The sequence below is a fragment of the Dama dama genome, chromosome 19 (genome assembly GCF_033118175.1).
Source record: "Dama dama isolate Ldn47 chromosome 19, ASM3311817v1, whole genome shotgun sequence".
NCBI classification, from domain to species: Eukaryota; Metazoa; Chordata; class Mammalia; order Artiodactyla; family Cervidae; genus Dama; species Dama dama.
The window spans coordinates 73,249,779-73,321,014 of record NC_083699.1 but is presented as its reverse complement, the minus strand read 5'-3'; the positions used below and the strand labels follow the sequence as shown (position 1 = coordinate 73,321,014).

Sequence of the window (71,236 nt, the reverse complement as noted above, 5' to 3'; positions counted from 1 at the left end):
ACCCCCAGGGTCCTGCAGAGTCCGAGCTCTCGGTCACATCTCTGCCCCTCGTCCCGGGCTCCTCCCTGAATCTGTCTTCTCTTGACTCCATTCAAAGGTGCCCACTGTTGGGTAGGGCTCTCCTGCTCCAGCCAGGAAGGTGGGCCAGCCGGTGCTGCCGTCCTGGCCCGGGGGCCCCCTGCCTTCCGTGGGAACAGCCACCCCTCTGACCCAGCAAGTTCCGTCAGGGACACTTCACAAACTTGCTCCCCATCAGCACAAGGAAAGGGAACAAGGCTCTTGGCAGCGCCCGGTGCAGGGGGGAGGCGTCCTGACCATCAGTCGGAGGGGAGACTTGAGTGGGGTGGGCAGGAGCCTGGGAGGGGCTCATGGCGGGAGGAGCAAGGAGGACACATCGTCATGTCTCCCCCAGCTGCCTGCTACCCAGGAGCCAGGACATATCGAGGATGGCGAGTGCCAGGCCACCCCCGGGTGACCACATACCGCGCTGGCATCTGCACGCCAGGCAAGCGATCTCACCACCACCCGGGCCACAGAACCGCCTCTGGCCTCTGCCTCTTGTCCCTCCACAGGTCCCAGCCTGTGACCCCGGAGGCCCGGCCAGTCTCCCTTCCCCCTGGCCCCTGAGAAGGACCTTCCTGTACCCAAGCTGTCCCCTCTCAAGAGCCCAGCCCAACCCCTCCATGGCGTGGGCCCCGGGGCCAGTGGATGGCTGTCTGTGGGGCGAAGGTGAGGAGGCAGCCAAGATCCCCAAATCAGTGCAGGTGGCCCTGGGGTGCAGGCCTGGAGGTTCGGGGGTTAGACCCAGTCTCTCCCTCTCTCTCCCTACCCCCGTTCCCTCTCAGAGCCCAGCTGCCAGGTAAAATAATCCAGGCCACCCCGTTGAAGAGGCCATGTGGCAGCGCACTCAGGCACCCAGCTGATGACCCGCAGGATGAGGCCAGCCCTTGTGGACGTGGACCCCCCAGTGGTGGGACCCGGTGGACACCTTGACACCAGCCCCGTGGGGGGCCCGAGCTGGGACCACCCAGCCGAGCGGCTGCAGGATCCTGACCCTCAGAGACAGACAGGTCTTAGAGCCTCTAAGTTTGGGTGACGCGTCACAGAGCAGGCCCTCGCCAGTCCTCTGCTGCTCGGACACAGCCTCCCCTGCCATCATCTGCCGCCACCTCACATATCCATCCAGCCCCACCGAGTACTGATCTGATTCCGACCAAACTGACAGCAATGAAGTGTCAACTCCAATTCTCATGAGACACTACCTGGGCTTCTGAGCGGCCTGAGGCAATGTCATCAATTCAGTGTTAATGCCCATCAAGCCTTGTTTGATCCTGCCGCTGTGGTTAGTCGCTCAGTCATGTCCAGCTCTTTGCGACCCTGTGGACTGTAGCCTGCCAGGCTCCTCTGTCCATGGGGACTCTCCAGGCAAGAATACTGGAGTGGGTTGCCATGCCCTCCTCCAGGGGATTGTCCCAACCCAGGAATCGAACCGGGGTCTCCTGCATTGCAGGCGGATTCTTTACCAACTACCTGAGCTACCAGGGAAGCAATAAGTGAAGCACAGAAAAACACACACACCCATCTGAGCAAGAGAGGCATTTTCAAAAAAAAAGAAAAAATGCCTACTGTGGTTTTACATATTTTTCAAAAATATAATTATAATATGTGCAGTTTTGTGTATTTTGTACTAAGATTAACCTAAGGCAAAATCCAGAAAAATCTAAAAGAAACTATTGAACACTGAGGGCCTGATGTTCACAGAACTCCATAGATGTTAGTTTCAATTGGCATTTGTTGCAGAGAAGTGTGATAGGATGGCCCACAGGAGCCTTTCCCAATAAAACTATGGGACCTCGGTTCATCATAAGCATGGGCAGCGGAGCCTCCCTTCGAGAAACTGGGTCCCCGCCCCATGCTGTCCTCTGGGTGTCAGGCAGACAAGCCTGCTCTCGGCCGTGCCTTACGCAGGCCCCACTCTGCCAGGGCCTGGCCAGACCTGAGTTAGAGGCGGGCGGCACCTGCAGGTGAGGCTCCCGGTGCCCAGGGCAGGAGAGCAGCCCCAGGGGCATCACCTGGGTACTCGCTACAAAGGCAAGTTCTCGGGCCTCACCCAGGCTCCAGGGCCCAGTCCTGATTCAACAAGCCCTCTGGGTGGTGCTGAAGCTGGGAACAGCTGTGGGGAGGAGGAAGGAGGGGCCTGAGGCTGGAGGAGGAAGGCTGGGCCCTGAGCACCTGCAACAGGAAGGCCGAGGACCCTCAGACCCTCAGTGCGGGAGGCGTGGACCCGGGGGGCTGCGTGGCAGTAGGGGTCAGGGTGCCAAAATGTCGGTGGGGAGGACAGAAACGAGGCAGAGCCCCGGGTTCCCTGACAGCCCCGCCCAGAGGCCCTGCTGGGCACTGACCTCCCTCCCGGCAGCGGCATTGTGGCCGGACCTCAAAGCCCCACGCTCCGCAGAGGCAGCCAGACCCCAGAAGGGCGGCAAAGAGCAGATCCCTGGGTGCTAGCAGAGGGAGGGAAGGCGATGACAGCTGGGGGGTGCGGGGTCATCTGTGGGGTCATGGGCGTGTTCTGGAACTGGGCAGAAGGGGTGGCAGCATAATGATGTGAACATGCTACATGCCACTGGGCGGTCACTTTAAAACCAGTGATTTTATGTCATGTGATGCTGCTGCTGCTAAGTCGCTTTAGTCGTGTCCAACTCTGTGAGACCCCATAGACGGCAGCCCACCAGGCTCCACTGTCCCTGGGATTCTCCAGGCAAGAACACTGGAGTGGATTGCCATTTCCTTCTCCAATGTGTGAAAGTGAAAAGTGAAAGTGAAGTTGCTCAGTCGTGTCCAACTCTTTGCGACCCCATGGACTGCAGCCTACCAGGCTCCCCCGTCCATGGGATTCTCCAGGCAAGAGTACTGGAGTGGGGTGCCATTGACTTCTCCGTCATGTGAGTTTTACCTAAAAAAAAGAAAAAACCCACTCGGGACCACAGCCTGATTCTATCTGTCTGCCCCTCGCCCACCCTTTCCTATCACTTAGGTCATGAGCTGTTCGAGATCCTTCTCAGCCAGCATAGCTGTCCCATGCGAGTGACCAAAGAACTCGCTGGTCAGCGTGCCGAGCGCCTGGGTCAACCTCAGAGCCGAGTGCCGACACAGCACTGCGCTGCTGCTGGGCTGTGCCTGGCCCTGTGGCCCCCGGAGTGTCCTGGACACAGACCCTCTTAAGGCTTTGTGTGGGGTGGGGGGCTGCCTGCTCCTGGGACAGGACACGCGTGCAGCATCCCCACCAGGCTGCCCTGAGGCCAGGGGCACTTGGTGTACGCTTAGCTTGGAAGCCTGGGCATCAGGCACCCTCACCCACTGAACGCTGTCACCCATGTCTCGTCCCAGTCACCGCCTGCCGCCCTCAATGGGGAGCAGGAAAGGCAAGCGCCAGCGCTCAGCTGTTGGCCAGGTTTGGGGGATCAGGGGTCCCCTGGGGTCCCCTTCAGGTTGGGCGAACCTGGCCAGGGGTCTCCAGACACAGGACACTCACCGCTGACCCAGCTGACCCCTGACTCCTCCCCGACGGGTCCCAGGAGCCCCTACGAGAAGCATGGCCGCCCACCCAGTCTCCACGTGATGGCCCCACCGGCTCCATCCTGCAGGGTCCATGCTTACCTGGCTCTTCCACCAATCAGAGCCCACGTGACCCACGGGTGAAACGGTCCTGATGTGTGGGGTCTGGGCCTTCGGAGCCTGTGTCCAGGGATAACACAGGCCGTCCAGCCCCTGCCCATGGTGTGAGACACTTGGCCACATCGTTCCAAGATGTGTGCAGTGACCTTACAGTTAGTTATTCCCAGCACCACCAGCCTGAGCAGCACACCAGTTCGTACCAAGTAAATGAATAAATGAACCAAGTCCCTGCCCTGCTGATGGCTCACTCAGGACCTGGCAGATGCCTGGGGTGGGCGGCCTACCTGCTGTGGGTGTAGGCCTCCCCTAAGCCCCACAAGACCTGGTTGCAGCCTGCCGCACCCCTGTACCATCCCCCATCCAGGACTCAGACCCCAGAGCGGGGCACTAGCCAGCTCTCACCACCTCTGAGCAGCAGAGGGGCCCCATCAGAGCTCTGACATTTCCAGCTGTGGACACAGATGCTGAGCTGTGTTCTCTCCACGCTCTGCACCCTGTCATTTAGGTGGTGAGCATCTGCTCTTGCTCACAAACCAACACAAGCGGTTGGTTTCCTGCCGCGAAGGAGTGGTTCTTGGCGGGGTTGACCCCTCGCTCCTCGTGGCTGGTGTCCAAGTGCAACAGGCAGAATTAAACACCAGGCATGTGTGTGCCAGACTGTCGAGCTGTGCCCCCCAAGCAGGAGGGGTAAGGGCATGGGTGAGGGGGTACGGTGCCCCACAGAATTCAGCAGAACACACAGACCAATCACGGGTAAGCAGCACAGACAGGAATGTCCCCTTGGAAGCCTGGCCCTTTTGGACCTCAGTCATTTCATTCCTGAGGTTTGTGCCTCCAACCTGCTGTCGACCCCAGAGCTCGGGATAGGACGTGTGTGTCTCAGGGTGAACGTTTCAGAGGCCCTGGTGGTGGGCTCCTTGGGGACGGGAAGTGGGTGGGGGCTCCGGAGTCACAAGACCCAGGATGTCCATCCAGAGGGGGCCTGTTTGCTCAGGATGTGTCTGTCCCAGGACTCTTGGCTCAGGCTCCCACTCCCGAGGCACAGTCCCAGTGGCTGAAGAGTGGGTCACGGGCTCCCCGTCCCACCCATTGCACCCTGTGGAGGGAAGCAAATTCCAAAGGTAACTGGGGCGTGTGTGTGCTCAGTTAAGTTGTGTCTGACTCTGTGACCCCATGGACTGTAGCCCACCAGGCTCCTCTGTCCACGGGATTCTCCAGGCAAGAACACTGAACTGGGTTGCCTTGCCCTCTTCTAGGAAAGAGACCCAGAGATGGAACCTGGGTCTCCTATGTCTCCTGCATCACAGTCTAATTCCTTTCTGCTGAGCCACTGGGAACTGGGGTTGAGGTATTGCCAAACTAGGGTAGAAGGGCCCAGGCCCCAAACAAATATCTCTCAGGTCACACTGCCCCAGCACCTTCATCTCTTGGCCACCCGACTTCAGCCAGCAGCCCTAGTCCCTTGCCTCTGCTCCTCCTCAGACCCACCGCAAATCCCGTTGGCTCTTCTCTGAAATCAGCCTCAAGTGCATCCAGTTACCATCTTCAGGGCTGCCCCTAGCACGGCTTCTAGCTGACCGGCCTCCATATCTGCCCCCCACCCACTCCCCACCAGCAGGAGAGGCCTGTGAAGATGCCATTCCACATGGGTGGCTCCTGGAACCTCGATGGCCCACTGCCTGCAGAGGGACAGTCACGCTGGACACACCACCCACAGGGCCACATCTGGGCTGCTTCATCCAGCCTCATGAGGAAGTCTGTTCCCAGCTATCTCTGTGCATGTCTGCATGTGTGCACGTATGTCTGCAATTGCCTGTGTGTGCATGCACACGTGTGTGTGGCCGTCTAACCAGCAGGGACAACGGCCCCACGACATTCCGAGGTTTGTGCGTCACCTTCCGCTGCAGGTGATGCATGCCGGGGGCAGGCCTGCGGCTTCAATAGGATCTGGGCCGACCAGGTGAGTGACTGTATCTCCAGGTGGCTGAAGGGAGGAGACTGGACAGGTTCCGAGTGGGACTGTCGCCCACTGCCATCGCTAATGAGGGGCTGGCAACTCGTCTGGACACGTGGTGCACATGCAGACAAGGAGGGTGAGCTTCCTGTGCGGATGATGCTCTGTCTGCAGCGGGGGGCAGCGGGGGGGCAGCGGGGGACGCTGGAAGGCAAGCTAGTAGAAGGTGCCTGTTACTCCAGGCTCGGCCCTGGAGGACCCCGGGAGGTCAGTGGGCGGCGATGGTGATAAGTGACACAACAGTCACTGGTCCTGTTGACCACGAGCCGCTGAGAACCAGGCTGTAGCTCCAGGAGTAGGATCCAGGCCCATACTCAGGTCTGGCTGCTCCCTCAAGTAATCAGTCGGCCCTTGGACAAGGACACGGGGCCTGACCTCTGGACGAGTCCTCCTGGGCCAGTGAACCTCGGCTTCCAGCCTGGCTGAGCTCTCACATTGGACGGTGGTGCCCGGGCTCCTGAAATGAGGTGGGAGCACCCCCAGGGGCTACACTCTCTGCGAGACCTGAATCCTAACTGCAGGAGTTCAGGAAGGTGGGTCTCGACAGAGCTGGGCCGGGGAACCCCATCCTGGAGGGGCAGACACAGCAGGTATGCAGCCTCATCTCAACCGCTGCTGGGCGATCAGAACCCAAACCCACGTGGTGCAGGCAGTTAGAGGAGAGAGGCAGACCCTCCCGGGGCAAGCGCTGGGCTGCAGCACTGGGAGCACTGGGAGCTAGGGCCAGGCCGGCAGAGCAGAGATGGGGGGCCGCAGACCCTAGAAGTGAACAGCCACGGGCTGTGTTAGAACTGTGCTGGCAGGTGGGAGGCCACTGTCCCCTCCTGACGCCACCAGACACAGAGGGCTGGCAGGTCCCAGCCGAGGGCTCCTGGCTCCTCCACCCCAGACCTGGACACCCTTCCAGGGAGAGTCCGCCTGGCATACACTCCAGCTTCCTGGACAGATGTAAAGGTGGCTGGAGTGGTCACACTCACTCGTGTGCATTTACAAAACTTAAAAGGTACAAAGTTTTGCTGTTTTGTTTTTAAACATACAGCTGAGGGAAATCTTGGCAGGTGGGCTCCTCCCCAGGAGACATCACAGGCCGCAGGTGAGTCCTTGGGGGCAGGGAGTGGCGCCAGGTGAGGGAGGTGAGAGGAGAGACCTGACCTGAGACCTGTGTTGGGAAGCAGTGTGGACACGGCCACCCCCCAGTATGTCCAGTCCTGGGAGGCCCTGACCTTGTCTTGAGCCCTGTGTGTGATTGCTTCTGGCCAGCAGGTGGTGAGCAAGGTGACCACATCTCAGAAGGGTGGGCGGCAGGGGCAGCTCTGCAGGTGGTGAGCAAGGTGACCGCATCCCAGAAGGGTGGGTGGTGGGAGTGGCCCCGGGCAGCCGAGGCCCACACGTCAGGGGCTTGCAGGTCACACACAGAACAACACACTCGCTGAAGACTGAAGATGGGGAGGTGACACCCACAAGGAAACCCACCCAGGCCCCAGGCTCAGGACCACTACCCGGGAAGAGCTGAACTTGCAGCTAGTGTGGCTGCAGAGCTGGGCCTGGGCCCCTGTTGGACAGGAGGAAGAGGAGACCAGGTGGGCTAACCTGTTCAGTCCTGGCTGCAGGGCAGAGCAGGCCAGCTCCCTTCTGATGGATGGGTGGTCTCAGAGTCCTTGGGGTGTGCAGGTCTGCAGCCCTTGTGGCTAGAATCCAGCAATGCAGGTCCAGCAGGACCCCTGGCGCCCCCTTCTACTTAGCACTCTGACGGCAAGGCACTCCTTCAAAGCACCGTCAGGAAGATCTAACTGCATTTTCTGAAGAATTAGGGTTTCAAAAGCTTAATTTTAATAATTTTTATTTCCATGTTATACTCATTGTATTTTGGTTTTTTGTAAGTTATCAGTCATAATTTGCAATTTTACTTGTAATATGTACCTTTGAGTATCTTAGAGCAACACTTCTTGAAAACACAGAAAAGTATTTTGTTTGTTTCTTACACTTTAAAAAATATTTATTTATTTCTTTGGCTACATCGGGTCTTCATGCAGCAGGTAGGATCTTCCGTTGTGGTGCACGGACTCTCGCTGTGGTTCAGGTTCAGTCAGTTCAGTCACTCAGTCACGTCCCACTCTTTGAGATCCCCCCTGGACTGCAGCACGCCAGGCTTCCCTGTCCTTCACCAACTCCTGGAGCTGCATGAGGGCTTAGTTACTCCAAGGCATGTGGGGTCTTAATTCCCTGACCAGGGATTGGACTCGTGTCTCCGGTATTACAAGGCGGGGATTCTTAATCACTGGACCACTGGGGAAGTCCCTTGTTTTTTATTTAACTTTATTTTTTTGATGGAAATATATTCAAGTTTTGTAAACTTTGAATACAATTATAGCTTTTAAAGATACTGTAGAGCAACACTGTTAACAGACACCAATTTAATGCAAATTGAATATAATGTAATTAGTGATTGCTTCAAATGAGGGTAAGGAATATAAATTTTACGAGATAAATGTACAACAATGAGTGAATAACACATCTGTCCTTGTTACACGTCTGATGCCACCGGGTCATGAACAGAGGCCCAGACCTGAGTGGCCACAACTGGGTTTTCATACTTTGCTATTGGCTGTGGACCCGCCAGAGATATCTTCGCCGAGACGGGGACAGACCTGTCATTTCAGTTTGTTGTTGTGTCTTGGTTCTTTCCATGTACAGACCCCCCCTCCACAACACTCTGGCTCTGAGCCCCCTCCCTTCCTGGAGGGGCCCATGCGGGTGAGGAGCCGATGGACGGGGGCAGGGACAGGGCTCGAGGAGCGGGCACACCCCTCCTGGCCGTCCCGGAGCCCCATGGCCATCTGAGCGCAGCATGAGCGGCCGCCAAGGCCAGATCTGCCGACCCCACTGGGTCCCCACCAGAGGACGACCCTGGCTGGAGCGCTGCACACAGGGGCCAGCCAGTGCCCATGGGCTGCGGGCACGAGCTGGTCTCGATCACTGCGGCCGCCTGGGGCATGACGACAGCGGCGCTCAGGGGCCTCCTTTGCCACCTCTGGTGGTCAGGTGGCAGCAGACGGGCAGTGGGGTCGGAAGGGGGGGTCCAAGTCCTCCGACGAGGCTGGGGCCCCTCCCCCACAGCGGGCAGCTGTCTGCCCCGCGGTGACGATCACCTGGAGCCAGGCGTGTGCAGGCTGGCAAATCACAGGTGATTCATGTGGCTAATTTATTTATGACAATCAGGCTAAATTTAGGTTAATTACTTTTTAATCATTCTCTCGAGGGTACATGAAAATACTTGAAGCCAGCCCACAAGCGCAGAGCGCTGCTGGGTACGGGCGCTATCTGATGGAGAGGATGCCAGCCGGTGGGGACTCGGAGCGGGGCGGGCCTCTGCCCTGCCGTGAGGGGACTGGGGGCCCCTCACAGAGCATCCAGGCACTTAGACATGAATGTGTGCTCCAGCACTGTCTGCCTGCCCAGCTGTGCAGCCCCTCCCATGAGAAGCCTGGACCCCGTCCCCATAGTGGGGCTCCCACCCCTGCCCCTCTGTCCTGGCCCCTCACCCCACCACCCTTTTCCACTCAGCCCCACAACTGAACTTTCCAGAAGGTCAACCTAAAAAACCCTGGGGTGCAGAGCCCCGCAGTCTCCCAGCATCCCCCACAGTGGGACTCAGAGCCCTGATTTAGAACATGCTGACGCTCCCCTCACCCCATCCAGCCCCTTCTCCTGGCTCCCTCCCTTGAGACTTCAGCCTCCCCTGACCCCCCACCCCTAGCCAGAGCCCTCCTCTGGGCCACCTGCTGGCTCAGCCATCACTCTGGGATTTCTGGCCCCTCCAGCTGACCAGAAGTGGGCAGCAGGGAGGGGAGTCTGCCTCCCCCTGCAGAGGAGCTGGCGGAACACAGTCAGACAGACAGCACCAGCCTCAGCTGGCTCTTTCCACCATCAACTCAAACCTTCCAGCAGCTGAGGTGCCCCCGCTGCCCCATAGCCACCCACCCTGCTCTCCACGCCCTCCTCCTTGAGGCAGGAAACCCTGTCCTGCTCCCATGGCCACAACTCCTGGGGGGGCTGCCCACAGACAGCGGACACCCAGAGTCTGTTGCCCACTACGCCGACAGCCCACAGGCCTGCACACAGCACGGCGGCCTTGCCAGGTCTGGGGTTCTCGTTCTTGCTGCTCTGCGTCTTCAGATGGACCTGACACCAAGGTCCACGTGAGGCCCCGACACAGAGTGTGGGCTACACAGAGGATGCTAAAGCCACAAATAATGTGAAATATTTAAATATTATAATAACCTCCTGGTGTCCAGGGGAGAGAGAACTTAGCACAGAAAAGTGAAGGGAGCAAGGATGGCGGACAACCGCCCCGCTTAGGAAAACGCTCTAAAACTGTGACGCCCAACAGGACAAACTTAATGGGGGCCCAGGCCAGACACACCCTGGTGTGAGAACCAGAGATGGAGGTCGGAGCCTGGGAGCCATCATGAGGCGAGAATTCGGGGGACAGCAATTCCAGCCTCGAGGATTCCTCACTGGACAAAGAGGCCAACAGGTAGTGGGACAGTGCATCTAGTGTGTATCCCACATGGAGTGCAATGTCTCCAGGAACACAGGCAAAAACAACAGGTTCGGATGAAAGAAAAGAGGATGTAGCGACCACAGGAAGTTATCAAGGCAACTGTCAACAGGGGGACGAGGCCCCACAAGCAGGGGAAAAAACAGTGAGCAACTCAACAAGTGTAGTATGCTGCTGGCCTCCATCAAAAGTCGGCTTAAAACTCAACATTCAGAAAACCAAGATCATGGCAGCCGGTCCCATCACCTCATGGCAAACAGATGGAGAAACAATGGAAACAGTGACAGACTTTATTTTTGGGGGCTCCAAAATCATGCAGATGGTGACTGCAGCCATGAAATTAAAACATGCTTTTTTATCATTTTAATTTTTTTCAAACCTATTATATTTTTCCTACATTTATTCCTTTGTTTGCCTTTCCTACTGTTCTTTTCCCATTGCAGTTAATCTTTAATGTATATAAATCTTCTTCATCTACCTCTATGCAACTTTCCACATCTATTCTTTCTTTCTTTTTTCTTCCCTCCGAACATACTTGTTAGTTTTGTTTCCACTGCTTTATTCCCCAATTGGCATCTTGCTTTAGTTTTGCTTTCCAGTTTGTGCTTTAGTTAGTTTTGTTCTTAATTGGTAAATATAATTTTTGATTTCTTTTGTTTTCCAGGTCAATCTACTGTACTTAATTTCTTGAACTGTTTTGACTTTGCTCATGGGTGTATATGTATATGTATATATTCCTTTAATTATTATTTGCCTGATTTTGTAACTGTCATTTGTCTGGGGTTCATCTTTGGTTTCTCATTTGGGGATATTTGTTTTCATCTCACTTAATGCCATAACAAACCACTTGTGGAATCTTTGTTCCTAACCAGAGATCAAGCCCTGAGCCTTTGGAGTGGGAGCACTGACTCCAAGACCCTCGACTACCAGAGAACTAACCCTAGGGAGTATCAAATAGTGAGAACTCACACAAAGGAAACCACTTGAATACAAGACCCAGCATCACCCAACCACCAGTAGCACCCTGTGCAGGATGCCTCATCTAAACAACAAACAAAAAAAAATACAAACCCAATCATCAGCAGACAGGACTACCACCTCACTCAGCCTTGCCCATCAGAGGAAAAACAAACAAGCTAATGAACAAACAAAAACTCAGCACAAATCCCACCCTATGCGAAGCTTACACAAACCACTGGACCAACCTTAGAGGGCAGAAACCAAAAGGAAGAAAGAATTCAACCTTGAAGACTAGGAAAAGGAGCCCTTGAAAACATTAAGTTTAAAAACCAATAATGAAAAGGCAGAGAAATACTACAGAAATGAAGGAACAAACTAGAAACACAGAAGTTCAAATAAATGAAGAGGAAATAGGCAAACTACCTGAAAAAGAACTCAGCATAATGACAATAAGGATGATCAAAATCCTTGAAAACAAAACAGGGAAAATGCAAGAATCAATTAACAAAGACCTAGAAGAATTAAAGAATAAACATACAGAGACAAACAACACAATTACTGAAATTAAAAATACTCTAGAAGGAATCAATAGCAGAATATCTGAAGCAGAAGAACGAATCAGTGAGCTGGAAGATGAAATGGTGGAAGTAACTTCTGAAGAGCAGAATAAAGTAAAAAGAATGAAAAGAACTGAGGATAGTACCAGAAGAAACATACTAGACACACACTAATCAAACTAACAAAGACTAATCACAAAGAAAGAATATTAAAAGCAGCAAGGGAGAAGCAACAGGTAAGATACTAGGGAAATCCCATACCCTTAACAGTTGATCTTTCAGCAGAAACTCTACAGGCCAGAAGGGAATGGCAGGATATATTTAAAGTACTGAAAAGGAAAAATCTACCACCAAGATTACTATACTTGGCAAGGATCTCATTCAAAATTGATGGAGAAAGAAAAAGCTTTTCAGACAAGCGAAAGTTAAGAGAATTCAGTACCACCAAACCAGCTTTACAACAAACGTCAAAGGGACTTACATAGTCAAGAAATACAAGAGATGAAGAAAGGTCTACAAAATCAACCCCAAACAATTAAGAAAATGGCAACAGGAACATACATATCAATAATTACTTTAAATGTAAATGGATAAAATGCTCCAACCAAAAGACACAGACTGGCTGAATGGATACAAAAACAAGAGCCATATATATGCTGTCTACACTTCAGACCTAAAGACACATATAGACTGAAAGTAAGAGGATGGAAAAATATACTCCATGCAAATGGGAAGCAAAAGAAAGCTGGAATAGCAATCCTCATATCAGACAAAGTAAACCTTAAAATAAAGATTACAAGAGATAAGGAAGGACACTACAGAATGATCAAGGGATCAAGCCAAGAGGAAGACATAACGATTGCAAATATCTATGCACCCAACATAGAAGCACCTCAATACATAAGACAAACACTAACAGACATAAAAGGAGAAATGGACAGTAACACAGTAATAGTAGGAGACTTTAACACCCAACTCACACAAATGGACAGATCATCAAAACAGAAAATTAATAAGGAAACACAAGTCTTAAATGATACATTAGATGAGATGGATCTCATTGATATCTTCAGGACATTCCATCCAAATGCAGAAGAATACACCTTCTTCTCCAGTGCACATGGGACATTCTCCAGGATAGACCACATCTTGGGTCACAAATCAAACCTCAGTAAATTTAAGAAAACTGAAATCATATCAAGCATCTTCTCCAACCACAACACTATGAGACTAGATATCAATTACAAGAAAAAAACTGTAAGAAACACAAACACATGGAGATTAAACAACATGTTTCTAAATAACCAACAAGTCACTGAAGAAATCGAAAGGGAAATCAAAAAATTTCTAGAAACAAATAATGAAAACACAACAACTCAAAACCTATGGGATGCAGCAAAAGCAGTTCTAAGAGGAAAGTTTACAGCAACAAAATCCTACCTCAAGAAACAAGAAAAATATCGAATAGACAACCTAACTTTACACCTAAAACAACTGGAAAAAGGAGAACAAAAAACCCCCAAAATTAGAAGGAACAAAATCATAAAGATCCGAGCAGAAATAAATGAAAAAGAAACAAAAGAAACAGTAAAGATTAATAAAACTAAAAGCTAGTTCTTTCAGAAGATAAGCAAAATTGACAAACCTTTAGCCAGACTCATCAAGAAAAAAAGAAAGAAGAGTCAAATCAACAAAATGAGAAATGAAAAAGAGGTTACAACAGACAATGCAGAAATACAAAGGATTATAAGAGACTATTATGAGCAACTATATGGCAATAAAATGGACAACCTAGAAGAAATGGACATATTCTTAGAAAGGTTCAATCTTCCAAGACTGAACCAGGAAGAAACAGAAATTATGAGCAACCCAATTTCAAGCACTGAAATTGAAGCTGTGATCAAACATCTCCCAAAAAACAAAAGCCCAGGACCAGATGGCTTCACAAAAGAATTCTATCTAACATTTAGAGAAGAGCTAATGCCTATCCTTCTAAAACTCTTTCAAAAAAAATTGCAGAGGAAGGAACACTTCCAAACTCATTCTACGAGGTCACCATCACCCTGATACCAAAACCAGACAAAGACAACACACAAAAAAAGAAAACTACAGGCCAGTATCACTGATGAACATAGATGCAAAATTCCTCAACAAAATTTTAGCAAACAGAATTCAGCAACACTTCAAAAAGCTCATACACCATACACCAAGTTGGGTTTATTCCAGGAATGCAAGGATTCTTCAATATGTGCAAATCAATCAATGTGATACATCATATTAACAAATTGAAAGATAAAAACCATATGATAATCTTAACAGATGCAGAAAGAGCCTTTGACAAAATTCAGCACCCATTTATGATTAAAACTCTTCAAAAAATGGGCATAGAAGGAAGCTACCTCAACACAGTAAAGGTCATATATGATAAGCCTACAGCAAACATTATTCTCAATGGTGAAAAACTGAAAGCATTCCCCCTAAAATCAGGAAAAAGACAAGGGTGTCCACTTTCACCACTATTATTCAACATAGTTTTGGAAGTCCTAGCTATAGCAATCAGAAAAGAAAAAGAAATAAAAGGAATCCAAATCAGAAAAGAAGAAGTAAAGCTCACACTGTTTGCAGATGATGTAATACTGTACATAAAAAACCCTAAAGATAGTATCAGAAAATTACTAGAGCTAATCAATGAATTTAGCAAAGTTGCAGGATACAAAATTAATACACAGAAATCACTTCTATTTCTATATATTAACAATGAAAAATCAGAAAGAGAAATTAAGGAATCAATCCCATTCACCACTGCAACAAAAATAATTAAATATATAGGAATAAACTTATCGAAGGAGACAAAAGAACTGTATACAGAAAATTATAAGACACTAATGAAAGAAATCAAAGATGACATAAACATGGAGAGATATTCCATGTTCCTGGGTAGGAAGAATCAATATTGTGAAAATGACTATACTACCAAATGCAATCTGTAGATTCTAGGTGATCCCTATCAAATTACCAATGGCATTGTTCACAGATCTAGAACAAAAAATTTCACATTTCATATGGAAACACAAAAGACCCCAAATAGCCAAAGCAGTCTTGAGAAAGAAGAATGGAGCTGGAGGAATCAACCTTCCTGACTTCAGATTATACTACAAAGCTACAGTCATCAAGACAGTATGGTACTGGCACAAAAACAGACCAATGGAAAAAGAGAGAAAGCCAGAAATAAACCCATGCACCTATGGGTACCTTATATTTTTACAGGAGGCAAGAATATACAATGGGGCAAAGGCAGCCTCTTCAATAAATGGTGTTGGGAAAACTGGACAGCTACACGTAAAAGAATGAAATTAGAACACTTTGTAATACCATATACAAAGATAAACTCAAAATGGATTAAAGACCTAAATGTAAGACCAGAAACTATAAAACTCTTAGGGAAAAACATGGGCAGAACACTCGATGATATAAATCAAAGCAAAATCCTCTATGACCCACCTCCTAGAGTAACAGAAATAAAAACACAAGTAAACAAGTGGGACTGGACTAAACTTAAAAGCTTTTGCACAGCAAATGAAACTATAAGCAAGGTGAAAAGACACTCCTCAGAATGGGAGAAAATAATAGTAAATGAAACAACTGACAAAGGATTAATTTTCAAAATATACAAGCAGCTCATACAACTCAATGCCAGAAAAACAAACAAACCAATCAAAAAGTGGGGAAAAGACCTAAACAGACATTTCTCCAAAGAAGACACACAGATGGCTAACAAACTCATGAAAAGATGCTCAACATCACTCATTATTAGAGAAGTGCAAATCAAAACTATAATGAGATATCACCTCACACTGGTCAGAATGGCCATCATCAAAAAGTCGACAAACAACAAATGCTGGAGAGGATGTGGAGAAAAGGGAGCAATCTTGCACTGTTGGTGGGAATGTAAATTGATACAGCCACTATGGAAGATGGTATGGGGATTCCTTAAAAAACTAGGAACAAAACCACCATATGACCCAGCAATCCCACTCCTAGGCATATATCCTGAGGAAACCAAAATTCAAAAAGACACATGTATCCCATTGTTCATTGCAGCACTGTTTACAATAGCTAGAACATGATGATCCATCAACAGATGAATGGATTAAGAAATTGTGATACATATACAAAATGGAAGATTACTCAGCCATAAAAAGGAATGTATTTGAGTCAGTTCTGAGGTGGATGAACCTAGAACCTATTACACAGAGTAAAGAGAGTCAGAAAGAGAAAGATAAATATTGTATTCTAACACACATATACAGAATCTAGAAGAATAGTACTGAAGAACTTATTTACAGGGCAGCAATGGAGAAACAAGACAGAGAACAGATTTATGGACATGGGGAGAGGGGAGGAGAGGGTGAGATGTATGGAAAGAGTAACATGGAAACTTACATTACCCTATGTAAAATAGATAACCAACGGGAATTTGCTGTATGGCTCAGGAAACTCAAACGGCAGCTCTGTATCAACCTAGAGGGGTGGGATGGAGCAGGAGATGGGAGGGAGGTTCAAAAGGGAAGGGATATATGTATACCTATGGCTGATTCATGTTGAGGTTTGACAGAAAACCACAAAATTTTGTAAAGCAATTATCCTTCAATAAAAAAAAGAAAAAAAAAAAGATGCTTGCTCCTTGGAAGAAAAGCTATGACCAACCTAGACAGCATATTAAAAAGCAGAGACATTACTTTGCCAACAAAATCCATCTAGTCAAAGCTATGGTTTTTCCAGTAGTCTTGTATGGAGAGTTGGACTACAAAGAAAGCTGAGTGTTGAAGAGTTGATGCTTTTGAACTGTGGTGTTGGAGAAGACTCTTGAGAGTCCCTTGGGCTGCAAGGAGATCCAACCAGTCCATCCTAAAGGAAATCAGTCCTGAGTATTCATTGGAAGGACTGATGCTGGAGTTGAAACTCCAATACTTTGGCCATTTGATGTGAAGAACTGACTCTTTGGAAAAGACACTGATGCTGGGAAACATTGAAGGCGGGAAGAAAAGGGGACGACAGAGGATGAGATGATTGGATGGCATCACTGACTAGATGGAAATAAATAAGCTCCAGGAGTTGGTGATGGACAGGGAAGCCTGGCATACTGCAATCCATGGGGTTGTAAAGAGTCAGAGACAACTGAGAAATTGCACTGAACTGCCTCCTTCAAAGCCTTTAAATAACTGACTCCTGAAAGTGAAAGCTAGAACATCATCTGGGTGATCCCTGTGGGCATGTTACTCAGTGACAAACGGGGGGTCTTGAATGGCTATAGGATTCTGGGTGTCCCTTAAATATTAACTTTTGTTGCTGTTGTTCAGTCGCCAAGTCGAGTCCCACTCTTTGCGACCCCAAGGACTTTAGCATACCAGGCTCCCCTGTCCTTCACTATCTCCTGGAGCTTGCTCAAACTCATGTCCATTGAATCTGTGATGCCATCCAACCATCTCATCCTCTGTCACCCCTTCTCTTGTCCCCAGTCTTTCCTAGCATCAGGGTCTTTTTCATCTGGTGACCAAAGTATTGACACTTCAGCTTCAGCGTCAGTCCTTCCAATGAAGGTTCACAAAGTCAGGTGTATCTATTATAATCCCTAGATGAATCACTAAAAGATAACATAAATCTTTACACAAATCACACAATACATATATTTCAGAAGCTAATAAACTAAATGGAATACTGAAAAAAGTTCAAATAACCCCAAACAGGGCAGGAAAACAGGAACAAATACCCCAGCCAGAGGAGCAGACAGAAAGCAGATAAAGCTGTAGACAGATCCAAGCACCTCAATGATTTTATTAAATGGAAATACACTAATTATTAGAAGAGAGATAATTAGAAATAATAATTAGAAGAGAGACTGTCACATTGGATAAAGATAATAAAAACATAAAAACAAGATCCCAGGATGTGCTATCTATAAGAAATCCACTTTTCAAAAATCATTTTGAGTCAACTTTATTTTTATTTTAAAAAATTTTGGTGAAACTGGAGCCCATTATACAGAGTGATGTAAGCCAGAAAGATAAACACCAGTACAGTATACTAACGCATATATATGGAATTTAAAAAGATAGTAATGATAACCCTATATGCAAGACAGAAAAAGAGACACAGATGTATAGAACAGACTTTTGGACTCTATGGGAGAAGGTGAGGGTGGGATGAACTGAGAGAACAGCATCGAAACATGTATATTATCAAGGGTGAAAGAGATTGCCAGCCCAGGTTGGATGCATGAGACAAATGCTTGGGGCTGGTGCACTGGGAAGACCCAGAGGGATGGGATGGGGAGGGAGGTGGGAGGGGCGTTCAGGATGAGGAACACATGTAAATCCATGGCTGATTCATGTCAATGTATGGCAAAAACCACTACAATATTGTAAAGTAATTAGCCTCCAACTAATAAAAATAAATGAAAAAAAAAAAAAAACAAAACTGGTGGGGAGGTTTGTGCTGAGTCTTCATTGTGGTGCTAAGGCTTCTCCAGCTGCGGTGCACTGCTCCAGACTGTGTGGGCTCAGTAGTTGCATGGACTTAGTAAATGCATGGACTTAGTTGCTCTAAGGCATGTGGGATCTTAGTTCCCTGACCAGGGATCAAATCTGTGTCCCCTGCACTGGAATGCAGATTCTTAACCACTGGACTGCCAGGGAAAGTCCCAAAAAATCCATTTTACATACAACACTATATATGGCTTACACATTAAAAACAAACAAACAAAAAAATCCCCAAAGAAAACAGCAGGTCCAAGTAGTTTAACAGGTGAGTTCTAACCAACTTCCAAGAAACAGGTGAACCAGTAAGAAAACGGAGTGGAGATTCTTCAAACGATCCTTGAGGCCTTGACTCCGGTGCCAAAACCAAGACACAGGGAGAAGCCCGCCCCACGGCTTCATGAGTGCTGCCAGGATGCTGGAGCAGATAATTTTAGGAAGAACGCACCACAGGTTGACGGGATTACCCACAAACACCGGATGGTTTAATTACAGAAAATCCGGAAATGCAACTCCCTTGAGGGATTAACAGGGAAAGGGTGCTTGTGGGTACAGGCAGGTGGCAGGGCGGGGCAGGCATCCTGAGTGAGTGAAGTCTAAGCAGCACCCTGAAGATGACCCAGAGTGGGGGTCTCAGCACGGGGCTGGGGGGGTGGTGCCAGGCTCTCCCAAGACAGCCTGTCCTCCACTGACGCCCTTGGGCGTCACAGCACAGGAGCAGCAGGACTTGGCCTGTGCTTCAAAAGGTGAGGGATCTGGTGGCAATTATTCTCTCCCAGCAATGACCGGCAGGCCCCCTCCATCTGTCCCCTCGGCCCTGGGCAGCAGAGTGATGAACACCCAGCTGGCCCTTCACTGGGCTCGTCCACACGGATTCCAAGTCCACAGCGGGCAAAGCTGATGTGATGGAACGGCCTGGCTGAAGGCAGGAAGAGGAGACAGAGGTGCAGATGTGGGTGGGAGGGCAGGCCCTCTCCCAAGTGGTTCCAAAGACCCAGGGCCCTGGCTCAAGAATGTGTGTCCACTCCCTCGACCACCTGTAGGCCCCAGCGCAGAAGGCTGGCCCCGAGGGCTCCCTGTGGGCCCAGCGTGCAGGGTGCTCTGAGCCTGGGGCCTGGTCCACCGCCTCCTTCCTCCTCTATCCTGGCTCAGGCTCTGCTTTCGGGGGCATCTGTGCCCTCTAGTTTGGGGCCTGGTTTGCCCGAGGGAAGGCCGAGTGTTTCCCCACGGTCCGGGGAAGCATGGACAGAAGGGAATTCACCCCACCCTCCCCCAGCGCGGGGCTCTGGTTGGCTGGGGCTGGTCCCTGGCCAGCAGTGATCACAACCCGGTGATCTCAGCTCCATATAGTAGGCCTGGGACTCCCTTCCTCCCTTGTCCCTGCGGCCCACGCCCAATGGTCCCTGTCAGCCCTCTGGGCTCTGGGCAGTGCCCAGGGGGTGCAGGGGGTGGGGGACGTGAAGGCCGAGCTCCATGCCCCCCATGTCCCACAGGGCCGGACCTCAGGTGGTCTCCTCCTCTCTGGATACTGGAGGGTCTGGTGGGTGGGGGCTGGCGCTCACCCTCCACCAGCCCTCAAGGCTTCTTGCCCTGAGGAGCCCGTGTGTGCACATGTGTGTGTAGAGGGGCACCAGCCCTGAGCAGGCAGGGCCGGGCTGGGCAAGGTGGCGCCCGGGGTCTGCAGGTGGGACTCCCTGCTGTGCCGTCACCCAGGCAAGCTGCCCTAGGAGGAGAACCCCGCGAGAATCCCCAAGACTGCCCTGCCCCGAAGCTCCGAGTGTTTCATGTGGTTCCAACTTGTCGAGTACATCACCCAGAATTTCAAAGAGCCACCAGGAAGGCAATCCTCCGTCTCTCCTTTCCCTCCGAGCCAGTTCCAACGTCAGGTCCTCTGCCAGGAGGGTAAGCCCACACCCGCACGCACAGCAACTTGAAAGGAATGTGTCAACACCGCTCCCTGGAGCCAGCCCAAGTCACAGGGACGTCCAGTTGCTCACACACAGCTTGGCCGAGCCCCGTGGGGTGGGGACAGGCTGTGGGCATGCACCCCTGGAGTCCGTGGGGCTCACGATCTGGTCTGGCTGCCCCAGGGCACCCCTGCCTGGCAGCTCCCAGTCTGAGGTCCCCACTCCACAAGCCTGGGTGCCCCCACTGTGCTGCTGCCAGGGCCCCGCGGGAGCTGCTCCAACGGGGCCATCCCCAGCCACAATGGCAGCAACCTGTGCAGAGGGACGGAGGTGGTCAGGTCTCACCCAGCGGGGCTGTGTCTGTGGGCACAGGTGGAACCTGCCTGGCCGCACCCACGGGGGCTGCATCAGCCCCTGTTCAGTTGAGGAACCCAGGGTGCCGGGGCCTGACCGGCTCACCTGGCTGCTGAGGGTTGCCTGCATGCGGCGGTCAGCCCAGGGCCCCACCCCTGCCAGGAAGGAGGGGAGAAGCCAGAGGGGGACACGGCACAGCTTCCCGAGGCAGGGGTGGAGCAGACCGCAGTGTGGAGTCCGTGCCCCAGACCACACGGTGCCCCAGGAGGGAAGGTGCTGGTAGAGAGGGAGCCTGGGGGTGACGGTGGGCCCAGGTAGATGGCCTTGATGGGACAGAGGCTGGAAGGGCGGCCTCCGCGTGACCCATCTGTGCTGGTGTCCTCAGAAGCTGGGCTTCACTCCAGCGGAGGGTGGGGGCCCCAGAATGAGTCCACATCCAGGAACCCTGGGTCGTGGGTGGGGAAGGCAGACTGTCCTGTCCTCTACAGGGGCGGAACCAGGGGTCTGAGCCCCCTACAAAGGCCGCTCCAGCATCCTGCTGTGCTCTGAGGCACTGGGAAGGCACCCAGGGCCTGGGCATAGCCTCCTGGCCACGTCATCTGCAGTCAGGCCTTGGGGTGGGCGGACCAGCAGCAGGGGAGCCTGGGTCACCGGGGTGGGTTCCGTCCTCCACCCAGGGCCCCTGACTGACACATACGAGGAGTGCAGAAACCAGCACGACCTCAGAGCAACCTGACTCTATAAAAACCAGACAGGAAGCAGCCATGGCCACACATGGGAGGGAGTGGGGAATGGACCCTGAGAGCTCTATTCTTCCAGTCACCCGGGCCAGAGCCCACAGCGACGCCCTGCCCAGGACACACCCAGGACACGGCAGTGAGTAGGCTCCCACGCCCACAGCTCTGCTCACCATCCCTGGAACCAGACAGGCAAATTGGAGAACGAGGGTGGGCACTCACCCCAAACATCCTAACACCTGCGGAAGCCCAATGCCATGGGAGAGGGGCGCCAAACCAACAGAAACATTCACAGAGCAACCAAACACCCTGAAACAAACCTAACTAAAATCCCCAACGGGAAAAGCTCAGGATACGTGCACAGCAGGCAGGAGGGAAAGTGTGGGCAGGGGTCTCACGTGGCGGCCTCAACCACCTGCACAGCTGTGAGGTGTGTGCTGCATACCTGCTCTTGCTCGGCAGCTGGGGTCTTGGTGCCAGGCAGAGGGTGCCCACGTGACCAGCCCCTGATAAACTCCCTCAGCGCTTGTCTCCCAGGAGCTCCCTGCTGGTGGACCAAGTGCACCCCATGTGACCTGGCCAGGAGGGTCCCAGGAAACCTGTGTCTGGTGTCCCCCGACCTCTCCCCAGGCCATGTTTCTGGAGGTGCTGGTGCCCCTGGGCCTTTCCCGGTAAGAGCTGGCAGCTGTGAGGCCTCCCGAGCACCCCCTGAACCCAGGGTGGCATCAGGGACCCCACCTCACTATCCTGTCAGAGATCAAAATAGTACAAAGTGGGACGGAAGCCCCTCAGCAAAGGGCAGAATGAGCGCTGCTGGGAGGGGCCGAGCCCCAGCTGTACACATGTAGAGCCAGGGAGAAGGGGGCAGAAGGACGTCATGGGGCCACACGGGAACAGTATGGCAGGTCAGCAGCTGGCCTCTGCACCAACACAGCCCGAGACCAGGCTCACGTCAGCAGCTGTGATGAGACCCGCAGCTGTGATGAGACCCGCAGCCGTGACGGGTGTGAGATTGGAGGGCAGGGCAGTAGCACCGTCCCAGCGCCCGCTGGTCTCCCCTTGCCCGATGAGGTTGGTGAAAACATCCACAGACCCTGACGCGGACACCGGGAATTTAGGGGAGACCAGAGGGCGGGAGGAACAGGAAGCCAGTGGAACTTGCCGAAGTTCAGGCGTCTTGGGGAGATGGGGCAGTGGGGGTCCCAGTGCCCGTGCTCCCCAGGGGGCCACTCCGCTGTTCCCATACAATTACATTTTAATACGACAAAGAAAAAAACACTGCTCAGAATAGGGGGAAAATAGAACTTTATTTTTACCGTAGGAATTAGACTCTGTCACAGCATAAGGACACCACGGGACTCTCTCGGTTCATTTAATACAAATGAATAAAGACATTCTGCAGAGGGACTGCCTCTGCTCCGTCTGCGGACTCACTGCCCTGTGGCCACCTCGTCCCGCAGTGCCCGCCCTTCACACCCAGCCCACGGCCGCTTTCTCCTCTCCATGAGGGCGCTGCAGCCCCACACCAGTCTGTGAACACCAGTAGGTGCAAGAGCTCCATTCCCACCCCTTTCCCAGGACCAGTCCTCGGACTGAACTTCAACTTGTAAATGATCCCTTTCTGAGAAGAAGGACTCGGGTTCCCACAGAAGCCTCTTAGCCAGAACTGCTGAACACCAAGCATCAGTGAGCTCTCAGGAAGCAGACCCCTGCCCACGGCAGGTCGAGCAGGGCAAAGAACAGCACAACGTCAAGTGTCCTATATGTCTTGTAGATTGTCCCTTATTTCAAAAATAAAACTCCTATGTAAATTGAACCTGTTTGCAACAGGCCAAATGTGTGATTCTGCACGCAACAGATCTGTTATTGCTTGAAACGTAACCCCCAGGGCTGAGCTGCCCACGCCGGGGCACGCAGACCATCTTGAAATCACGAACCACAGCTGAGCACCCACCCACAACAGGGACCCGGGACCCGCACCACGCTTCCCAGGTGCCGATCAGGCCCAGGTAAGGCACGCTCTGTGCTCTGCGCTGAGGGGAGCCCTTCCATTCCTTCCCCTCCCAAGCTGCAAAGAATGGTTTTGTCCCAACAGTCATAGATGCTGCCACAGCCACTGTGTACACATGCTCAGAACCTCCTAGCCTTCAGACTGGGAAAAAAACCTCCTGCACACCCAAAAGGTGCCTGGACCACAGTCTTGGCTTCACATGCTCGCACTCCAAGAAATGCACTAGTACTCAAGATTCGAGGGTGAGCTGCAGTGAACACCAGCAGGGAAGATGCTGGTCCTTACAGACAGTACGACACTTTTCTATGCACCCCCTTTTCATTAATCCACATTTTAAAAAAGTATTTCCTGACAGTATTTCTAAATGTGACTATTTGTAACATACAACAAATGAAAAATATGACTAGACTGCAAGAAAAAAAACCTGCTTGTGAAACAAGGTACTGAAACAAAGTCGTGTGCTCCTTGCTGGGGACAAGGGGACCGAGAGGGGCCCGGAGACATCCGGCTGTAGCCCTCCACCTGCGCAACAAGGCCCCAGATCTTCAGGAGGAGTGTCACTGGCTCTAGTCACGGAACTGGCACGTGCCCTCACCACTCCCGCTCCCGCTCCGGGAAGTGCTGGGTGCACAGGCGCGGCAGCTGGAGAGGCAGTGGTGACAGCGCGTCTGCTCCCCAAGGCCCTCGCAGGACGCCCCAACTGCGCCTGGCTGCCATCATCCTACAGAAGCCTGCATTTCAGAAGAGAAGCCCGCCTGGGGTGGGGAAGGTACAAAAAACACAGATGCTGTGGTTCTGCAAGCTCGCCTTTTTTGGTACCAGCACAGAGTGTCCCGGTCACTGAGTGTCCCAGAGGAAACCCCGCAGACTGCCTGTGGTGCGTCTGTGCGCGGCTGTGCACGGGCGCGGGAAGCTCAGAGCCCCAGCGACTTCTGCACAATCTGCTTGGCGACCTTGTAGAACTGCTCCCGGTCGTCCCGCCACATCTTGGAGGCGTCCACGTTGGCACCACTCTCGTCGTTGGGCTCTGAAAGAGGAAGAATCTCCAGAAAGGAGCTCGGCCAGGAAGGGCCTGGCACGACCTCCCACGTCCCGTAAGGGCATTGGGCATCTCCCCACAGAGGTGACCAGGGAGACCAGAAGCTGTGGGAGGCTTTCAGTTCTCTGGGGAGAAGAGCCCCTCCTGAGGGGCCAGGCTGAAAAGTGGTGCAAGCTGCCCTCGGGCTCCTCCACCCACAGCAACAGCTTCACTCTGTAACACCAGCTGGCAGGCCGAGCAGCCGCAGAGCCAAGCCTCTCCATTCCAGGGAAGCACTGCCCCCACAACCAGGGTTTCAGGTCACTCCTCCCTCAGCTCCTCTGAGCCCCCCGTGTCCCGCCTACAGGATTCCCTCCAAGCTGCATCCCCTCCAGCCTCCTCCAGAGACAGCCCACACCTCCCCTCCATGGCCAGGCCTTGGAGAGCCCCCGTCAAGGGTGGACACTCACACCCAAACTCTGCTCTTCCCCAAATCCTGCTCCCTCTAGACTCCCGTCCCAAAGACAGCACTCTCCTGAGCTTTACACCCAGGACACGGTGTCTGTAATACAGCGGACTCCAAGGTCAGAGCACAGCTAACCATGGCCCATGACACAGCAGACAAACACAATATCATCTTTACATCCCCAGTTATGAAAAGTAAGCTTACGTTTGGAGAAGAATATGCGATTAACACTAAATAAAAAAGCAGAGAAGAATATAAATCAACTACTCAGGGAGGAGGTTCATGACACTGTACAGGAGGCAGTGATCAAAACCATCCCCCAGAAGAAAGGCAAAAAGGAAGCCTTACAAATAGCTGAGAAAAGAAGAGAAGTGAAAGGCAAAGGAGAAAAGGAAAGATATACCCATCTGAATGCAGAGTTCCAAAGAATAACAAGGAGAGACAAGAAAGTCCTTCTAAGTGAACAATGTAAAGTAGTAGAGGAAAACAACAGAATGGGAAAGACTAGAGATCTCTTCAAGGAAATCAGATCCCAAGGGAACATTTCATGCAAAGATGGGCACAATAAAGGGCAGAAATGGTATGGACCTAACAGAAGCAGAAGATATAAGAAGATGTGGCAAGAATACACAGAAGAACTATACAAAAAGATCTTCATGACCCAGATAATCACGATGGTATGATCCCTCACCTAAAGCCAGACATCTTGGAGTGTAAAGTCAAGTGGACCTTAGGAAGCATCACTATGAACAAAGCTAGTGGAAGTGATGAAATTCCAGCTGAGCTATTTCAAATCTTAGTGTTGCACTCAATATGCCTGCAAATACGGAAAACTCAGCAGTGGCCCCAGGACTGAAAAAGATCAGTTTTCATTCTAATCCCAAAGAAGGACAAAGCCAAAGAATGTTCAAACTGCCACACAACTGCCCTCATTTCACATGCTAACAAAGTAATGCTCAAAATTCTCCAAGCCAGGCTTCAACAGTACGTGAACCAAGAACTTCCAGATGTTCAAGCTGGATTTACAAACGGCAGATGAACCAGAGATCAAATTGCCAACATCCACAGGATCATAGAAAAAGCAAGAGAATTCTAGAAAAACTTCACTGACTATGCTAAAGCCTTTGATTGTATGGATCACAACAAACTGGAAAATTCTTAAAGAGATGGGAATACCAGGCCACCTTACCTGCCTCCTGAGAAGTCTGTATGCAGGTCAAGAAGCAACAGTTAGAACCAGACATGGAACAATGGACTGGTCCCAAATTGGGAAAGGAGTACGTCAAGGCTGTATATTGTCACCCTGCTTATTTAACTTATATGCAGAATACATCATGCAAAATGCCAGGCTGGATGAAGCACAAGCTGGAATCAAGATTGCTGGGAGAAATATCAATAACTTCAGATATGCAGATGACACCACCCTTATGGCAGAAAGTGAAGAAAAACTAAAGAGCCTCTTGATGAAAGTGTAAGAGGAGAATGAAAAAGCTGACTTAAAACTCAACATTCAAAAAACTAAGATCATGGCATCTGGTCCCATCACTTCATGGCAAATAGATGGGGAAAAATTGGGAACAGTGACAGACTTTATTTTCTTGGGCTCCAAAATCACCGCAGATGGGGACTGCATCCACGAAACTAAAAGACACTTGCTCCTTGGATGAAAAGCTGTGAAAAACCTACAGTGTATTAAAAAGTAGAGACAGTACTTTACCAACAAAGGTCCATATAGTCAAAGCTATGGTTTTTCCAGTAATCATGTATGGATATGAGAGTTGGACCATAAAGAAGGGTGAATGCCAAAGAATTGATGCTTTTGAGCTGTGATATTGGAGAAGACTCTTGAGAGTCCCCTGGACTGCAAGGAGATCCAATCAGTCAATCCTAAAGGAAATCAATCCTGAATATTCATTAGAAGGATTAATGCTGAAGCTGAAGCCCCAATACTTTGGCCACCTGACACGAAGAGTTGACACATTAGAGGAGACCCTGATGCTGGGAAAGATTGAGAACAGGAGAAGGGGACGACAGAGGATGAGATGGTTGGATGGCATCATAGACTCAATGGACATGAGTCTGAGCAAGCTCCAGGAGCTGGTGATGGACAGGGCAGCCTGGCATGCTGCAGTCCATGGGGTTGGAAAGAGTCGGACACGACTGAGTGACTGAACACCACCACTCAGGGAGGACCAGTGAGCTGCAAGACAAGGGTTAGTGAAGAAAGAGAAGCAAGCCCCAGCGTCGGTCTCTTCTCTGGGCCAGAACTGCTGTTGTCGTGGGGCGGCGAGGCGGCGTTACCTGCCAGCATGCTCACCACCGACAGGAGGATCTTCTCCACGCTCTGCACGGGGCTCCAGCGCTCGGCGCTGCTCTCGTAGCCCATGGGGTCGTCGCCAGGAGCGTGCAGGATGGAAATGCAGACTCTGCCGTCCGGGTAGACTGCGGGGCAGGACACACACGGTGAGCCGAGAAAACGCTGGTGACAGGGCACCCGGTCAGACCATGGAGAAGAGGCACGAGCAGTGGGCACTGAAGGGGGCAGTCTGCACGACGACACAACCATGGCCTGGGCGCCACACTAACATCCACGCGCCACCCACAGGCCCGACGGACTCCCAGGGCACCACTCAATCACAGACAGGGTGCTGGGCCGGTCTGCAGAGCCCTAGTCCCCATGGGGTGGCTCCATTTTCATGTGGATTTTACAGGTATTATATCCAAGGGAATAAATGAAAGGCCATCTGGTTGTCAGATATTCTACCCATGTGTCTCACGTAGCCAGGATCTTCACAACACTCTCATAACGAGCTTCTCAGACACTCCTCATTCTGCCATTAAAGCCCTGAACTGGACTGTGTAAAACACAGGTCCCCGTGACTAGGAAAAAGGCTACGGGGATTACTTAACTATCCAGAAAAAGACAGGTACTGAGATTTCTCCTGTTACCAGTTATTCTAACAGAAAAATGACCACCTGAATTCTCTGGAAATCAGCTGTGCTTGAATTGAAATCCATCTTCCATCAACAGCACCACCAACTAGACCCTCAAGATGGACCTGCCATTTTCCTTTCACAACTCTCAGATGAATCGGTACATGCTCAGATACCCAGGGATCACGTGTCAACCTGCAAGGCTATTAAGTGATAACAGTAACAGGCAGTTTTAAATAAACTGGCTGACTTCACCCCTACCATCTCATGACCCTCTAGCAGAGGGAGAGGCTCTAAACAGCCTTTCCTCCACACCTCGCCCCTGCACCTCAACATCCAGTTCCAGCAGCTGCTGCGCTCTCACTGAAGGGTTAGAAGACCATGTGCCATCTGTCCTGGACACTGGGATGTCCGTCTGAGGTCCACACGCACGGGACCCAGGCATCCAGGACACTTTGAACAGCTCTCCCTGCCATGGACAGAGAGGATATGTCCAGTTTTCAACTTGAGCGTCACTTCCTCAGAGTGGTAGTACCATGTGATGGCACTGCTGCCCCCAGAAAGATCAGAAAGCATCTGTGTCCCTGCCCCCACCCCACTGGAGCCACCAGTGTGACCTCCTGAAACCCACCCCACTCCCAGGGCTTTGTCACCAGCGCCCACACCTGGTGCCAGGCTGGCAGTCTCCTCCAGCCACAGCAAAGCCCCAGCCTGCGCACGCACTCTGCCCTCTGCACTGCACACTGTGGCCCTTCCGAGACCACGCTGGTCATGCCGGCTTCTCTACCCCCTCACACCTTCTCCCAGCCCCTCAGTGGACCTCCACTGCTCCTCAGACAAACATCAGAATCCTTAACGTTGACTAAGAGGCCTGCCCTGGTTTGCCCCCCCACCCCTAACACGGGGCCTCTGCACAGGCCAGATCCCCTCCCTGCCCCACACAGACCCTGGCCACCCCTGCTACTCCTCCCACGGGAGGGGGGCTCCACACCCAGCTTGCAGGTGCCCTCCTGGCCCCCATGGGGTTTCTCATCTGTACAGTCCTGTAATCAGCGCCCATCACTGCCCTCAGATGGGAGCTCCTGGCGTCAAGCCCCCACCTCTGATAATCTGCTCACTGCTGCACCCCAGCAACCCACAGTGAATTTGCTGGGTTACCTTCTGTAAGTGTTTATGACTGACCAACTTTCATGATACTGTCAAACAGTTCTCTCAAAAATAAGAAAATAAAAGTGACACACATACTCACTCGCAGTAAGGCTAAATTTTAAGACTGTTTGTACTGATTATCTGAACATCAAATATAATATTATCAGACTATTAGCACCCATATAACTCAACAACTTTATTGGCCATATTTGTCTTTAAACTACATCACAGGTGTCATTTTAAAGAATGTATTTATCTTCAATGTAATCTTATTTTTAGTTACACACAATCGTCTTCACAGTTGCATTTTACTGTTAATCACCCTGAACTTGCTGACTTCTTCAATTGCCTCTACCGACCATAGTGAATGTCTAAACGCTATGTTAAGGGAAATTCCAAGCACACAGCAGAAGCGCGGCATACAATGCACGCCCACCTGCACGCACCTCCAGGGGTCCCTGGAGCCAGCACACTACTTCAGAACCACTTACTGTTGGGGTGAAACATCTCGCAGGTAAATCTCATCTTTGGGGGACTTAACGGGTAATCAAGTGGGAAACTCAGGATGGCAGGAAACACCCCAAACTCAAAACAGGTGTCTTCTGGGCCCCTGGAAGATATAAAAAGAGAAACAGAACTTCCAGATAGATTTTCTTCAATGTCTATCACATTTTAGACATAAGTACAGGACACTTCTACTGCTTTACAAATAAATGCACAGGAAAAGATGATCTAAATAACACGATGAATTGGCTCTGGGTGCAAAGCACTGTGTCACCGTCCCCTTCCAATCTGGTTTAAACCATGAAGGGCGGGCCAGGCAGAGTTTCACATTAACAAGGTTGAGAGTGAGGCTGCAGCACCTGCCAGAGGAGCGGAATCAGAGAAGAGAGCCGGAGCCGAAAGTGCAGGCGCCCAGGATCCTGTCTGTCTGTGCAGTACAACTACATGCTACGATAAAGACACACACCAAGGAACACGTTGCAGCAAGGCTCCGCTGTACTGAAGGAACAAGCGGTCACCAGCTGTTATCTCAAAGGCTAGCTGCAGCTTCTGAAAGTGCCTGAGAGGGGACTCTGACCTCCAAGGAGCAGCCCCAGAGCACACGGGGATGGCTGACCGACGAGGCTCAAGTGCTCGTGTGCGAGCCGCAAGTGCTGACCTGCAGGCCTGGGCTCGCACCACATCCTGGGCTGACAGTCACCTGAGTCCTCAGTGTCACCAGGCACGTGCCTGCCTGCCTGGGTTCACGTCCTCCTCATGTGGAAAGTGGCAGAAACGGGCCAAACCACTTTCAAAGTCCCGTCAAATTTTAAAAACACTATTCTGAACAACAGACAAGATGGAAGGTCAGCAGAGAGAGAGAAGAACCCACAGTGTGACAGGGAGGAACCTTCTCCCCTCACAGATACAAACGTCTCATGAAACAGGCCCGACACTTAGGCCAGCTTTCCTAAGCAAACGTTCATAAGGAGGCAGAACTGACGAATAACAGCTACAGAACTGACACAGGGCAACACGGTGGGAAGAGCAGTCAGTCCAACAAGGAGAAGGAATCCTGTTCTCTTCACAGGAACGGAGAGGGCCTGAGGCCAGTGTAACACACGAGCCCTGCAGACGGCAAGGGGACAGGGCGCCTGTGCCACAGCAGAAGTTCCCTCTGCAGAGACACTTGATTTCTGCCTGGTGAAGACGCCCAGCGCAGACAGCAGAGCTGGCACTGTGTCATTGCTGGGGGGGCAGGTGGAAAATGGTCAAAGTGAGATCAAGGCAACAAGTGTTTGGTGGAGCCATTTTTTCTCAATGGAAGAACACACACGAGGATTCTGAAAACTGTGTCCCTGCTACTCTGGGGGAGACCAGAGGGAAAAGCTGGTCAGTGTGGAGCATGAATGTCCAAGACAGCGGTGCCAGAGTCTGGGACAGGACGGCCACACAGGGGGTGAGTGTGGGGGGCTCCCTGACAGCTGCCCCAAGCCTTCCCCTCTGAAGGGGTCTGCACCCCACCCCCTTCTCCAGTTGACAGCTCACAGCAGAGGATGAACACCACTTCGGGGCTCCCCACGTATCCCCCCAGGGGAGGTGCCAAGAAGGAGGGCTGTGGCCTCGGCCAGGGTCCCCCCACCTCGGGCTGGGTCCCAGACCGGGTGGCTGAGGGGGCGCGGCGCAGAGCACAGCCTAGGCGGCTGACCCAGGAGCCTGCAGAGCAGGCCACAGGCATGCCAGGAAGGCTCACAGCGCCTCACTGTCCCTGGCAGCTCCGAGCCAGAAAAGAAAAGAATGTCTAGGTAGGTCGTGTTTTTGGACTGAGCCAGCTGGTATTTGCTCAAGACTTTGATAACAGGTCTTTGTTTCTCATAACAGGGCTTTCTTTAAAATAAAACAAAACCCACTGCATTGTCCGCAGCTTCAGAAGCAAGATCAAACATTTCCTAAAATGCTCCCACATCTGAAATATCAAAGCTTCTTTCAAATGCTCTGGTTTGCTACTGGTTGAAATGGGGGCTTCCTCTCTTCCAGGACACCCGGCGCCTTGGCCCAGCACACAGGTGTGCCCACGTGCACGGTGGCACGCCTGCTGACTTCACGGAAAATGCTATCGAGTAAATTCCTGAACTAAGATGGGAGACATAATTAGTGTTGTTTTTGGACAGCTTTCTTGCCACACTCTAGGACAGCCTCGCTCCTCCTCCACTAAAGAGGGCCTCATCTCAAAACCAAATTTATCTGAGGCAAACACAAATTCTTCAAAGCCTAGAGTTATTTTCTACTGTAATTGATTAAAATGATGGCCTCAATTACTGCAGAGCTCTGAGAGACATATTTTATTTCCTTTCTGAGACCAGCATTCAGAGCAGAGCAGAATGGCCTTGGTCTCCTCCGTAAAGGCAGCAGTCCATTCTGCTCTCCCAGCTACAGGGGAGCGAGAGGCTGGGGCCAGCACCGTGAGCGCAGCACCTACGTCCCTGCCCAACCAGTCCCAGCAAGGCTTGGTCCTCTTGTAGGACAGTGGTTGCAGTTACTTGTGGAGCCAATAAACACTGGAGACACCCGGGGTTAATCTTCCATCTCACCCTCAAGTGGAGAACTGTGCTTTGCTTCTCATCTCTAAAACTGTAACACAGAGCTAACACAAGAAGCCCACGGCTGCATTCCGAAGGCGACGGGGAGGCCAGGGCGCTCCACCGTGGAACCTGGGTGTGTCTGGGCTCAGTGAGCCATCTGCCCGCGAGGCATGTTCCAGGACCACAGCCTGCCCGCCACGCCAGCTGCAGCAGGTGTGGAAGAAGCTGGTTTTACACTGTTCTCTTTTTCAAGTTTGTCACAGCACACAGACAAGATGTCCCAAATGTACATGCAAGGCTTGAAGTAATGAGAGACTGTAAACCCGTTCACTAGCACACCCTTGAACTGGATCACCTAGGAACAATTACTCTCCAAAGCCAGGACCATAAAAAGCATAAAAAAGCATATGAAAGCATAAAAAAGAAGGGCACACGCCTTCACTGACACCCTCAGTCAGGGGAGCACACCGCCCTTGCTCACACACTGCAGAACCATGCAGAGCACCCAGTTGGCGGGCAGGCGGACAGCTGCAAGGGGTGCCTGGCATCAGAGCAGGGGCACTGCCTCCTTCCTGCACCCTTGGCCCTGCTCTCAGTCAAAGCTTCATGCCAAAGCCCCTGCCTCCCCTGCCCACATGGGCTGCATGCACAGCCCCCAGGAACCAGGACCCCAGCTCTGGGTTGCCCTGCTGTCCTTTAAGGCCCCCAAGTCACTGAAGGAGCGCTTGCTGCATGGGGGCCACCGCGGCCAGCAACGGGGCTGCAGAAGCTGCCAGGAAGGTCCTGCGGACAGGACTCACATCTGTGGGACAGACAGCCCAGGCCACAGCAAGCTGTCGTCCCAGGGGCCAGTGGGAGCCTGGCGGTCTTAGCTGGACCGAGTGTCTACAACCACCTGGGACTAGCCCTCCTCAGCACTGTCTCTGGGATGGACCCAGACAGCCGTGTGCCTCTGTTGTTGTGTTCTCAGCACCCCAGGGATCCTGACGTAGAGAACCAGTGCTGGTCACTCTGAGGAAGAAAAGCACTGGGCTTCCATTTCAGGAAAACACGGCAGTAACAAATAGTTTCCTTCCATATAATTATTTTCATGATTAACTCTAAAAGTAGCCTATAGTTATCCGCTAATTTTTGCCTGTAATACAAAGTTCTGAAAACTTTACATCAAATATATTTGAACTATATTTAAAGCTCACAAAATAAGTCCATCAATTACAAGAATGTCATAGTGAATGCTGACAAGGACAATAGCATCGACAGCATAAACTCTAACTCTAGAGCAAACAGGTATGTTAGAAAACACGCAAACACAGCAGCATACAGAACAAATGCAGACGTCTGCTCCCCTCCCTGACCCAGCTCTGAGGCAGCCACTGCGGGGGCTGGTTACCCGCCAGGCTTCCCTCCACACGCATCCACTCACACCTTTACCCACAAAACGGGGTCGCTTTTCGTTAACAAGTATCATGGCACCACTGAGAGGAGTTTTTAAAGAACTGAGTAAGTGGAGAGACATTCCACGTGCACAGAATGGAGCACTCAAGATGGTTAAACAGTCAACATGCCTCCAACTGATCTAAAGACTGAGCACAATCCTGATCAAATCCCAACGGCTTCTTCACAGAAGCTGAAAAGCTGATCCCCAGATTCCAGTGGAAACACAAGGGGCCCAGAACAGGTAAAACACCTTGAAAAAGGAGAACAGAACACTCCCCAAGTTCCAAGCATACTATCAAACTGCAGTGATGGAGAATGTGCGCTCACAGAGGGTTAGACATGGATCAACAGGACAGATTTCAGAACCTTCACACCAAGGGTCAACTCATTCTGACAAAGGTCCAAAGTGATTCAATACAGGAAAGAGTTTCTTTTCAACAAATGGTGCAAGACAAATGGACAGCCACATGCAAAAGAATGAAGCTGCCCCCTACCCAATGCTATACCCCCAAATTATCCAAAACAGGCCCCAAATCTAAATTTAATAGCTTTAAATATAAAGGTTCTAAAGGAAAACATAAGAGAAAATCTTTGTTACCTTGGGTTACATGACACCAAAAGCATAATCTATACACGGAAAAACTGCTCTGCTAAACTGAACTTTATCAGCAATAAAAACCTTTGTGTTTCAAAAGACTCTCTTAAAGAAACTGAAAAGAAGGGACTTCCCTGGTGGTCCAGTGGTTAAGACTCCCAATGCAGGGGGCACAGGTTTGACCCTTGGTTGGGGAACTAAGATCCCAAATCCCATATGCCACACAGCATGGCCTAAAAAATGGAAAGAAAATATGCAGACTGGGAGAAAATATCTGAAAATCATACGTCTGATAAAGGACTTGCACCCAAAATATATAAAGAATTCTTAGGACTAAATAAAAGACAACCCAATTAAAACTGGGCAAAAGTTTCTAAGTTCACCAAGAAAGACATCTGAATGGCTCTTTAGCCCAGGCAAAGATATTCAGCAGCATCGGTCACCAGGGCAATGCAGACCAAACCCACATGGAGACCCACCTCACACCCACCAGGACAGCTGGCATCAGACGACACAGAGAGGGTGAGGAAGTGAAGAAGTGAACACTCAGCATTCAGGTGGGAACGTGAAATGGTGGCTCCGCAAGTCTACTCCTGGGCATTCAGCCCAGGGGATGGGACACCTGTCTACACGCTTAGACCCAAAGTTCACAGCTGCACCGTCACAACAGCCGAAGAGGGAAGCAGCCAAACAGCTGCCGGCGGGTGAGCAGACCCCTGCACAGTGGACAGGGAGGAGAGAGCTCACAGCGACAGGCAGGAGCCGCTGCCCCAGACTGCACGGAGGAACCTCGAAGGCACCACGCCCAGAAAAGGGGCCAGAAGCCCTATCCTGTGACTCCACTTGAAAAGTCCAGAAAAGGCCAGCCAACAGTCAGAGAGGAGATCAGAGGGTGCCGGCAGCTGAGGGTGGGAGTGGGGACTGAGTGCACACGGGCATGAGCACCTTTCTGGAAATGCTCTAAAAATGACTGCAAAACTCTCCTTATTTAATGTACTAAAAAAGTCACCGACTTGGCACACTCGATCCAGGTAAAACTTTGCATGTAGATCCTTTCTCAATAAAGCTGCTCACTGTACCCAACCACACCAGGGTCTCTCAACTTCAACACCACTGCCACCTCAGGCATCCTGGGCACTGTGGGGCACTCAGCACTCTCCCACCCAGGACAGGGCAAGAGCTTTCCCTGACACCCGGGGTTGTCAGCCACGGTGTCTCCAGACATGGCCCAACATCCCGCAGGAGAGGCCGTATTCAGGGATGACACTGGTCTAGGCCTGCATTCCAACATCTGCCAGAACCATGGCTATGCTGTCGGCATTCTGCGGACCGGACGTCCGTAACTTGGGCCGGACAATGACGTTTCCACTTTTTTTTTATGACTGCAGTGAATGTTGTAACGAACGTCCTCACACACAGGTCTTCGTAACACCTCTTTTTTTTTTTCGGGTTTTGTTTTTGGCTACGCTGGGTCTTCGACACCATGTGGGCTTTCTCCAGCTGTGGAGAGGGGGGCTACTCTCTAGTTGCAGTGTAGAAGCTTTTCGTCGTAGTGGCTTCTCTTGTTGAGGAGCATGGGCACTAGGCCTGTGGGCTTCAGTAGTTGTGGCTCGAGGGCCCTACAGCACGTGGGCTCCGAGAGGTGTGTGCAAGGGCTTAGCCATCCCGCAGGTCATGGGATCCTTCCGGATCGGGGAATGGAACCCATGTCCCCTACACTGGCAGGCAGGTTCTCATCCACTGGACCACCAGTAAGTCCCTTGTAACACTTCTGATGAAGGACCCCCAGGCGGCGAATTGCTGGGCCAGAGGACATGCAGTACAAATTATTCACATGTGCTGTAACAGCTCAGGTTCATCTGAGCAGCCACAACACTAACGGGAGCCAGCTTCTGTACTCGTCATGAAAGCCTGGAATAGAGGCAACACCAGTGCCAGTGGCCTTGGCACTCAGCACGGGCCAAACGCAGCCTAGGAAGGGCCTCGGTCCAGGAACCCTAGCCTCGACCTAGGAGGGGCCTTGATCGGGGAGCCCTAGCTACGGCGGGTGTGAACCAGCTGGGACCCAAGTGTGCCGGCAGACACGGGGATGGAGTCAGCCAAGGGCCCAGCCATTCAGGAAGGGTGCTCGTTTCACCACAGCCTCAGGGCCCTGACCTGGAGATGGGAGAGCAGCCCGACCACAGCAGCTGCTTTAAGAAGCCTAAGGTAAGACAGAAACCAGGCAGCGAGACTCCAAGGACTTCACGCCTTGTCCTGACACGGAGGATAAACTACCACCCTGCATGGCAGAGCTCCTCCTGTTCTGCAAAAGCGCGTGTTCACCCCCCCAGCACTGCCACACCACAGCCAAGGGCCAGTGAGGTTGCACAGGCCAGAGATCCTGGAGCTGGACAAGGTGGACGTGAAGCCATTTGTCGACCAACGTTCTGCTCCAGAGAGGCAAAGCGACTGCCCGAGACCATGAAGCCACACCAGACACACACAGCCCAGGGACCCACAGCCCTCAGCAGGACTGACTGGAAGCCCCAGTCCTTTCCCCCTGGGCCACGGGCTCAAACTCTACCTTAAGCCAGGCCGAGAGTCACTGGAGTTCCTGTCTCCTTTAGTCAAAGAACAGGCTGTGGTGACTTAATTTGCTGGGTTTCCCATCCTAAGCCCTTAACCTTGCTTTTTCAGGGCAGAGCTGTGGGTTACCAAGGACACGTCTGTATCCTCAGATGAGGCCCCCATATGACTGGCTCTCAGTATTTGCTGCTGGGACATCTGAACAGACGTTTTCCTCTCTGCACAGCTGAGGTCTCGTAAGGTAAGCACTACAGCAAAGCCCAACAGCACCGGGCTCCCAGAAACAGGCACGGTGCTTTTCAGAAGCACGAGGGGATGGAGGGAACTCTGGAAACAATCAAAGAATAAAGAGAGGGAAGAGAAAACCCATCACCAAGGAGCAAAATTCAGTCAGCCGTCTGCCAGAACAGCGGAGTGAGACAAATCAATGGGAGGACAGTTAATTCCTTAATAGATGTTTTCAGCACATTTGTAAACGGCCTCTTGTTTGTGGAAGGATCTGGAACGGGACCAAAACCCACAATCTCAGCAGATCCCGAGGCCGGGGAATTCCACACTAACGCAAAAGCCTATTCAAACACAAAAGTGCTCTACCAAAAGTAGTTCTAATCACTTTTTTTTTCCTAATCACTTTTTAAGATAAGTTTTCAAAATATTGGTTTAATTTTATACTATTTACCTATAATTAGTAATATTTACTCTAACCGATCATTAACAGTAAACCTTGTAAAACACACACGCACTGGAAGGCTCGAGTGTCCCAGGAGGGCTTCCTGTGCCCTGCTAAGTGCTCCTCAGCCACAGCCTGGGAAGGCGGAAGGGCCATCAGGGGCTCGCGGACCCCTGTGCACCCAGACGGCCACCCTGGGAGGCTCAGTGCATTACACAGAAAGAACGCACGTGCCCTGACAGATGGGAAGGACGCATTACAGACCAAGTTCACGGGATTCAATGTCCTGTTTCCCCAAAGATAAAAAGCCACAGCTGACCCGAGTGCATCAAACACAGACAAGCTGACCAGGAGACACACCCTCCAGTTTGGACCTGCTTTAGGGGGTGAAAGACAGTACCTATTAGATACAAACACAGACTGTGAAGTCATCCTCCTGCCAAAAATGCTTCAACACAGGAGAAAAATGGGCATCACAGGCCCAAGCCATTGGCTATAACAAATGATGAGGCAATGCTAGGTGTGACATATTTTCTTTGGATAGTGTTTACTGATGATTTTTAAAACAATTTGCTTATCAAAAAACCTCACTTTCACACCAATTTTCATGTATTAATCTAAGCTCCACAGACAACATTCAGCAGCAGTTTGTCTCTCAGACTAAACCTGATATGAGCACTGAGCAAATGCAGAGCATCTACTGATGCTAACTGTACACTTCAAACCCAAGTGCACACCTGCTCCAGCAAACCTCACATACCTCCCAGGCCTGCCCCACGAGAGCATGCCTCAACCCAACAAAACCCCACCTGAAGAAAACCTTCTAGCTAACTGAAAGGTCTCATTTTACTAACAAGAACACTGAAACTGATTATAATTTCAACTTCCTAAATTCTACCTAACCACCTTTTGTTAAAAATACCACCTAAGAATGGTCAAGAATCACACACCTAAGGTTGAAAGAAAACAAGGGCCTGGGTCACAGGGCCAAAGAACACTCTGGAGTCAGAAGTCCACTGTTCTTTCCAAGCAGCGACACTTAACAGTGAAATACGATATTCAGGCAGGACCTTTCTAGAATGAAGTCAGGAACCACACCGCTCACCTTAGAATTAAGCCATGGCTCTAAGTCAGGGACAAGGGAAGGACAGACAAGGTACAGAAAAGGAGCAGCAGCAGAGGACCTGAAGGCCTGGGACGGTGGGGAGAAGGGAAAGGGGAGAAGGGGAGGGACAAGAAGGAGGGAGATGAACCCAGGCTGCACCCACAGACCTGGGGCCACACCCATACCCTGAGGAGCCCTCCCCACTGGCAGGGCCCCCGGCTCACAGGGACTCTACGAAGCCTGAGCCCATTCTGTTTGAGGCTAACCCAAAGTCCAAACTTCATTATTCTGAAACTCTACAAATACAAATACTTAACTCAGCCTTTCACTGGCTTTAAGGAAACACTCGTTCAGTTTGGATGAATGTTCCTGCTGTTTGCTTGTTTTATTTCTTTTCAAACTTTTTATTTTACATTTGGGTATAACTGATTAACAATGCAATAGTTCCAAGTGTACAGCAAGGGGACTCAGTCATACATATACATGGATCCATTCTCTCCCAAACTCCCCTCCCGTCCAGGCTGCCACATATCACTGAGCAGAGTTCCAGTGCTACCCAGTAGGTCCCTGTTGGGTATCCATTTTAAACATAGCACTGTGTACACATCTATCCCAAACTCCCTAACAATCCCTTCCCCCATCCATCCCCCCAGGCAATCATAAATTTATTCTCTGAGTCTGTGCAACGGTTTCTGTTTTATAAATTAGTTCAAGTGTTCATGCCATTTTCTGCTTTCAGATCAGCAGACAGAGAAAAATTCAACAAGAGGTGCACTTGGCCTTTCTCTCTCCACTGATGCCTCCAAGCAGTCACACTGCTGAACGTGATTCACAGTTCTAATTTCAGTAAAGGCTTAAAACCAAACAACACATATGATGAACTCACATGATCAATGCTTCCCATTCAAAAAAATTCTCTTCATTCATGGGGCCTGCAGGGAAAGAAGAAATGCCACAACCTTAATTCTGTAGGAAACTGGCAGTTAGGAGCAAATGATAAAGACTGAACTTCACAGAACCTTACCTGCCACAATTCCTTCTGGAGGATTCAGAGTTAATTCTGTAAGATAAAAGGTAAAGCCATTATGAAAAAGAATGCTTATTACCTTGCATTTTAACAAAAAACTGTAAAACATATATAAAGCTATACATACATGACATGGCATACATACTAGCAAATGGAAATTCTGCTTGTCCCAAGTGAATGCCGGCTGCACTGACACTTCAGATCAAGACTGTGTGAACAGTTCTTTCTGCCGGCAAAAAGGAAACTTTCAGAACTGCCAACACTTTCACTTTACAATGAAGAAACAAACAAAAGGTGTTGTTAACGTTCCAAAATACTCCTGCTGGTTATTCTGACTAAAGCCCATCAATCAAACATGATGTATTATATCCCAACTGAATGGGAATTCCTGTCATGTTGACAGTGGTCATAAAATGATAATGCTGCACTAAGGACCTGCAGTCTCTGAGCCCTCTCTGGGAGAGGAGCCTGCAGGGCCCCACGGCGTTCAGCACCTGCTGGTGTGGTGACCCGGCCACTCTGCTCCTACCGAGCTCACTCTGAGCCAGTGAGCACGAAGCCCCAGGAAACCCTGGCGCCTTGCTGAACTCTGTGGGCCACTGAAGCCAGGGAAAGTCAGGGGTACAACTGCACGGTGGACTTGAACCACAGGGAGGATGCGTGCTGCTGAGCTGGAAAATCCCGCCAGAGAAACAGGTTTCAGAAGGACGAAAATAGTCTAGTTCTGAAACATCAAGTTAAAGATGCTTACAAGTCATGTAAGTGCAGACTGTCAAGGGGGAAACTGGACCTGTGACTAGAGCCCTAAAGAGTAGTCCAGGCCAGACACATAAATCAGGGGTTCTGGACACAGGATGGCGCCTGAAAACAGGAATGGAGTAAAATTAAATAAAATGTAAAATGTATGTGCCCACAGACTCATTCCTGGCATAGAACATCATAACAGCCCCACGTAGGAAACAACCCAAATGTCTATCTATGGTAAATGAACAAGGTATGATCCATCTACACCACGGACACTGCTCAGCCACAGACACGTATTCTTGCCTGGGAAATCCCATGGACAGAGGAGCCTGGTGGGCTACAGCCCATGGGGTTGCAAAGGAGTTAGACACGACTTAGCAACTGAACAACAATAGCCATGACCCAGAAAGTCATCTCCAGAGTGTAAATTCAGGTATGTGTGCACACGGGCACCAAGAGACACACTGAAGAATTTTTTTTTTTAACTGATGATGTCATGACTTCAAAGACTAGCTTCAGAATCTAGGTAGCAACCAGCACTCTTCTGTGCAGAGCAACTTGTAACAAATTATAACAACCATCACTATGAATCCACTTCCAGAAAAATATGAGGAAGTAGCAGGTGAGACGTCACTGGATGTGACTAAGTAGTTCTAGACAGTAACACACAGCATGCTCCTGAAAGGGACAGAGGATGGACTCTGATCAAGTATAGTAACTTAAGAGTAAGAAGACCTCTCTGGAATCATTCCTTCCAATGAATATCCAGGGTTGATTTCCTTTAGGGTTGACTGGTATGATCTCTGTGCTGTCCAAGGGACTCTCAAGAGTCTTCTCTAGTATTACAACTTGAAAGCATCAATTCTTGGGTGCTCAGCCTTCTTTATGGTCCAACTCTCACATCTGTATGTGACTACTGGGAAAACCATAGCTTTGACTAGACGGACCTTTGCCGGCAAAGTGATGTCTCTGCTTTTTAATATGCTGTCTAAGTTTCTCAAAGCTTTCCTTCCAAGGAGCAAGTGTCTTTTACTTTCATGGCTGCAGTCACTGTCCACAGTGATTTTGGAGCTCAAGAAAATAAAATCTGTCACTGCTTCAACTGATTAGGGTAGATGAATTACAGAGCTAAAGAGGGGTGGGGGATATAATGTCGGCAGGAAAGGGAGCGAGGTGCCTGGGCCTGGAGGAGGAACTTGCACCCAAAAGAGCTGGCCCTTTTCCTCCTGCATGGAGTTCCCCTGGGAACTCCCCCGAAGCCCCCTCAATGACACCCTCCCTTCAGGGAGGGGCAAGGTCTAAACTGCAGCTGGAGAACTGCTACCTCCTGCCCACCCTCATCCTTTGTCAACAGCGGCATCTACTGGTCGGCAAAGAATTACAGCAACCGGGTGAAAAAGATGGAGGGACCATTACTAGAATAAGAACCCACCTGCCAATGCAGGAGACTCAGGTTCAATCCCTGGGTTAGGAAGATCCCCTGGAGAAGGAAATGGCTACCCACTCCAGTATTCTCTTCCCTGGGAAATCCCATGGACATAGGGGCCTGGCAGGCTACAGTCCATGGGATTGCAAAGAGTTGGACACAACTTAGCGACTAAACAACCACCAATGCTGTTTACTTGTTCTGTTGTTTTGTTTTTAAAACACATACACACAACCATATTGTTTCATGTTTAATGATAAAAACAACTTCAAAAAGAAACAAAATCTTAATATCAAAGAAATTTGCAATGCCCATTCTTTGCCACTGACTCCTTGAGAATGATAAATGGTTAATAAAAACATTGTTTTAAATAGAGGCTTAAAAAATAGATACCACACAAAATAAAATATAAACTTTGACCAGCAGTCCTATTTCTTGGAATTTATCCCCCGGACACAAGGGTAAAAATAAGAAAAGACATGTGGGTAAAGTTAGTTATTTCAAGGCTTTTTGTAATAGCAAACAAACAAACAAAAAAGTTGGCAACAACCCAAATGTCTATCAACAGGGGACCAGTCACATTATGACGCCCCTAGTGATGGGACACCACTGTGTCCTCATACAGGATGAACTTCAGGATGCACTAAGCGGCACAAATTGGAGAAAAGTGCATAACTGGGGTCTTTAAAAAAGAATTAAAATTAAATGAGGTCATGGGGGTGGGCCCTAATCCAATCTAACAGGTGTCCTTTTAAGGAGATTAGGGCACAGGCATGCACAGGGATGGACATGTGAGATCAAGGGAGCAGACGGCTGTTTACATGCCCAGGAGAGAGGCTTCAGGGGGACCAGTGCTGCCACAACTGGATCTCTGATGTAAGGAAGTGATTTCCGTGGCTTAAGCTCCTCATCCTGTGGCACTTTGTTACAGCGGCCCAGGCAAACTAATACAGCACTCAAAAACTCAGAGAGCCATTTGGAAATTATCTGCAAATAAACCTTGATCTTTATCCCATACCACACACAAAACCTGGACATGAATCACAGATTGAAATATAAGAGGTAACAGTATAAAGAAATCACAGGAGAAAACCTTAGTGAGCTTATGTTAGGCAATGATTTTTTAAACATAACACAGAAAGCAAGAAATGGTTTAAAAGTCAATCAACTGGACGTCACTGAAAATTTTAAAACCTTTGCTCTTTCAAAGGCACTGTTGTGAAAACTACAAGGCAAGCCACAGGAGCTGTCATTCAAGGGACAGAGGGGAGCCAAGTGAAGGAGCGACAGAGTCCTGCCAAACAGCCGGTGCACACAGCTCACAGCAGTGCACAGTACACTTCAGATGCTAACAGGGCAACAGCACCTGCTTCTTACAAGTTTTAGAAAGACAAGCCACCATCTAAGTGAAAATATTTTCAAAATATCCAACAAAAGACCTGCACCAGCATTATAAAAAGAACTCTTAGGATATAATAAGGAAACAATAAACTCAATTAAAAACTGAGCAAAAGACTCAAGACATATTATCAATAAAGGTATAAGGATGGCATATAAAAACAGGAAGTAAAACCATAATGAGATAGCACTACACACCCAGCAGAATGACTAAAACTTTAAACCTGGTCACACCAAGTGTCAGCAAGTCAGTGGGCCTCCTGATACCCTACTGGTGGGGAAGTAAAATGGTACAACTGCTTGGGAAAACAGTTTGGCTATTTCTTTAAAAATCAAATACACATCTCACATATCACCCAGGAATTTACTCAAAAGAAACGAAAGCATATGTCCACAGAAAGACAGGGACCCAAATGGTCACAGCAGGTTTACCTGTAACAGCCAAGAAAACCAGAAACAACCCAAAGGTGCGCTGACAGATGAGTGCAGTAACAAGCCGTGGTGGGTCTGCCCACCCAGAGAAACATCCCTCTGCAAGGACAGGAAGCGACAACTGGCCAAGGCAACAACCTGGAGGAATCGCAACATGATTACGCACAGTGAAAGACCTCTGACAAAGAAAGTACAAGCAACTAGAAGAGTGATAAAGGTGGACTGAAGGTGGATTAGTCATTGCCTGGGAGCTGGGGGTGCAGGAAAGATAGGGCCCAGAGGATTACAAAGAGGCAGGAGGAGGCTGGGGAGGTGGGACGGTTGCACGTACACCAAAGTCATCAGTGAACCCTTATGAACACCAGCTTACTGCAGGTCAATTATACCTCAATAAAACTGTTTACAAAGGGTGGCTAGGAAAATAGACATCACAAAGGTTGAAAGACAAAGCACAAACAGGATAAAATACTTGTAACACATAACCACTACTCAGTGAAAATGGACACAGCTCTAATAAATGAATCTCAGACACAGTGCTGAGCAAAAACTCAATTTGCAGAATACATACTGTGCAATCCCATCTCCACTAAGTGTAAAACCACGCAAAAGTGAGAAAATGTGTAGGAGGATATTACAGGCTTCCCAGGTGGCTCTAGTGTAAAGAACCCGACTGCCAATGCAGAAGACAGAAGAGATGCTGGTTCAATCCCTGGATGGGGAAGATCCCCTGGAGGAGGAAATGGCAACCCACTCCAGTATTCTTGCCTGGAGAATCCCACGGACAGAGGAGCCTGGTGGGCTACTGTCCATTGGGTCATAAAGAGTCAGACACGTCTGAAGCAACTTGGCATGCACGCACGCAGGAGGATATTAAGTGATAAAACTATAAAGAAAAGAACAAGTCACACAAAATTCGGTGGTTGTCATTCCTGGTGGGGGTGGGAAGGAACTCACACCAGACTGCTCAGTTCCTGCTAACGTTCTCCTTCTTAAGCTGGTGTCATTTTACTATATCATCTAAATGTACATCTTCTATATTGTTTAAAATATAACATCTTTCACAATAAAAGCTTTAAAAAGCTACAAAGAGTTAAAGACAGGGAAGGACGACAGTAACGGGAAGGCCAGGGTGTCTGGTGTTCAGAGACGGCATTTCCAGGGGAGTGGGGCAGGGAAGGGCTGCCCATGGGGCTGAAGAGTCGTACTGGGCAGAGGGGTCGATGAGATCAGAGGCAAGAAGGGCTGGGGCACGCAGAGGCTGAGGTCAGAGGCTAAGAGGGCTTCTGGGCAGAGTGACCCAATCTGACTTTCTCCTGTGCTGGGAACAGAGCCTGGGCCAGCGTGGACCCCCAGATAAAGGAGAAAGTCTGAAGGTGGGTCAACAGATTACACGCGGATACAGAATAACATGAATCAGCAAAGACAATCTAAGGCTGACAGCCCAAACAACTGGAAGAACAAGGCTGCCACCAACTGAGACAGGGAAGGCTGTGGGCAACAAGGAGCAGGGGCACAGGGGCTCGGCCTACACCCCTCAGTCTGGAGCTCCTACTCTACGTCCTGGCTTTAACAGTGCCCTGAGAGTCTGTGAAGGGAACCTTATCTGGAAATGGGCGCTGTGCAGATGTAATCGAGTTAAAACACGGACACGCCGGATTAGGATGGGTCCTAACCAATAACTGGCGTCTTATTAGAGGGAAGCCAGACATAGGAAGCAATCCGTAGAAGTTGGGAGAGGCAAGGAAGGATCCTTCCTAGAGCCTGCAGAGGAACGAGGCCTGCCGACACTTTGCTGGGACTTCTAGCCTCCAGACTGTGACATAATAAATTCCTTTTGTGTTAAGCCCACTTGATTGTGATGTGTTACGGGAGCCCTAAGTCCATCTATGATACCCCTAGAAAATCCCAAATGCATGAAGATAAAACATCAAGAAAACAAGTTGGTTTAAGACACTTTGGTTCTTTCCCTGCCTCTCCTTTTTTCTGGCTGTAAGAACCTGGGCAAATCATTTTGTCTGTTACTCAATTCCCTACAAAATCTGTAAAATCAGGAGCCGAACAGACTCACACCCAAGGTCCTACCACCTTAGAGTTTCTGCAGTTCTATGACTACTCAAGTAGAAGACAGTGAGCCTAAACCCCATCCAAATCTATCTAATCCCTCGCGCACAAAAGCTGCTTCTGGGGGGATACCTTCCCAATAGATGCACCACCCTAAAATGCGGGAGGACAGCAAGCCGGGATGCTAAGGCACAAAAGATAAGAATCACTAAAAAAAAAAAAAAAAAGAATCACTAAGTGGAATTTTGTCATGTTCCTGAGATACAGCATCAACAACAAAACCCCCCATAATACACTGTAGTCAATTTTTACAGCTGATGTGACAATGACCACAAACTCAGTGGCTGAAAACAACACCCACTGATGACCTCACAATTTTTTCTGTTAGAGGCTGGGCACCCACAGGCCAGTTGGCTCTCTGCTGATCGTCTCACAAGACTGCGACCCAAGTTCACTCAGGGGCCTGGCAGGATCTCACTCCAAGCGGCTGCAGGACCGAGGCTCTAGGTCCTCACTGCTGCCAGCGAGGGGTCATCCTCAGGTTCGAGACCACTGTGTTCCTCTGGTCCTGGCCCAGCCCTGTCAGGGGGGTCCTTCTCCTGCTCTGGGTCCCTGACCTCCCCTCCTGCCTCCTCATCTGTTTGGGGGGCCTCGTGTGATGGGGTTCCACCCCGATAACCCAGAACACACTCCCGACCTTAACGTCAGCTCCTTAGTTACCAACATCTCCAAAGTCCCTCACCGCGGTGCCCAGGTCAGTGTCTGATGGGTAACTGGGGTCTTAGGGAGATACCTGTAGCACTCTGTCTGCTACACACACTCCAAAATGTTGTGCGCTTACACATTAAAACACACAAGATACATTTCTGTGATACAGCTTTGAAAATCAACTGCTATTTACATTTTATTACTACAAACTGACAATATGGTTGAAATAGTTAATGAGACTTTTTTGTAAGTACAGTAAACGGACAACATGAGAAAATACAAGCTCAGTGATGCAAAGACTGGACTGAAGCAGCCACCTAAATTCCCTGTGCAGGGGTTTTATAGTGTCTTCTACAAAAATAACACCTGCTGGCAGTCTAGAACCAAGGTCAAATACACAAACAGATACAGCAACACACACTAGGATGGCAGGAGACAGCATGTGTCCCCAGACACCTGACCCCAGCCAGGTGTCTCATGAGGAGACAGAGGCAATGGCCCCCTGCCCCCAATCTGTTCAGGGGGAACCGTTATCTCCCCACTCCGCCCCCAAAAGTCTTTCCTAAATATACATCCTTACCTTAGAGAACACTGGAAGGTGAGCACTATCTAAACGTTTATTTTAATAAGCCTGCACTTCCAACACTGTGGTTCCCTCCAGCCAAACACCAATACTCCCAGTGCAGGGCCATCAAGACGGTTTAAGGTGCACGCATGTTTACCGGTTCGCTTTATGACATTCGTTACCGTAGTTTATCTTAAAGTTTCTTCTGAAAGTGTCCTCAGGATAAGGACAACTTCACAGCGCACACTCTAGACAGCCAGCTGTCAGGCACCTGCCTAAGGTCCATCCTCACAGATGGGGGTGGGGGAAGGTGAGGGCGAGGGCCAGGCCAAGGTCGGACAGCTAACCGGCAGGTCTGAACTGCAAGTAGGCTGCCACCGTGTCCCAGCAAACACAAGAGCATCCGTCCCCCACTTATCACCGAGACTCCAAGGGCGCCTCCGCGGTAGACGGCAGAGGACGGTTCTCGTTTTCCCCTTTGCCTTCAGCAAACATCAGAAAATCCTGCGGGCACTAAGGGCGCTGTGTCAACACCACCCGAAAGAAAGGTAGGTGGCACCGCTCAAAAACCCTTCGTTAAAGCGGACACCCGAGTCTGACCTTTCACCTCCGGCCCATCACAGTGCGCTCCCCACTACCCCCAGGACGCTTCCTGGACTTCTCAGGAGGCCGGCGAGACGCCCCTCCCCGACCCGCGGGCGTCCGCGAGGCTGGGGCAGCGGGCCCTTTGGTTACCGCAGAGCCGGTGTCTCCAGACCAGCGCCACGCCGGCCTCTCCCAGCCAGACGTCGCGGGAGGCCCCGGGCGGCCGCGCTAACCCGTCCCGACGACGCACCGACGGAGTCCACGCCCCGCACCGGACGGCAGGCAAGGTGCAGTCTCGAACTCACGTTTGTACTCGGCCATCAGCCTCTTGAGCGCCGTCCCCGCCATCGTCCAGGCAACAGCTGCGCCGTCAGCCTTGCCTCCTCAGCTCTCTTCCCTCCCGCCCGAGCCCGGGGCCACTTCCGGGTCGCCGTGGGGGTACAGGAGCCCTTCCGGGGCGTGGGGCGCGTGCGCGGTGTGCGGGGCGGCTCCGGTGTCCGGGCCCCGAGCCACTTTGTGCGGTCACCTCCGCCCGGGCGGATCCAGGTTCCAATAGGAAAGTCAGCAGATTTCGGAGCCCCGGGCTTCAGCAGAGTGTGTGTGAACCGCCTGTTCCGTCCTCGAGGTCTCCGGGGTTTCGGCGGCGGGGACGCTGACGGAGGGTGAAGACGCCGGGGAGGGCGGATGGAAGGGCGGGTGGGTAAGGCGGCTTCTCGCGGGCCGAGTGAGCGGGTGTCTTTCAGATTGTTTTGGGGGTGCACCTGGGACCGTGTTGGGGCTCCTGCACCCGCACAGTGCAGAGGCGGTGACTTTCAGACGCGACTACAGTTAAAGCTAGAACATCCACGCAGAGAGCGGTTGGTGCTCGGTGGCGACTCTCACACGGTTTTAGGTTTGAAAAAGTTAGATTGGCGATTGTGGCCGTTTTATGCTGTCAGTCTGGGTTCAGCTTGGCCTGGAGGGGAGCTTTGGAGACCGAGGAGGGAGCAGAGCAGCAGCCAGACCCAGGGTGGATGGGCTTCCCGCACAACCGCAGCCCACCGCCCCATGCCCCGCACGCCCCAGGCAGCGGCCCTCTCGGTCGTCCCCTAGTCCTCTGCCTCAAGAAGCCAGCATCCACCCCCGCTGCTCTGACTTCTCCACTGACTAATGTGTATCAGGTCACTAGATGAGTCCTTTTTTCATTAATATTCACGGTGGTTCTACAGCTGATTGGCCCATTGATCTATCTACTCCTCTTTGTGCTTCTTAGAACCCCATTCCTAAAAGTTTTTATCTTCACAACACTTATTCTAACGTATTCTTGTGTAGAATTTACTACATTATGCCCTGTGTAGTTTTCTAATATAATATATATATATAACTTATTATCTGTCTCCTTTAACCAGAAACATGTCCCATGAGGGCAGAGAGTTTTTGTCTCCTGTGTTCTTGGTTGTGGTAAGAAGCATCTGTTGAGTTGAATAAAACCACGCAAATAAACCTCACAATGATGCATGTTTGGCAGGAGAGGCATCAACAAAAATTCAGCCTGACACTGTCTTCTCAAATGACCATGGTGATTTATATAAAAACACTGTACTTTTAAACAGTTCCAAAAAGTAACAGGTTTGCACAAACACTCCTAAGGTTTCCATCTCCCATTCAAGTAGTTACCTTCTCTGTGATCCAGCTACACCCCATCCCCTCATGCAGGTCAGGGGTCAGAAGGCGACTAAAGACCAATTCTACTTGGAAGGGAACAGAAGTGCAGGTGATGAGAAGTACTATCATCAACATGAGCTCAGACAACAGCACCCATTAGATGCTGGGGGTTTTCTGAACTGCATCCATGTCTGTCACTTGCTGTCTTTCTGAGGTCATTGTGTTGTAGCAGTGTGTGTTCAGTTTGTACCAGGATTAGTTTCAAGTGACAAAAACCCAAAATATGAGGTGCTAACATAATGGAAGTCTCTCACCTCGCTGTGGCTGGTGGGACAGGCTCACCTTGAGGGATACTTACGCTCCCCTCCGTGCATCCTCGCTGAGATTCAAGTGAGACTAGGCATCCTGTGTTTTATTCGCTAAATCTGGCAATGCTCAGCTCAGGTCAGCTAGTCCTGGTGATCCAAGGGTTCCGAGCACCTGGTGTGTGATACTTAAAGGCTTTCACCCACTGGACAGGCCGGCAAGTTTGGAATGAACTAGTTTCTTTGAGAATTGAAGTTCTGAGGTATAAAAAGGGTCTGCTTTTTGCAGATTCTTTCCATGAAAGCTGTGTCATGGAGCAGCTGAGATTAACAGGTACGCTCCCACCTGTGCTGTGCAATGCAGCCAGGCCGGCACCACCCGTGTGCCTGGGGCCAAGGGGTCCTGGGGTGTGGGGTTTTGGTACTGAAACTGGGAAAGTGCCAGCTGGGACTCAGGGCACTCATAATAGAATCAGTAAAGACGAGCCTGTCTCCTACTGAAGCATCAGTTTAACCCAGTGATTTTTAGGAGCTGGTTTTACATAACAATATTTTAATATATCAGCAGATCTGTTATTCCAAATGCACTTTCAGGACACTGCCTGCTTGTCCGTCAGATGCTGGGGTTAGCATTCAGACAGCACTGCACTAGGGCTCCCCAGAAACTGCAGTGCTCCTGAGCTCAGGCACTCTGACATGTCACCCTCCCCACGAGTGCAGGGCCTGCCCTCCTGGGCCCTACACTCCCCCACACCTTCTCTGGGCCACGCCTCTGCCTGCTGCTGCCACGGTAAGCAAGTCATGTGCTCGCTGCCCCTGAGCTTTCAGCCTGTGCCCACCTCACCTAATCAACCTGATACAGTATCACAGTGCAACATGCAGAAGTTTCCAAAACAGTGTCAACTCACTTCCATTTCAAAACAGATGAGGGAATAAGTTGTCAGCTGCACTGCACAAAGGAAAACAGTCTCACATTCGAACACCAAAAATATCAAGAAGCTCAGAGTCATGGTCACCCTCCCCCCAGGAGCCCAGGAGAGGGAGGAGCGCTCTTCGGGGGAGGGGGCAGCCTTGGCAGGGATGTCGCAGCCTGCAGAAGTGCAGGTGAGCCGGCCTTCAGATGGAAGTCGGAGTGGTCTTGCTGAAGGGTCACTGCAAATACTGAACGTGACACGATGTCCAATCTCTAAACGCAGTATAGAATATGAGCCGAGAGACAGAATACCAAACTATATTTACTGTTGACAGTAGTAAAGGACAACAAATAATGTACAAATTGGGGAATAAACACAAAAGAGCCGCAGACACCCCGCCTGTGCCCAAACAGCAAGGTACAGAGGAAGTGCAGACTTCTCCAGCAAGGTCTCAGGCGAGCAGGAGATGATGGTGGTTGTCCTGCCCAGGTGACCTGAATAGGCAGCCAGGGGCCGTCAGACAGGAGTGAGTCCGCAGGGAAGGGCAACAGGACAACCATCGGAGGTTAACCAAAACAGACCCCAAAATGCACAGAACTGAAATCACACATAACGTGTAAGCTCCATACCAACTTGGGGAGCAGAGCACGGTCCTCGGGGAGAACCCGGAGGCATCTCTCACTTGTAGCCACACTTTGAAGCAGCTCTTTTACACAAAAACATAACAGCAAAATCAGCAATATTCTATCTTCCTTGTTTACATACAGACCATTGTTACTCATCAGAAGCAAATACTGGAGGAAATCTGAGGCCCTGGCACTGTGACCACAGCAGACGTGTGGGACTTGCTTTCTTCTCTGTTAAGAAAAGGGGAAAAGCCCATTTTTGTTGTGTCCAAGCAGTGTCACCGGCAGTTGGTGGCAATGGGTCCGGGACCCCAGACCCCGCCCAGGGCCGTGTTACTGAAGAACGTCTTACCTTTTAAGAAACATTCCAGTATTTTCCCTTCAACTTTACTATATTCTGGCAAAGCTTACATTTCTAATATTTAGCATTAAAAAAACCTGTGCCCGCAAGAAACAGTAAGTGAAAGTGTATCTCCCATACCAACCATGACCCCAAAATTCGTCCCACAGAAGCACTCCCAGAGTAGTGACAGTTCTCTCCATGACTGGAAGGAGGGGGGTCAACACCTGGAGTGAGAGCCCCGTCTAGACAGAAAGCAGGCATTCAGGCCACAAGCTTGGAGAAAGTGTCATAGGAGGGAGGAAAAACGAAAAAGTAAAAACAAAGCCCAAGTCCCTCACCACACATTTTACCCAAACACAGGTACCAGGTGGTGGGCCTAGGGAGGCTGGGGACCATCACCACCGTGGCACTCAAGTGCATCAGAGCAAAGTCCTTCTGGGGAATGTCCTCGGTGTCCGAGCCTCCCTGCTGATGGGCTTGGCCACACGTCCACTGTTCAATAGCAAACACAGCACGGTGCCACGAGGGGATGGGGGCTCTAGAGGCCGCTCCCCGAAAGGCAGCTGGCCACCCTGGAGCCCCCTGTCTGCTGCTGGAACACGTCGATGGTGTCCTCGTCTTCCATCTCCAGCTGCAGGCACAGAAGGCATATCAGTGTCTTCTCATCCTGGGGGGGGACCCGCCCCAACGCACCTGAGCCCTGAGCCTGCCCCCAGGTGGGCACATGAGGACAGAGGCTCAGCTATGGGTTTCCAGTTAGCCCACTTCTTCCCCAAGTTCTCCTAACAGAATCCACAACGCTAGGACCTTGACTGACAGAGAAACTAAGTCCTGTTAAAAACAAAGTGTCTCAAGTTTTACTGAGAAACATACAAAATCAGCTTTCAGCTAGGAGTGAGTGACCAGAAGTGCTGAGTCCTGGGGACCTCAGAGGTGGGGATGGAAGTACACGGGTGCTGCCAAAGCCAACTCCGTCCCAAAGGAAGGGGTCCCTGCTGGCCTCCCCATCCCGTCGAGTAGCATCCTGCTCAGAAATCAAGAGCAGTACCCGTGAGGGGGAGGTGGGAGGGCCGGGGGAGGACTCCTGCTGCATGCATGACATGACAGAGCACGAGCATCAGCGGAGAGGCTGGGGGAGCCCACGGCTGCCCCCTCCCTCTGCGTAAGTGGCATGCGGTTCCCCGCAGGAGCAGAGGTGAGAGCTCTACAGAGCAGCCCTTTCACACTAAAAGCTGGCTCATTCTCCCCACGCTCGACCCCACAGTCGTCCGGCTGACAAGAGGCAGGACTGCAGCCTGGACCCCAGGCTCTCCCTCCACAAGGAGTGATGCGCAGACCTGACAGCTACACGTGGTGGCTGACGCTGGAGGAAATGGAGCACGCTGCACCCTCTCCGCCCATGCCCCTTGGCATCAGTGCTCAGAGGGTAGGAGGTGGAGGCAGGAATGCAGCTGCAGACTAACGCTGCAGGTCCAGTGTCCCGACAACACGCGGTGGCGATCCTATCTGCCCAGCTCACCTAGAGCAGGGGTGGGGGTCGGGTCAGGGGGTGAGGACGCTGGGCCTCGGCCGTGACCCTGGACCACCTCAGCAGAGAACCAGCCCTCCTGCTCCTTCTCCCAACACAGATGAGGCTGACAAAGTACATTTTTCTCATTTGAAAACTGAACCTCAAAATTACAAAATCTAAATCTAAGCCATTAAGAAAATGGCCATCCAGTGGTTAGGACTCTGCGCTTCCACTGCAGGGGGGTGAGTTCAATCCCTGGTTAGGAACTACCTATCACAAGCGATGCAGCAATGCTCCAAAAAGGAAAAAAAAAAAAGTAGAAAATGTACGGTGTTCTATATGAGCAACAATCAGTAACTCTCAAATGTGAGCATTCCTGATGGCAGTTACACATGCAGGTCGGAAGTAGCCCTTGAGTGTAAACCTGCTGGGTTCCTACCTGTGCTGGGGTGTCTGTTTCATTAATTGGTTGTCCATCAAACCTGAATCGAATCTGTCTCATTGACAAGCCCTGAAAAGAAAAGCAGTTATCACTGTGTAAGTATTTCCCGCTAACACATCAGTTCAAAAAGAATCACACATTCATCAAAACACCAGACTTCTGAATACACAGATTTATGACCCAGTTGACTACAAAGTCTCACCAGTGGGCCTGAAGCTCTGAGGCAGCTAAAAAACAACAGAGAGTTCCCCCAGGAAAAGGGAGCCACAGAACACAGTAAAAAACAAGGGCTTTTGAAAATCAGAAATCATGACAAACACAAGATCACCCATAAAAAGTGGCAACAGAAAGTCAAGAAAACCTCCCAGAAAGGAGACCAACAGCAACAAACCCCATGCAGTCAGAGGAAATGATACAGATGATCACATCTGGCACAGGTGACTAAATCAGATGGAATTCCACTGGAGAGGAACACAAATTGTCACTGAACTGACAGAAGGTCCAGTTCCTGAAATGAACTGAGTTTCTAGGCCAAAAAGGCCGAGAATGTGCCCAGAAAAGTCTCAGACAAACCTGCCTACCTCAAAGCCAGGGAATAAAGTCCCGAAAGCTATCAGAGATAAACCACCTTACAACAAAGGACCGATAATCAGAGCGTCACTAAACTTCTCACACAAACGGGGGAACCTAGAAGAATGTGATGCAGCACCTCTGGAAAAGGAAAATGAGTATCAACCTAGAAATTTATGTGTAGTCACATTATTCAAGTGTGAAGGTTTATAAAGCAAATCAGGTTCAGAGAAGCAGTACTCTTCTTATGCTTTCTGAGCAAGATACTGGAAGACATGCTTTATCAAGACAGGGGAAGAAGATTAGTCCAGAAAGATTAGTCCAGGAGGGGGGCCGAGGTTGTGGGCAGAAGGATTCCTGGAAGGCTCTGGGATGACCACAGAGCAGCAGCCCAGGCGGGGCAGGAGGGAGGGGGCCCGGGTGGGAGATAGTGCAGCACGGCAGGAAATGCAGGGCATAAAGTCACGATGGGACACCCCGAAATCAACACACACAGCCACCACCAGACCAAGAACAGGACTCAGACAAGAGCCAGCAATAAGCACAGGCTGCTGTGTGGCTGGGGTGGCTGCCTGGTCACAAAAGCAGCAGATTCCAGTGCAGGCTGGGTGCAAGGAGGGGGCTGTGTGTGGGGGCAGGGGCTGGCTGTGTGGACCACAGGTCAGAGAAGTTCCACCTTTCACAGGTGAAAATAGTCTCCAAAATCCAAAATTTCTCCATGAAACAGAAGCACAAGTATATTTACCAAGAAAAAGTGGAAGAAAAAAAAAAAAGAAGCTGGAATTGACAATGACCTCCTCTGAGGAATAAAGTTTGAAAAGAGGGGAGAGAAAGAGGAAGGCATGGAGTTTTTTTTAGGTGTTTTTAATAGTAACAACAAACAGGCCAAGGCAAGGGTTATCAAAGCCAAGAGTGGAAACTAGGGTCAAGGATTTCCGCATCCCCCACAGAGGACTGGCTCCTGTGGAGAGCACCAGGGGCCCCAGGGCACAGTCTGACACAGACACTCAGAACGTCAGTGTCTCCGATCACCATGGGAAGGCACCAGTGAGGCAGCTCTTTGTCTTGTAAAGCAGTAAATAAAGGGAAGTGATGCTTTTGAACTGTGGTGTTGGAGAAGACTCTTGAGAGTCCCTTGGACTGCAAGGAGATCCAACCAGTCCATTCGAAAGGAGATCAGTCCTGGGTGTTCATTGGAAGGACTGATGAATCTGAAGCTCCAATACTTTGGTCACCTGATGCGAAGAGCTGACTCATTTGAAAAGACCCTGATGCTGGGAAAGACTGAAGGTGGGAGAAGGGGATGACAGAGGATGAGATGGTTGGATGGCATCACCAACTGAATGGACATGGGTTTGGGTAGACTCCAGGAGTTGGTGATAGACAGGGAGGCCTGGCGTGCTGCGGTTCATGGGGTCGCAAAGAGTCAGACACGACTCAGTGACTGAACTGAACTGATTAAGTCTGTCTGGAGCAAACTGTGCCAGGGCAGTGTCTCCACAGACACAGAGGAGGAGGGATGGAATCCGTGGGAACCCACTGCTCAGACTGCAACAGCACCAGACACCTGCCCCGCCCAGGGAAGCCCGGCCAGCATGCACGGACACGAGCACACACACACAGGCCCCTGCACATACATTCCACCACCTCCCCCCCCCACACCTGGCGCTCGCAGTAGGCCTTCATCAGCTTGCTGAGCGGCGTGTGTCTCTTGATCTTAAACTGGACCACGGAGCCGTCCTGCCCAGCCACCTTCAGGTTGATGTGGTCGTTCTCCGTCTTCACTCCCTCCTGCAAAGACACATGGATCTGGGTCTCCACCTGTCGCCCCACAACCACCACTGCTTCTTAAACGTCCCCGGCAATTCAGTCACTGGTGTGTCTGTCGTACTCCTATACAGAACTGACTTATAACTTCTGTTTGCTGAGTCAGGCAAATGCCCTGCCAACCTAGCGTTTGTCACAAATGTCAGCTTAAGGGGAAAAAAAATCTGCCTAACACCAGAAAACAATGGAGAGAAGATCCACCTTTGTTTTAAGGTTGCTCTTAAGAGTGAAGCACAGGGGACTTATACTCAAGTGTGAGGGTGAATAAGACACCAGAGACGTTTCTGGCCAGAACAGCAGGCTGCGCAGTGGCTCAGGGTCCAGGCTGCCCGCAGCCTCCCCGCTTGCCTCCCAGGGAGGGCCACCTCAAGTGCATCCTGGGTCGCCAGTCCCAGCTGAATGGGGTCACCGCCCTATCCTATTCTGACATGACCCACGGGACGCTCCAAGCTGCTGAGCATCAGCAAGGTCTCTGGTCCTTGAAAATTACTGGAAGTTGATGCAAGAAGCTGGTGTTCCGAGCAGAGCTCAACCTGAGAGCACACTGCTGGGGAAAAGAGGAGTCTCTGCTTTTTCACAAAATGATGAAGCTGATCTAAGTCAATTTGCATAGTCTGGATGGAGACCAAAGCAAGTTTGTGTGCTGTCCCGGCCAAGTTCTCCTCTTCCTGGGGCTCTCTTTCCCCACCGCTCCCCCTTCCAAGCCCTGGGACCTGCTCCCCACCACATGGAGGGGAGAGGAAAGGAGGCCCCTGGAGATCAGAGTAGGGGAACTCGGAATGGCTTTGAGAAGTGGTCCCAGGAGGCAAGACTCTAGCAATGAGCCCCCATCTGATGAAACTGGGGGTCCCACAATCAGCACCTCACCACTCCCCAGAGACCAAGAATGTGTTTGCTTTTTCATCTTTTCAAATAAAGGTTTTATTTTTAAATAATCCTACATTTCCAAAAAAGTTGCCATACAGAGGCAGAGCACTCCTACATGCCCCACTGGGTCTCCCTGGTGTTAACATCTCACACACTGCAGTATGCATCCTGCCCAAGAACACACCACCAGCACACCGCTAGCAATAAAACTGCAAGCTTTTTTGTATTCACCAGTTTTTCCACTAATACCATTTTTCTGTTCCAGAATCCAATCCAGGATACCTCCTTGCATTTACAGATAAGATTTCCTCTCCATTTATTCTTTTATTTCTTTGCTGTTCATTGTGTTAAAATACACATAAAATTTACCATCTCAGCCATTTTTAAGTGTACAGTTTCTAGTATAAAATACAACTGCCGCCACCATCCATCTCTACAACTCTTTTCATCTTGTAAAACTAAACTCTGTCCCCATGAAACCTTCACTCGTCTTCCCCCAGCCACTGGCAACCACCATTCTTCCGCCTCCATGAATCTGACTCCTCTAGGGACCTCCTGTAAGTGGATTCACAGTATCTGTCCTCTTGTTGACTGGCTTACATCAAGCAGCATAATGATGTCTTCCAGGTTCATCCCTGATGTAGCAAGGGTCAGGATTTCCTTCCTTTTTAAGCCTGAATAATACCGCTGTACACATAGACCAGGCCCGCCTGGTGGCCCAGGTGGTAAGGAATCTGCCTGCAATGCGGGAGACCTGGGTTAGATTCCTGGGTCGGGAAGATCCCCTGGAGAAGGAAATGGCTCCCACTCCAGTTATTCTGGCCTGGAGAATTCCATGGACAAGGAGCCTGGTGGGCTATAGTCCGTGGGGTCGCAGAGCTGGACATCACTGAGCGACTAACACTTTTACCCAGCAGTAGAGTTGCTGGAGCATATGGAAATTCTGCTTTTAATTCTTTGACGAACTTCCATTCTCTCTTCCATGGCAGCTGCATCATTTTACATTCCCACCAACGATTCCAACTTCTCCACATCCTCTCCAGCACTTGCTGTTTTCTGTTTTGATTTTTTAAAGTAGCCATCCTAATGGGTGTCAGGCAGTATCTCGCTGTAGTTCTATCTGCATTCCCCTGATGATCAGTGATGTCAAGCATCATTCCATGAGCTTCTTGCCTATTCATATGTCTTCTCTGGAGAAATGTCTACTCATGTTTTTTTGCTCATTTTTTAATGAGGTCATTTATTTTCTTGTTGAGTTTTAGGAGTTCTCTATATAGTCTAGATATTGATCCTTAATCAGATATGCAATGTAGAAGGAAAATCAAAAGGGAGTCGGTGTTGCTCAGAGAGCCCCTCAGACAGAAAACCCAGAGACCACTGAGGACGGGACTCACGCTCATCTCAACCCTGATGAAATCTGACCTGTGACCACGTCCTGTCCTGACGAAGTATCCAGGATACCTGCTTAAAACTCGAGATGCCTGTGGAACCCTGACCCTGAAACAACGCGTGACAGCCACCCCTTCAGGACATACATTTCCTTCTTTGTCAGAGTTCAACCTCGTGGTTCTTGCCTTTGTAAGCCCCTGATTCTTTCTCTTACCCAGAAAACCCTTTGTTTTACCCAAATCTGTGTCTCCCAAATCACAATTCTTAACACCCCAAATTACTTTCTTATTTGCAGCCTTCTGTGGGGTTTTTTGGGTTGATAGTGATTTGAAGATATCATCTCCCCTTTCTGTGGTTGCCTTTTTACCCTGTTCACAGTGTCTTTTGATGTACAAAATTTTTAAATTTTCATAAATCATTTTTTTTTTCACGACACCTGTGTCTTTGGTGTCATAATCAAGAAATCACCACCAAGTCCAGTGTGGTGGAGTTTTTGTCCTATGCTTTCTCCTAAAAGTTGTATTAATTCTTACATTTAGGTCTTTGATGCATCTTGACTTAACTTTCGGATCTAGTGTTGAGAAGGGTCCAACTTCATTCTTTTGCACATAGACATATGATGCATTTACTTTATTAATGAAAAAATATGGATGTGTTTAAAACAGAGAGATGCAGGGGCCAGAACATAAACAGAAAGAGGGCGGTGGCTACAGACCAGGCAGAGGAAGGCCAGACCCGGGGTGAATCCCTAATAATCAAAACTTGGAAAAAAGGAAAGGGAAGGATGAAACCCTAAAAACCAGAGCAGGGTTCACCCGGTCAGTCCCCTACCTGGACTCTCCAGGGGAGGCAAACTGTCTTCCCAACTGGTCCACAAGGTTTTCTTTGCACCAAGATGGCCTGGGGGTGTACCCCCTACCCCTCCCCTCCAGGCCCGAAGAAGAGAGCATCTCTGAGCCAGAGCAGCCCGGCAGGAACCGAGGCCTTCGAAGACAAGGGTGGGGCGTGAGGCACAACCAGCTTGCTGTCTTGGAAGTAGTTAAAACAAGTTAATTCTACTGAACTAGGCCTTGGACATTGAACACGTGGGAGTGTTCCTGGGAGCACCGAAGGGATGAGTACTGAGCGTTATTTCACTGTATCTCATTGCATTTAAACTCAGGAAGAGGAGACCACCTACAGGTCATAAAGAAAGGCAGTGACATCTGCTCCCACCCCCACCGGAAAAGCAAAGGCAGCTCCTAGGAGGCTCCAGGGCGGAAAGGGCCGCGTCCACAGGGGCCCCACCGTGGGATCCCGTCCAGGGGCTCCGTGCAGGGGCTCCGTGCAGGCGCACCCAGCCCGGTTCTGCCTCCCGTACGAAGTGGGGAGCGACCTCCAAGCAGCAGCAGCGGGGTAAGAGAGGCTGCGCGCAGAGCAAGAGAGCAGACAAAAAGCTCCAGAAACCCGTTTCCAAGACTAGTTTTCACGGCCTTAGACCTTCGCGAGGACTGCCTGCCAGGGCACCAGACTGCGGAGCGCACACCGGAGAGCCCAGTGAGCAGAGCGTGACGCACACCCGGCAGCTGCGACTTGGGACGGGCGCACACCCAGGGGGCCGCAGAGGATCCAGACAGGTCAGGCCCCTCGGAGCCCCTGCCCGGCCTGCGCCCTCTGGGCGCTCCGCCCGCAGCGAGGACTGAGGAGGGGACCCCGCGCACGCGGGGCAGTAGAGCCCAGGCCGGCCGGTCCCCGTGAGGGGCATAGTTAGGGAGGGTCCCGGCGAGGGAAGAGGTCCTGGGGAGGGGCGGTCCCAGAGATGGTTTGGGGACGCGGGCGAGGTCGGTGGAGGGAGAGGGTCTAGACTAGAAGTGCCGGCTTTCCCAGACTCGGCCCAACCGGGCGGGGCTCCCCGCAAGGCGGGCCGGGCTGAAGCCGGAGGGGTGGAGCTCAAATAGTGGAAGCGGGACCTGGGCGGAGTCGGAGCGCCAGGGCGGGGTCTGGGTGGGGGCGGGGCCTGGACGGGCGGGGCGGGGCCCGAGGGAGTGGTCTGGGTATGGGGCGGGGTCTGGGTAGGGGCGGGGCCTGGAAGGAGGGCGGGGCGCGACACCGGGCGGGGGGAGGGGAACCGAGCGGAACAGGGCGGCGTGGGGGAGGGGTGGAGGGAGAAGGGGGGAGGGGAGGCCCAGCGGCGCTACTCGACACGGGTCCCAGAGGCCGGCGGCGGAGGGCGGCGGAGGGCGGCGAGGCCCCGGGGGCGGGCGCGGGGGCGGCGCGGGCATGGGGGCTGAGTCCGGCCAGGCCCGCACCCGCCGGCCCTTACCTTGGGTTTCTCCTCGGACATGGCTGCGCTCGGAGGGCAGCGGGACAGCAGGCAGCCCCGGGCGAGCGACTCACGCTCTCGGCCCGCCGCTCTCCCGCCGCAACTGCTCGCGGGGCCGCGCTTTGCCCCCAAATCCCTGCGCGCAGGTTGGCTGGCGCGGGTCACGTGGCTGTCGCGCGTGCACGAGGCGCGCTCCCGGACGTCGGGCGCGTGCCCGGTCGGTCAGGGTTCCTGGCTGTTGGAAATGCGTCACTGGGCGGGCCCTGCGCGGTCAGGCGTCTGGCCTTCGGGGGTGCTCCGGGCAGCGAGGCCTGGGGCCGCTGGAGGGATGGGGGCGCGCTGCTACTCGGGGAGCGCACAGAGCAGCTAGGATCGAGGTCAGGGACGGTGCATAGGGCAAGCTGGGGTAGCAAGGGGTAAGCTGTGGGGCAGGGGGCGCTGAGACCCAGAGGTGCCCCGGGCAGCGAGGGCCCAGGGGGCCGCTGGAAGGCTCGCGGGGACCCCCAAGGGTGCCCAGAGATCCAAGCCATGAGGCCTGACACCTGATCTTGGAGCCTGAGAATGGCCTGTTCACCTCTTCAGTCCATGTCTCCGAACTGGCTCTTCACCTACCGCAGCTCCACCAGCCAAGCCCCATTGCACTCGCTGGCTCCTATATAGTGCGTGCGTTTCTCAGAGGGAAACAAGGAAAATAAAGCCAGCCAGGCGAACCACCTCCACAGTGGCCCCAGGAGACTTGAGTGAAAGAGCTGCTCTGGAGGGGACCCCCGCTACTAGGAAAGGCCAGCTAACCTCCACTGAGGAGCCGAAGGTCAGGTCATGAGGAAGTGGGAGTGAAGAAGAATGCCTCCCAGGCCGACCCACCTGGCATCTCCGTCCACAAAGGACGCATGATGTGTTCATTTAGCAAGGCCACGCAGGCTCCAAAGTCCGCTGCCTGCACCCTGAGCTCCCGGTGAACAGAGGCATCAAGGGGCCTTTCTAAGAGGGCCTCGGGGTGGGGGTGGGGGGGGCGGTGGAAAGTCTCTAGTTCCATCCACTTTTCAATCTGTGCTCCCCAACTGTGTGTGGCTCCTTCCTCTCCCCTTGCCCAGCCCCCTTCAGGGTCCTTCTGAGCCTGGCGAGTGGAAGCTGAGCACCTGGGGAGACAGTGATCTAGCCTATTGGGTTCAGCTCATTTTCCTGTCAATATCGAAAGGCCATAAAGTCAAGTTTTCATGTACCTTAATTTAACCGTTTTTGACTCTTAAAAATTCACTTCTTGGGACTTCCCTGGTGGTCCAGTGGTTAAGAATCTGCCTTGCAATGCAGGCAATGCTGATTCCCTGGTTGGGGAAACTTTAGATCCTACTGGACTTGAGCCCGCATGAGCTGCCACGAAAGCTCCTGAGTGATGCAAAGAAGATGTGCCACAACTAAGACCTGATGCAGCCAAAATAATTTTTTTTAATTATTTAAGAAAAGAGAACACTGACAAAACATTGTCAAAATCAAGTTAAAAAAAAAAATTCACTTTTGTGGCTAGAGGCACTATTTAGGAGAGGGGGAAAGAGCACCCCAGAATGGAGCTGCCACATTACAGACTGACAGTCTCTCAGTTGAAAGGTGTGGTCAGACCGGAACTCCATCTCAGCTAGGTCCAAAAGTTTGGTCCCTGTCGTCCTGGAATGTGGCCGGTGGTGTCTGTTCCAGAGGATCTTGGCACAGTGGCCAGCTCTAGGGGTGCTTCCTGCAGAAGGGAGTCTCTGGAGCTGGCCCCTTCCAGGACAGAGGTGGACAACTGGGACCATAATCACCCCCTGCTTCCAGACGACTGGCTGTGGTGTAGCTTCAGATAGGCAGTGTATAGACCCATCATCCATCAGTGACTCTAAGACACCAGCAGCTATAAAATATGACATTGTTTTATTTAACACAGACACATTAAACTATGCAGGTTACATGTTAGAATTGATGAAATACAGTATCTAAACGTGTTACAAAAGGAAGTACACTATGGTTCATTCATATAATGAACAGCTATGCCACTATTAAATGTGTTTAAAAAAAAAGTTGATAACAGGAAAAGATGTTCATATGTTCATGACTTTTTTATGAAGCAAATTATAAAACTATTATGGTTTTGAACAACCAGGAAATTTGTATAAAATATTTTGAAAATCTGAAGATACCAGATAGCTGCCAAAACAGAAAAGACTTTTTCTGAGGGGCGAAGATCCCGGGAAGACAGGAAGTGGTTTTCCTTTTCAGGTATTTGATGATTAGTATGATGGGGTTGCAAACAGTCAGACACAACTGAAGCAACTTAGCTTGCATGCACACACAATGTATCAGCTTCCCAGGTGGTGCCAGTGGTAATCGCCCTTCCCGTGCAGGAAACAAGTGATGGGTTGGGAAAGATGCCCTGGATTAGGAAATGGCAACGCACTCCAGTACTCTTACCTGAAAAATTCCATGGACAGAGGAACCCGATGGGCTCAAGTCCGTGAAATTACAAAGGGTTGGACATGACTGAGTGACTGAGCAGTATTTATATATTCTTACTATATTACATACTCTATTCTAGTTTCTCATTTTAGAGCTAGTATAATTTCCTTTGCTTTTATCCTTGCTCTGCTGCTTTTACTAACCAGGTAACCTTGGATGCAAAACTTGTGCCTCAACTTCCCTGTGAAATGGCTCAATAACGGTACCTACCTCATTCTGTTAATCTGTATGAAGGTAGCAGAGTGCAAGTCATGTAAGTGCTACATAAATACCTTGTTATTTTCTACTGTTTCCTTTTACCTGTTTTTATGACTATGTTAATTGGTTTTGTTGATGCATTGTTCTTGCAGTGGTTTGAAAGTTATTTCTCATTTTCTTGGGAAAATCCACTCCCTCTGCTTCTATTTTATTCTAACGTAGCTTCCAGTTCAGAATCATCCCTTTCACTGTCTGATCAGTTCTTAAACTCGTCTAGTTTCAACAATTGCATTTTTGTTTACAAATTTCTATTTTTGTATAGATTTCACTTATCAGCTGAAGATTTCAATCTCATAAACTATTTCCTTGAACATATTATTTAAAGTTATTTTTAAATCTATCTAATTATGCCAATGGATTTATTATTAATATATACATACTTCTTTCCCCTTGGTTTTGATCATTTGATTTGTGGTTTTCTCTATGAACTTTCTATTCTGAATATTGTATATGAAGATATTTTAGTGAATTTGAGGCCCCAAGTGATGGTGTTTTGTTGATGGCAACTGAGCTGCTACATCATGTGCTGTGTGTGTGCTTGGATGCTCAGACATGTCTGACTCTTTAAGGCTCCTTGGACTGTAGCCTGCCAGGCTCCTCTGTCCATGGGGATCCTCCAGGCAAGAATACTGGAGTGGGTTGTTATTTCCTACTCTAGGAGATCTTCCCCAACCCAAGGATCGAACTCACATCTCTTGTGTCTCCTGCATTGACAGGCAGATTTTTTACCACTATCGCTGCCTGAGAAGCCCAAGAATAAATAAATACCAGTAATCATACTAGATATTAGTGGATTAAGTTGTTCCATTTAAAGACAGTCGCTTCCTAAATGGGTCAAAAAAGTACAACTATGTAAGAGATACAACTGAAGAGTAAAAGAAAGGGTAAAAATAAAAGGCAAATTCGCTATAGCTTATAATAATTTTTATATCAGATAAAATGCATTTCAAGCCACAAAGCATTAAATGGACAATGAGAGATACATTCAGTTCAGTTCAGTTGCTAAGCTGTGTCTGACTCTTTGTGACCCCATGGACTGCAGCCTGCCAGGCTTCCCTCTCCATCACCATCTCCTGGAACTTGCTCAAACTCATATCCATTGAGTCAGTGATACCATCCAACCATCTCGTCCTCTGTTTTCCTCTTCTCCTCCTGCCTTCAGTCTTTCCCAGCATCTGGGTCTTTTCCAATGAGTCAGTTCTTTGCATCAGGTGGCCAAAGTATTGGAGCTTCAACCTCAGCGTCAAGAGAGATACATTATCAATACATTAGTAACAGGTCCATTCCACCAAGAAGCAAGTAGGAAAATGCAAATAGGAGTCTGACTCTGTTTTTTTTGTTTTTTGTTTGCTTGTTTTAGGCTATTCACTTTATTGACCAGAAGATCATCACAAAGAAAAAATTGGCATCCCTTTTCATCCATTAATATTTTTAATTTTTATTTTATATTGGAATATAGTTGATTTACAATGTTGTATTAGTTTCAGGTGTAAAGCAACTTGATTCAGTTTTACATATCCATATATCCATTCTTTTTCAATTCTTTCCCCATATAGGTTATTACTGAGTGCTGAGTAGAGTTCCCTGTGTGCTGTAGTAGGCTGTTGTTGATTATCTATTTTATTATTTTTAAATTTGTATTTATTATTGAAGTGTAATTCAGTTCAGTTCAGTTGAGTTGCTCAGTCGTGTCTGACTCTTTGCGACCCCATGTACTGCAGCACGCCAGGCCTCCCTGTCCATCACCAGCTCCCGGAGTTTACCCAAACTTATGTCCATTGAGTCAGTGATGACATCCAACCATCTCATCTTCTGTCATCCCCTTCTCCTCCTGCCCTCAATCCTTCCCAGCATCAAGGTCTTTTCCAGTGAGTCAGCCCTTCACATCAGATGGCAAAAGTTTTGGAGCTTCAGCTTCAACATCAGTCCTTGCAGTGAACACCCAGAACTGATCTCCTTTAGGATGGACTGGTTGGATCTCCTTGCAGTCCAAGGGACTGCAACTCTTCTCCAACACCACAGTTTAAAAGCATCAATTCTTCATCACTCAGCTTTCTTTATAGTCCAACTCTCACATCCGTACATGACTACTGGAAAAACCATAGCCTTGACTAGACGGACCTTTGTTGACAAAGTAGTATCTCTGCTTTTTAATATGCTGTCTAGTTTGGTCATAGCTTTCCTTCCAAAGAGCAAGTGTCTTTTAATTTCATGGCTGCAGTCACCATCTGTAGTGATTTTCGAGCCCCCCAAAATACAGTCAGCCACTGTTTCCCCATCTATTTGCCATGAAGTGATGGGATCAGATGCCATGATCTTAGTTTTATGAATGTTGAGCTTTAAGCCAACCTTTTCACTCTCCTCTTTCACTTTCATCAAGAGCCTCTTTACTTCTTCACTTTTTGCCATAAGGGTGGTGTCATCTGCATATCTCCAGTTATTGATATTTTTCTGTATTAGTTTCTCCTGTACAATGAGGGCAATCAGCTATATGTATAAATATATCCCCTCCCTCTAGGACTTCCGTCCCATTTCCCCACATCCCACCCCTCTAGGTAACTGCTGACATCTTTGAAACCTCATCCCTGAGTCTTTTCTTTCTCTCCAAATCTTAGCAGACAGAAAAGAAAGCCTGGGCACTGCCTCCCGTGGTACCAGTGGGAAATTCAAACCAACAGGAGGCACCTGCCTGTGCTGGAACCCTCACCAAGGCCCCATGCCTAACACAACAGAAGCCCAAGTGCATCTCTTTTCCTGCCTCTCAAGTCATTTTTAGACCAGCTTGAGGGTCTAAAAATGACTTGAGGGGCCAGCTTGAGGGGCCTGCACTGGTCACCCCAGAAAGCCTCCTTGTGTAAGGGATAAACATTTCCATACCTTTTGTGTGTGTGTGTGTGTGTGTGTGTGTGTGTGTGTGTGTGTGTGTTGTTATCAATCTCAACAGCTGGACCAAAGTTTGGGTGAGAGTCCATCTTCTTTCTGAAAGATGTCACAATGACAAAAACTAAGTAAGCATTTAGAAGATCTGAGTAACATAATAAACTTGTGATAGTAAACTTGCACCTTTTATTACAAGGGGGCTTCCCTAGTAGCTCCGATGGTAAAGTGTCTGCCTACAATGCAGGAGACCCGGGTTTGATCCCTGGGTCAGGAAGATCCCCTGGAGAAGTAAATGGCAACCCACTCCAGTACTCCTGCCTGGAAAATCCCATGGACCAAGGAGCCTGGTAGGTTACAGTCCATGGGGTCACAAAGAGTCAGACATGACTGAGCGACTTCACTTCACTTCTTCACTTTTTGTATTACAAGATGGTGGAGTAGAAGGACATTCGCTTATCTTCTCCTGTGAGAACTCCAAAACTGCAACTAACAGCTGAACAACCATCAACAGGAGAATGTTGGATCTCACTACAAAAAGATACCTCATGTCTCAGTGCAAAGGAGAAGCCCCAACAAGACACTGGGAGGGGTGAAATCACATTTAGAATCAAACCCCATACCAGCCAGAGATGCTTGGAGGGTTCAAACAAAACATTGTGCACACCAGGACCCAGGGACCCTACAGGAGACTGAGCCAGGCCTGCCTTTGAGTGTTTGGGCATCTCCTGAGGAGGCATGGGTCAGCAGTGGCCTGCTGCAGGGGCAGGGTCTCTGGCTGCAGCAGACCTGAGAGGTGTGTGAGACCCACCATAGAGCCACTGAACTGACAACCCATAAATTGGAGCACAATGATAGCAAAAAAGTTCTCGCACTGTTGCAATAGTGCTTGGGTCCACAACAGATTTCCCAACCTGGGGATCTGGCAAAGGGACTTAGAACCCCCAGGGAATTTGACTTTGAAGGCCGGTGGGATTTGATTACTGAACTTCCACAGGACTGGGGAAACAGACTCCTGGGGGGCACAAACAAAACCTTGTGTGCACCAGGACCAAGGAGAAAGGAGCAGTGACCCCACAAGAGACTGAGCCACACTTGCCTGTGAGTGTCTAGGAGTCTCCAGCAAAGGCATGAGTTGACAGTGGCCTACTGTGGGGTCAGGGGCACTGAATACAACAGTCTTGGCATAAGTCCTTTTGAAGGAGGTCTCCATTACCCCTACCATCGTTTGGCTTCAGGCCAAACTACAGGGGGCCCCAACCACTAATGCCTCAGGCCAACCGGTCCATCCTAAAGGAAATCAGTCCTGAATATTCATTGGAAGAACTGATGGTGAAGCTGAAACTCCAATACTTTGGCCACCTGATGTGAAGAACTGACTCATTGGAAAAGACCCTGATGCTGGAAAACATTGAAGGCAGGAGGAGAAGGGGCTGACAAAGGATCAGATGGTTGGATGGCACCACCAACTCGATGGATGTGAATTTGAGTAAGCTCCGGGAGTTGGTGATAGACAGGAAGCCTGGTGTGCTGCAGTCCATGGGGTCACAAAGAGTCAGACACCACTGAGTGACTGAACTGAACTGAAACTACAGGGAGGGAACACAATCCCACCTGTCAACAGAAAATTGGATTAAAGATTTACTGAGCATGGCCCCACACATCAGAGCGAGACCCAGATTCCCCCACAGCCAGTATCTCCCATCCAGGAAGCTTCCATAAGCCTCTTACCCTTATCCATCAGAGGGCAGACAAACAGGATGGAAACCACAATTACAGAAAACTAACCACACTGATCACTTGGATCACAGCCTGTCTAACTCAATGAAATTATGAGCCATGCCGTGTAGGGCCACCCAAGATGGACGGGTCATGGTGGCGAGTTCTGACAAAACATGGTGCACTGGAGAAGGGAATGGCAAACCACTTCAGTATTCTTGCCTTGAGAGCCCCATGAACAGTATGAAAAGGCAACAAGATATGACATTGAAAGATGAACTCCCCAGGTCAGTAGGTGCCCAATACGCTACTGGAGAAGAGTGGAGAAGTAGCTCAGAGAAAAATGAAGAGGCTGAGCCAAAGTGAAAACCGTGCCCAATTGTGGATGTGACTGGTGATGGAAGTAAAGTCCGATGCTATAAACAACAATATTGCATAGGAACCTGGAATGTTAGGTCCATGAATCAAGGTAAATTGGAAACAGTCACACAGGAGATAGCAAGAGTGAACATTGACTGTTTAGGAATCAGTGAACTAAAATGAACTGGAATGAGTAAATTTAATTCAGATGACCATTATATCTACTACTGTGGGCAAGAATCCCTTAGAAGAAATGGAGTAGCCTTCATAGTCAACAGAAGAGTCCAAAATGCAGTACTTGGGTGCAATCTCAAAAATGACAGAATGATCTCTGTTCGTTTCCAAGGCAAACCATTCAATATTACAGTAAATCCAAGTCTAGGCCCCAACCACTAATGCTGAAGAAGCTGAACAGTTCTATGAAGACCTACAAGACCTTCTAGAACCAACACCCAAAAAATATGTCCTTTTCATCATAGGGGACTGGGATGCAAAAGTAGGAAGTCAAGAAACACCTGGAGTAACAGGCAACTTTTGCCTTGGAGTACAAAACGAAGCAGGGCAAAGGCTAACAGTTTTGCCAAGAGAATGCACTGGTCATAGCAAACACCCTCTTCCAACAACACAAGAGACAACTCTACACATGGACATCACCAGATGGTCAATACTGAAATCAGCTCGATTATATTCTTTGGAGCCAAGGATGGAGAAACGCTATATAGTCAGCAAAAACAGAACCAGGAGCACTGAAGAAAGTAGAGAGAACCACTAGAACATTCAGGTATGACCTAAATCAAATCCCTTGCAATTATACAGTGACAAATAGATTCAAGGGATTAGATCTGATAGAGTGCCTGAAGCACTATGGAGAGAGGTTTGTAACATTGCACAGGAGGTGGTGATCAAAACCATCCCCAAGAAGAAGAAATGCAAAGATGCAAAATGGTTGTCTGAGGAGGCCTTACAAATAGCTGAGAAACGAAGAGAAGTGAAAGGCAAAGGAGAAAAGGAAAGACATACCCATCTGAATGCAGAGTTCCAAAGAATAGCAAGGAGAGATAAAAAAGCTTTCCTAAGTGATCAATGCAAAGAAACAGAGGAAAACAATAGAATGGAAAGACTAGAGATCTCATTAAGAAAATTAGAGATACCAAGGGAAAATTTCATACAAAGATAGGCATAATAAAGAACAGAAACGGTATGGACCTAATAGAAGCGGAAGATATTAAGAAGAGGTGGCAAGAATACACAAAATAATGGTACAAAAGAGATCTTAATGACCCAGATACTCACGATGGTATGATCACTCTCCTAGAGCCAGACATCCTGCAGTGTGAAGTCAAGTGGGCCTTAGGAAGCATCACTACAACAAAGCTACTGGAGGTGATGAATTCCAGTTGAGCTATTTCAAATCCTGAAAGATGATGCTATGAAAGTGCTGCACTCAATATGCCAGCAAATTTGGAAAACTCAGCAGTGGCCACAGGACTGGAAAAGGTCAGTTTTCATTCCAACCCCCCCCCCCCCCCAAAAAGGGCAATGCCAAAGAATTTTCAAACTACTGCACAATTGCACTCATCTCACACACTAGCAAAGTAATGCTCAAAATTCTCCAAGCTAGGCTTCAATAATATGTGAACTGAGAACTTCCAGATGTTCAAGCTGGATTTAGAAAAGGCAGAGGAACCAGAGACCAAATTGCCAACATCCACTGGATCATAGAAAAAGCAAGAGAATTCCAGAAAAAACATCTACTTCTGCTTCATTGACTACACTAAAGCCTTTGACTGTGTGGATCATAACAAATGTAAAAAATTCTTAAAGATATTGGAATACCAGACCACCTTACCTGCCTCCTGAGAAATCTGTATACAGGTCAAGAAGCAACAGTAAGAACCAGACATGAAACAACAGACTGGTTCCAAACTGGGAAAGCAGTTCATGAAGGCTATATATTGTCACCTTGCTTATTTAACTTACATGCAGAGTACATCGTGAGAAATGCCAGGCTGGATGAATCACAAGTTGGAATCAGGACTGTCGAGAGAACAATAACCTCAGATATGCAGATGACACCACCCTTATGGCAGAAAACAAAGCGGAATTAAAGAGTCTCTTGGTGAAGGTGAAAGAGGAGAGTGAAAAAGCTGGCTTAAAACTCAGCATTCAAGATCATGGCAACTGGTCCCATCACTTCATGGCAAATAGATGGGGAAACAGTGGAAACAGTGACAGACTTTATTTTCTTGGGCTCCAAAATCACTGCAGATGGTGACTGTAGCCATGAAATGAAAAGACGCTTGCTCCTTTTCATTGGAAGAAAAGCTATGACCAACCTAGACAGCATATTGAAAAGCAGAGACCTTACTTTGCCAACAAAGGTCTGTTTGGCAAAGCTATGGTTTTTCCAATAGTCATGTACGGATGTGAGAGTTGGACCATAAAGATAGCTGACAGCTGAAGAATTGATGCTTTTGAACTGTGGTGTTTCAGAAGACTTGCGAGTCCCTTGGACTGCAAAGAGATCAAACCAGTAAATCCTAAAGGAAATCATTCCTGAATATACATTGAAAGGACTGATGCTGAAGCTTAAGCTCCAATACTTTGGCCACATAATGGAAAGAACTGACTCACTGGAAAAGACCCTGATGCTGGGAAAGATTGAAGGCTGGAGAAGAAGGGGACAACCAGATGATGGGATGGTTGTATGGCATCCCCGATTCAATGGACATGAGTTTGAGCAAGCTCCAGGAGTTGGTGATGGACAGGGAAACCTGTAGTGCTTTAGTCCATGGGCTCGCAAAGAGTTGGACACGACTGAGTGATTGAACTGAACTGAATGCATAGAGAGAGAACTTGGAAGCCAAAGAAAGCTGTATGTAATATTTTTAATCACCTTGGAATATTTACAAAGTTTGAGCACATATTAGGTCTCTAAGAAAACTCAGAAGCAAAATCCTGTGGAGGGTGAGTTCTGCCTAGGATTTGGAAAGCTGGGATGATCATTATCCCAGTCTACAAATGAGAAAAGTTGGACAACCTCAAAATTACAACTTTTCTTAAACCCATCAGAAAGCTGGGATTTTGACTTTTCAGTGTTTAAGTTAAGGGTCCTCTCCCTAATTGGTCTGCTCTTACTTTCAGACTCAAGCTTTCAGACTCCTCAGATAGGTGCTCACTTTGTCTTGTCTGCACCAGAAGTCTCTCGATATTAGAAGGATGGCTTCCTGGGCATAGAAATCTGAGCCTAAAGCCTTTAATGGTGTCACCTCACTGTCGTTATTGTCAGAATACATCCAGGCCCAGCCCCTTGGTGGTCTTCTGTCTCTGGAGAGGAAACAGGGTCACTAAGTCCTGCCCCAAATTGCAAGGACATGAGATCTGCATCCACGTGAACCTGCATCAGGGCAACAGTGAGGCCGACCTGCCTCTCTGCATTCCAGGGTAGTCAATGCCCAGAAGCAAGCTGGAGGATCCATCACACTGAGGGGAGTGAACCTGGAGAGAACCCCTCCCCATGGTGCAGGTGCT

General features: G+C 49.9%; 2 protein-coding genes across 5 annotated transcripts; both read right to left on the bottom strand.

Annotated features, from left to right (window-relative positions):
• Positions 1-22,589: 22,589 nt before the first annotated feature.
• UBE2G2 (ubiquitin conjugating enzyme E2 G2) lies at positions 22,590-47,691 on the bottom strand. 4 transcript variants are annotated; one of them, XM_061167451.1, is made up of 7 exons: positions 47,571-47,691; positions 39,474-39,572; positions 39,344-39,379; positions 39,206-39,251; positions 29,371-29,489; positions 27,114-27,238; positions 22,590-24,339 (listed from the first exon to the last, which is right to left on the bottom strand). In XM_061167451.1, the coding sequence occupies exons 4-7, from the start codon at positions 39,244-39,246 to the stop codon at positions 24,034-24,036; spliced, it is 591 nt and encodes a 196-aa protein (XP_061023434.1). In that variant the 5' UTR covers positions 39,247-39,251; positions 39,344-39,379; positions 39,474-39,572; positions 47,571-47,691; the 3' UTR covers positions 22,590-24,033. The 4 variants fall into 4 exon arrangements, with proteins under 4 accessions (XP_061023434.1, XP_061023433.1, XP_061023432.1 ...); XM_061167450.1 differs by having other exon boundaries at positions 39,492-39,572; XM_061167449.1 differs by lacking the exon at positions 39,474-39,572 and having other exon boundaries at positions 47,571-47,690.
• A 2,738-nt stretch (positions 47,692-50,429) lies between these two features.
• On the bottom strand, positions 50,430-60,162 carry SUMO3 (small ubiquitin like modifier 3). Its single transcript, XM_061167448.1, has 4 exons — positions 60,005-60,162; positions 55,282-55,410; positions 53,047-53,118; positions 50,430-51,728 (listed from the first exon to the last, which is right to left on the bottom strand). The coding sequence occupies exons 1-4, from the start codon at positions 60,023-60,025 to the stop codon at positions 51,636-51,638; spliced, it is 315 nt and encodes a 104-aa protein (XP_061023431.1). The 5' UTR covers positions 60,026-60,162; the 3' UTR covers positions 50,430-51,635.
• Positions 60,163-71,236: the final 11,074 nt, after the last annotated feature.

Excerpts from the sequence above, each read along its gene's own strand:
- UBE2G2 (XM_061167449.1), bottom strand. The coding sequence starts at position 47,613 with ATGGCGGGGACGGCGCTCAAGAGGCTGATGGCCGAGTACAAAC. Across the intron at positions 39,380-47,570 it reads GCTGATGGCCGAGTACAAAC|AATTAACTCTGAATCCTCCA; the intron begins GTGAGTTCGAGA and ends TTTATCTTACAG. Across the intron at positions 24,340-27,113 it reads AGAAGATCCTCCTGTCGGTG|AGCCCAACGACGAGAGTGGT; the intron begins GTGAGCATGCTG and ends TTCCTCTTTCAG.
- SUMO3 (XM_061167448.1), bottom strand. The coding sequence starts at position 60,025 with ATGTCCGAGGAGAAACCCAAG. Across the intron at positions 55,411-60,004 it reads TGTCCGAGGAGAAACCCAAG|GAGGGAGTGAAGACGGAGAA; the intron begins GTAAGGGCCGGC and ends GTGTCTTTGCAG. Across the intron at positions 53,119-55,281 it reads AGGCCTACTGCGAGCGCCAG|GGCTTGTCAATGAGACAGAT; the intron begins GTGTGGGGGGGG and ends TTTTCTTTTCAG.